Source organism: Rhipicephalus microplus, chromosome 4, assembly GCF_043290135.1.
Source record: "Rhipicephalus microplus isolate Deutch F79 chromosome 4, USDA_Rmic, whole genome shotgun sequence".
Classification (NCBI taxonomy): domain Eukaryota; kingdom Metazoa; phylum Arthropoda; class Arachnida; order Ixodida; family Ixodidae; genus Rhipicephalus; species Rhipicephalus microplus.
Window position 1 is genome coordinate 47,876,396 of NC_134703.1, and position 72,089 is coordinate 47,948,484.

The following is a 72,089-nucleotide window of genomic DNA, read 5'->3' on the forward strand; positions in this document are numbered from 1 at the left end:
GAGCAATGCTAATGCAACATCAACGCGGACATGACCGTGTTATAGCATATGCGAGCCGCCTGCTATCTACAGCCGAGTGCAACTATTCAATCACGGAACGTGAGTGTCTCGCTCTCGTGTGGGCAGTCGCCAAGTTTCGCCCATACTTATACGGGCGTCCATTCCGGGTAGTTACCGACCATCACGCGCTCTGCTGGCTGGCCTCACTCAAGGATCCCACCGGACGCCTCGCTCGTTGGTCCCTACGGTTACAAGAATACACGTTCACCGTAACGTACAAAACAGGGCGGTCACACCAAGATGCTGATTGCTTATCACGCTACCCTGTGGAAGAGGCTGCCCATACTGACACCTTTCCAGACCTTCTGTCTGTGATGCAGCTACTCAACCTTGGCCACGAACAACGCCTGGATGCTTCCCTGCGAACCATCATTGGCAAGCTTGAGTCAAGGCCTCGCGACGCATCTCTACAAATGTTCCTGGTAAAAGACGGCATCCTGTATCGCCGTAACCTCGATCCATATGGCCATGACTTGCTCCCCGTCATACCAGCACATCTTCGTGCGACTGTTCTCAACCAACTTCATGACGCTCCTTTGGCGGGCCACTTGGGCGTCTCTCGCACATACGACCGTGTACGTCGTCGTTTCTTTTGGCCTGGTCTTGCCCGCTCTGTTCGACGCTACGTCGCCGCTTGTGAACCCTGCCAGCGCCGCAAAAAGCCATTTTCGCTACCAGCTGGATTCCTTCAGCCGATCGACATTCCCTTTGAACCTTTTTTTCGAGTTGGCCTCGACCTGCTTGGCCCATTCCCGATCTCCAGCTCAGGCAACAAATGGATCGCTGTCGCCACTGACTATGCGAAACGGTACGCTATCACACGAGCACTTCCGACGAGTTGCGCAACCGATGTGGCGGACTTTCTGGTATATGATAATATTTTAGTACACGGAGCTCCACGCCAACTTCTCACTGACCGGGGCCGCACCTTCCTATCAGCTGTCGTTGAAGAAATCCTGCACTCTTGCTCCGCCAAGCACAAGTTTGCCACTTCGTACCATCCGCAAACGAACGGTCTTACGGAGCGCCTCAACCGCACCATAACCGACATGCTTTCTAAATACGTAGTGGCCGACCACCAGGACTGGGACGTTCATTTGCCATTTGTGACGTTCGCATATAATTCGCCACGTCACGACACTGCCGGCTATTCACCATTCTATCTTCTATACGGCCGAGAACCCGCCCTACCATTTGACACCTTGCTGCCCTCGGTCACGGAGTATGCCGGCGAAGCCATCGCGCGAGCCGACCACGCACGGCAACTCGCCCGCAGCCGCCTGCAGGCTTCACAGGAGCACCAAAGACAGCTCTACGATTCCCGTCATCGAAACGTGCACTATTCACCGGGTTCCCTTGTCCTCCTCTGGTCCCCCACTCGGCGTGTAGGGCTCTCTGAAAAACTGCTGTCACGCTACACTGGACCATACAGCGTCGTTCGCCAGGTGACTGACGTTACATACGAGATTGTTCCAGCCGATTCAACGTCATCATCGTCACCTTCAAGTGACATCGTGCACATAGCCCGACTCAAGCCCTATCACCCTCCTTCTACCGCATCCGAGTTGCTCAAGCACCGAGACGGTGCTTCTACCGCCGGGGGGTTATGATACGCAACCGCCGGCACAGCCTGTCTGGAAGAAAGAGAAAGACGACGTTGGTGGCTGGTTGTTGATGAACTGTCGCCATCTTGTTCGCCGAGCACAGTGCATCGTATTTAATTTATTAAATACGTTACCCGTAACAATATTTTATGTAAATGCTACGTTAGTTCTATATAAAAAGACAGTTGTTACCGACGAAATAACACGCAGAAACGAGTATGAATAACTGAATCTTCAAAGAACTTTGCCTCCGATTAGAGGCTCACTAAGGAAAACAAGTAACTGTAAGACGCACTTGGAGCACTATGTGACCCGAAAAAGTTTCCACATTAAACGCGTTGGGCGTGCGTGGGAAATGCTTCGTTTTTAATCGCTGAACGGTGATACTTTATCATGTCCCTAGTAAGATGGCCGCCACTACCACCATCTTGCCAAAGGAACGGCTTCATTTCTGCGCAATCATTTCCATTCCAGCAACTTTTTTAATCCTCCTTGGGTTCAACCTGCGCCTATTTTGTTTATACATGTATGCCCGTGTAGACGTCCTATAAGGATTAGTGGCGATCACGTCTATTCGAGAATGGCTGTAACAGACGAACTGGCCAGGTCATATAAATACTCTTTTGTCAACTTTACCCGGTTCGTAGCACTTCATACCACAGCAGAGTGGAAGAATGGCAACAACCTCATTTTTTAGCTATTTTTGAGCCAAAACGTATCCTATCACCATTCCGATGTTACAAAAGCCATCTTTCTTGAGGTGTTTGTCTACTATTTGAACTCTTTCACGCGCACTGTATTATAGTGTATTATTTTCTTCATTAGTTTACATTGCGTATGTCATTCTGGTTTTGCATTGTCTTTTTTTCTTGCTTTGCATGTGGTTTCAGGCTATTTTAAGCATACCTGTTTTCAGCGTATTAGCTTGTGTCTAAGTTTGTTTTCGTACTGCCGATATTGAAGTTTTTTTTATGTTTATTATATATTTGTAAGCGTGTGTTTATTTTCTGAGTTTACTAATTTTTTTGTCTTATTCTGTAGGACATCGTCCCACTGTTCTTACTTCCGGGGCGCCTTCTGAAAACGTTGCACCATCTTATATGCAACGAATTCTGCAGTTTTGTAAAATAGGCTTCAAATTCAACTAATGAGAATCCTTGAACAAAACGAGAAGCGTGAAAGAAAAATAATTCAGCATATCAATGAATTGAGGTTCGACGAGTAGGTGAAGCTCCGGGGGATCATTAACTTCCGTACATGGCCCACTCGATCATGCAACAATGCAACAAGGCGTGCTTACTATATATATACAAAGTTGCTTATTAATCACAATACGCATATGGTGTTGAGTTGTTCATATGAATATCCATATTCATATGAATAAGGATGTTCATTTGAATATCTATATATATAGTGTCACCATTGATGAACGAGCCGCTGTGGCTTATTTATATTTATATTGATATAAAAGGGGTCATATATATATTCATATGCATATGGATATTCACATAAATATGTCTGCTCGTGTGAACATTCATTTACTAATAATATGAATAGCCATATGAATATGCCTATCCATAGCGTGTCAAGCTGATGGACAGGGCACATGGCTCGATTCTAATGCCCCAACTTCACGCACGCATTCGCGCGCGAAATTCTACGCGCTGGCGCGCTCATGCGTTTGGGGCGCCTGTGAAGGGGGAGGGCGAGCAACCACATGAGAGGCGCGCGAACGCTCACCGCCCCGCGCTCGACTTGCGCAGCCCAATGTCGCTAGACCACACTGGCCGAAACTGCCTGACTACAGACACACATGCGCACTACTAACAGGCCGCAAAATAGTTACTAAAACGCATAAAAGCATTTCTTTTTCATTTTGAGGCGCCGAAAAAACTGTTTCTTGTCGACGCGAACTATCGACACGACTTGACACACACACACAGCAGCCGAGCCTAGCCACGAGCCGAGCATCCGAGCCAAGTCGGCGGTTTTGTTTACTCGGTAGCGCAGTGTTTCGACATCGCCTCCTCTGGTTTTGCTTACCGCTCTTTTCAAGCCCGCTTCCGTTTATCCTGCTTCATCGAGGGAAAATGGTCGCAACGCTGACTCGCAGCCATCTGTTCCTGCTAGCTACGCGAGTAGCGAAGGCAATCGTCAGAAGGCGGCAGCGAAGGCAACGAGAGCACCGTTGCTGGGTGCTCTCGTTGAGCTTCACCCCTAAAAGAAAAAAGTGATATAGTTTCATGCGTAGAAACTAAGTTCATTTCTGTTTTCCCTACAAGGCTGAAATAAACTCAATAATACAGGAACGCAACAGAGTTAACATAAAAATAAATACGTAAACAATATTATAAATAAATAAATAATATCGCTAGCACCTCAAGGGGCCGAGACACACCACGTGTTCCCACGCAGACCCCCCCCCCCCCCCCCTCACCTGCACGAAAAAAAATTGTCCATCGCAAGAATTCACGGCCACCTTACACGCATGGTTCCTTTTACGTAGCTACCATTCTTTTCCTCCTTCCAGGTTCTCCTCTTTCAGCGACCAAGTACGCGCCTTTCCCCGACGCCATTGTCCTCTTTTCGAGCATCCCGGGAGAGTGGCGTCAAACACCGGTTGAGATTAATGACTTGACAGAGAACGGGCCCCGTATTCTGCCCACTCTCTCGCACACACACGCACACGAGGCAGCCCGTAATACGGGAAGGGGCACAAAATGCGACAGCAGCGCGCCGTGACGGGAAAAACGCAAAATGGCGCGCATCGCTCACGCAGGGGCCTCCATTCTACAACGGACGTTGTTGGCATCGCTTCTTCATCGTCGACCCCATTTAATCCGCCAAATGCAACCTTCATAAATTTTTCTGGCCTTTTACTTTTTGTTTGTTCTTTTTTTATGTGATTAGAATTGCTATGCCGGGAGCAAATCTGGAACACGTATGCTATATCACCGGGAATGTTTCGTCGAAGTTGTACAACATATGTGACTATATCTTTGCTGCAACTTTTTTTTTCAATGATGAAGAGCCTCCTTTCAGAAATTTTTCATAAGTATCATCAGCGAGTGCGAATAGATTAGAGTCATTTCTTGCAGCAAGTGTTTTGCGACAACGCGCAAAGAAAAATGTCTGCAGATAATGCCAAAGCGTTCGATTAAAATAGCCGGGTCAGCTTCAAAATACGAGAATCGAAATAGTTTACACTTATGGCTCAATATTATATCAAGTGAAAACAAAGAAAGAATATAAATGATAGGGGACTATGTAGTGTCAAACATAATGTTAATAAATATTGACATAAAAGCAGCGCTAGCAAAGATGCGGATACAGCAGTTATTCATCCGAACACTAATACAAAGATACAACTTTACAACCGCTACATTCGTTTCGTATACCGTGCGCTAAGATAAAGCACGGTATGTAGAGTTATTAACAAATAGCCTCGTCACATCCGGTGATGTGGTCCTTTCGTAAAGCTTCAGACAGAACGCAATAACTACCATACAAGCTTACATAGAAGCCGCTACGTCATTGCTTATCTTATAATCAGTAAAGGCCAATATTATCAACAAATTCACAAGGCAGATTTATTGCTTCGAATAGTGTACGCGTAAAGTAGGCTTCGTTCAACCTGGTTAGAGAAAAGCGTCGAAGAATTTTAGAGAAAAGAGTCGAAAACTCAACAAAAAATAACGAAAACGGCTCCTACGACAGACCATTTAATCACCGGTCCCTCGCCTCGAACGCCCTTTTCTTTCAGTATTCGTTTCTTACTATTCACGAACAACGCAGCCCATATATAAGTATTTAGAGCTTGAGAAACAAAAAATGCACCATTGTTCAGCTTCAATCGAAAATTCCGGAAAAAGGGGTTGGTAATAAAATCTAGTTTAAATTATTGAGAAAAAAGCACCACAACGGTATAAAAGAGAAATAAAATTCGGAAAGATAATGACGTATACACAACGTAAATATGACGTCAGAGACTGCCACGGCCCCTATTTCTTTGTTCTATGCTTATCGTTTGAGACGTGCCACTTATCTTTTCAGACGTGTCAAATTAAAGAATCGCTTTCTCTATAGCTATACGCACTTGTGTTTTTATATGTGGAGCACCACTGAATCTATAAATGATAGGGGACTATGTAGTGTCAAACATAATGTTAATAAATATTGGCATAAAAGCAGCGCTAGCAAAGATGCGGATACAGCAGTTATTCATCCGAACACTAATACAAAGATACAACTTTACAACCGCTACATTCGTTTCGTATACCGTGCGCTAAGATAAAACACGGTATGTAGAGTTATTAACAAATAGCCTCGTCACATCTGGTGATGTGGTCCTTTTGTAAAGCTTCAGACAGAACGCAATAACTACCATACAAGCTTACATAGAAGCCGCTACGTCATTGCTTATCTTATAATCAGTAAAGGCCAATATTATCAACAAATTCACAAGGCAGATTTATTGCTTCGAATAGTGTACGCGTAAAGTAGGCTTCGTTCAACCTGGTTAGAGAAAAGCGTGGAAGAATTTTAGAGAAAAGAGTCGAAAACTCAACAAAAAATAACGAAAACGGCTCCTACGACAGACCATTTAATCACCGGTCCCTCGCCTCGAACGCCCTTTTCTTTCAGTATTCGTTTCTTACTATTCACGAACAACGCAGCCCATATATAGGTATTTTGAGCTTGAGAAACAAAAAATGCACCATTGTTCAGCTTCAATCGAAAATTCCGGAAAAAAGGGGTTGGTAATAAAATCTAGTTTAAAAAATTGAGAAAAAAGCACCACAACGGTATAAAAGAGAAATCAAATTCGGAAAGATAATGACGTATACACAACGTAAATATAACGTCAGAGACTGCCACGGCCCCTATTTCTTTGTTCTATGCTTATCGTTTGAGACGTGCCACTTATCTTTTCAGACGTGTCAAATTAAAGAATCGCTTTCTCTATAGCTGTACGCACTTGTGTTTTTATATGTGGAGCACCACTGAATCTTCCTACCAACTATGTGATTTGTCCGTGCTTGTGTGTGTGCGTGCGTGTGTGTTTGCGTGTGCGTGTGCGTGTGTGTGTGTGTGTGTGTGTGTGTGTGTACTGCCTTTTCAACAACAGAGTTGTGTACGTACATTTGCATTCTTTTCTCTCATCCTTGTCTATACTGCGTGCGCTGAATTCTTTCCAAAAATATAATGAGGAAGTTATGCAAGCTGTTGTTAGCAACTATTAGATCACGATGCTAATTGTACTGCTCTTCAGCGAGTATCTATTCTTTTCGTGCAGTGGCATGCTTTCACAAAAAAAGGGAGAAGGAAAGGAAGGAAAGTGGACGAAACGTGCGTGTGTTTTGCTGCCCTGCACTGCAAAAAAGAGATGAATTGATTAAGGAAAAAAAAGAGAAAGTATTGCCGGGGTACACACACTGCTGTCTATTACAGGCGTACAAGCGATCGCTTAAAAATGTCGATTTTGACACAATTTCGATTCCCGCGCTGTTTTGCCGGAGCCGGTATGGGCCATGAACATCAGCTACTTTTACTTCTTTCGCGGTACCATAGCAGCACGTATCTATCAACCGTTGCGCAGGGCTGGAATTCATCAACCCAACAGAATGAAGCAATGAAAAAAGGGGGATTGTTTTCTAAAAGCCTTTGTGAGGGAAGTTCTGGTGGTGGTATTGGTGGTATTGTTGATGGCTGGAAAAAAGATGAAAAGGTATTTAAATTCTGCAGCCCTACACAAAGCACGGCGCAATGTCAGTGCAGGGAGGGGAAGGGATGAGATAGAATGGAAGCGTAGAAGTAAGAGTACCCAGAGTGCCGTGGTTGCTACAGTCATAGCAGCAGCTAGCGGGGAACGAGAGCCCTGGGAGGGAGTGGGGCGTCTAGAAGGGGCGGGGGCATGTCTGCAACCGGCAGCAATTCTTTCACTCTGGCTGAAAATTTCTGCCTGCGAACACAAAAGAAGGAACGGACTCGGTATGGCGAAGCCGTCTGACCGGATTTCGATTGGTCGGCATCGACCGCAAGCATTGACGTGCGATCTAATTCGAAGGTGGCTCGCAGAGTCTTTTCCTGTCAGAACAGTGGCAGCAAGGAGAAAACAAAAGAGAAATTGCTTCCGTAAACCATGTCCAAGAAGGCTTCGCCACTGTTTTGCACAATATCAAAAGAGAGGCGAGATAGGCGGTTGCGTTATCGCCACTCTAGAAAATATTTACGACCATTCTTTTTTGTAAAAGAAAACAACCTTGGGTTGTGTAGAAAGATGCATGCATCCATTAATCGATATTCAACAGAGGCTCTGCGTTCACGAACCATTGAAGAAAAGAAGCATCAATTGGCTATCGGTGATACGAATTGGCATACAATAAAAGGGAACCGTGTTCTCACAGAAGTAGTTGACTCTTTATTGATCCTTTTTAATAATGAGATATTTAACAATGTCATACGGTGTTTCGCAGCTACAGAACATTTTGACGCATATGTACCAACAATAATAACTTTAGTGGCTCATCATCATCCCGACGAGAAACGTCTGTAACCATAATACTTGTGGCAGAATAATTTGTTGGTACACACCGGACACAAATTAAGGTCAATCTTGTGCTATGTTCACATCAACAAGCACCTAATAAACGCTGGTAGTTGACATGTACTCATTCAAAACGTCGAGGTTTTGCGGAACGAACGCCAAAGGATTCGCTTCTAAGTAACAGGGTAACCTACTCATGTGTTAATGAATATAGCACGCAGCGTTTCAGGAATGCGTGAGGTACAATTGCAGTTTGTAGCTTGACCCAAGAATGAAGAAAGCAGTTCTACTTGTCGCTGCCGTGTTACAAAGCATTTATAGTGTTGCAGTCTCGTGTCGACGTCATTGCCTCTCTGTGTCACTGCATCAAGTTTATTAGAAAGTGCCACGTTACAAGAAAAATTACTTTTTTACAGCCTGGTCTATGCTATTACACACTAAGAAATAGGTGGGGTCAAACACAGTTAATGCATGTGGCATGTTCGCTATATTGGCGAGGAATCGTCACACTAACATGTACGAAAGGTAGAGCACGTAGTGCATCATCGCCCAACTACATTATCGTGTCTGTGCACGGCACCTACAGCAGAGTTTTGTATAAGATTGCACCTAGAGTTTCGGTTGCGCTGAAGCGACAGAGGCCCTCCAAGTCAGCGCTCATTACCATCACGATGCAGTAGTTCATCGCTCGCAAGCGGTGACACCGACCCCGCCAAACATAGTGACATCGTGAGAGAAAAGCGTTTGCGAAGCCTCGTGCACGTATATCAGTGACGAAGGGAGTAGACCGCACGGCACCTGTCTTCTCGAACAGAGAGGTCCTGGGTTCTACTACCAGGTTGTCCGAAACAACTAAAGGTTTTTCTTAGTCTACAGCGGAGCTAGTTGAGGCGGCCGTAATGAGGTCAATGTGAACAAAAACTCCGCACCACGATACCGTCAACGCACGTTGCTATTTCATGCGATATATTTCACCGAGCAGCATATGTATACTTGTTCAACGCTAGCACCCTCTGAACTCTGTAGCGGGGCTGTCCCATCTCCTGCGGTGCGTATTCACTTGCGGAGTTTTTGAACGATGCAGCGAAAGCTGCCTATACCTTCAACATCTTGAATGTTAAAACGCTAATTCATTCTCGCAACACCATCAAACCGTTTGCAGCAGGGCTCTATTCAGAAATGTTTCGAAGTGAAAGGGTTGCAAGGCTCAATCCCTCGCATCTGTTTGTGTAGGGCATATGGAATTGACTCCCATCTAGCATGGCCACTATGTACGATCATCAGTTTTTTTTTTCAATTAGCGCTCAACCATTTCTCGAGCGTGAAAAAATTTTTCAATAGATCACTTAATTGTATTTTATAGCGATATATGACTGTGTTCATTTGTGAAATGTTATTGTTTATTGGTGAAGTGTTACTAAGTATTTGTTAAGTTTTATTGTTCCTGCATCATATATCTAGTTTTGCTCTTCAATTGCGGTATTCCTGAAATGTGATGGTATTTCATTCCTTATAAATCCACCCCCCCCCTATGTTATGCCCTCCGGGACCTTAGAGTATCAATACATATATATATATATATATATATATATATATATATATATATATATATATATATATATATATATATATATATATATATATATATATATATATATATATATATATATATGCGAAATTGAAAACTTAGGGTTGGTTAGGAGAGGTTTAAGCCCCCCTCCCTGTCTACGCAAGTGGTTAGAAAGTATTAGTTTTAAAGAAAGCTGGCCTACATTAGTGTTCGGTGTGGTGAACTTCTGCACTAGTATCCCATGCTGCAAAGACATTCTTTGAATAGAAACAACGGAATGAGAAGCAAGCAAGACAAGAGAAATTGGGCTAATTGGTCACCTCTTTGTCCCGAGCCAGCCGTGTGCGGTGAACCATCACGTGCGTTCATCTATTAGAACCATATGTATACCCAAGAGCCACCAAACATGACCTTCACTGAAAGCTCTGTGCTCTGCACATGGTCACGCTCGCAAACACATAGTACGGCTTTTCTTACAAAACGCATAAAAACGACAGCATAAGCTGTTATACTTAACTAAAAGCCTGACCACTACAGTGGAGAATGAATGGTCTCATATTCTGCCGAGAAGATCAGAGAGAATACGTTGTGTGTGTAAACAGATAGGAGGCGCACAGCGACGCTTATAAGGCAAGGTGTACGGAAAAAAAGAATCACATGGAGGTGCTCAGAAACTTCAAAGAAGGCTCGGTATTCTTCTGCGTACAGTGTGCACGTAGAACTCAGCTGAGCTGTTCACCAATAGAAGGCAGTGAAAATGTAGGGGGCGAAAGTGCAGCAAAGGCTGGCTTTTTCAGTTGCCGGCACGGAATGGCCCAGGCGTCCCGGTCAGAACGAGCTCAGCATTCCAATCGTGAGGGTGCTCGCAGATGAGCAAAGCGAAGCGGATTTGTATTCGCAACTGCCATCCCGCAACCGAAAATACATTTGCGCGCTCTAGCGAGTTCCGCGTGCCAGCATTTTTGCATGCTTCTTTACAAGACAAAGAAAACGAAGGTTATTCGAGTTTGAAACTGTTACTAGCCAGCAGAAAGGAAAAAAAAATTCTGTATTTGTGGTGAGAACGTGAAGTACGTTTTTCCAGGAGGGAGGAACAAAAAATACATTCTTTATCAAACTTAAAAGTTGGGTGAGTAGGTCTCTGTTTAAGATAACTGAGGGGGGGGGGGGTGGATACACAGCACATACAAGAAAAAGGAGGAAACAAGACGGGGACATGCACCTTCCGTGTCATCTTTTTTTATAGTGCTTCACTTGAAGAAACACTGATGGCAATACCAAGAAAACAGTTACTCACATAGTGAGTAACTGACTATCGGACCAGCTCGCTGAATTCCATGTCGAACGGTTGTGCCCCCGAGATCTCCGACGACAGCGCAGATCTGGCCGACCGGCTCGCCCTCCGCCATCTCCTGACGCAGTGAAGCTCTCGCTGAGTGGTACCCCACTCTCGGACTCCTTCAACCGTGTCCCCATAATTCTCTGTCTTATCTTTACTTCTCACGCTATCCTTTTTAAACCCTTCTTATCATCTTCCCTCGTGAGCCACTGTTGAGGTGTTGCACTCTGATGCAGACGGTTACGGGGCTCACTTTTGTCTTCTTTTCTCTTCTTTTATTTAAGAATCACTTCTTTTAACAGACTATTCGCATTATAGTGAAGAATAAACCTTTATATTTTGTCCACCAGCAAGAAAGACGTTTTCACAAATTTACATGAAATCAGGACGTACTTCGTGCATCTACAAAAAATTTTCTTCTCAATCTATGTGAGCTCAATATGTGATCTTCATTTTCAGGAAATGATGTCTACAAAAACGAAGTTGGCTTCAGGTGATCCTTTTGGAGGTGCATTACTTTTCACAATAGCGGAACTCTCGCGCTCTAATATTAATTGGGCCTGCATATTTCCTGTCTTTTGTCATATATTGTCAGCTTATTGATTTTTTTATTTATAAGTTCACTTGAGCCTTGAGTCCTAAACCAATAAACCTAAATTAGTGTTAAATGCGAAGCATTTCTTGGCGAACATCGGCGACTTTGAGTCTATCTATCTATCTATCTATCTATCTATCTATCTATCTATCTATCTATCTATCTATCTATCTATCTATCTATCTATCTATCTATCTATCTATCTATCTATCTATCCGCCAATGATTCTTAGCTCTCCTAGCCGTTTCGATAATGGTATCAATACCAAGCTTGGTATGGCATTACATGACTGTATGATTGACATATTTGACTAGCCATGACATGAAAATCATGACATGGATGTCATGAATGTCATGATTAACATGTCGCGGTTTTGTAGTACTTGCAGTGGTTTCGTTCACAAGGTATGTTGCAAAACTGGTATGGTATGACATGTTTGCATGGCGAACACAAGTGACAAACCATAAGATGAAAATCACCACATGCTTGTCATGTAACAACATGACTACGTGCCACGCTCATGATGCGCTGACGGCCGTTTCGCTAGGGTCCCATAATCCGAATTCGGTATTACAGGACGTGAATGGAAGACGAAGGTATGATACTGGTGCAAAAATGATGAGCATGAGATGCGTGTCATGTAACAACATGACTACGTGCTACGTTCATGATGCGCTCGCAGCCGTTTCGCTAGCTTCACATGTACCAAAATTGGTGTTACGGGACGTGAATGGATAACGAAGGTATGATACTGGTTAAAACATGATAAACATAAGATGCGTGCCATGTAACAACATGACTACATGCTACGCTCATGATGCGCTCACGGCCGTTTCGCTAGCTTCTCATGTACGAAACTCGGTATTACGTGACGCGAATGGACGAGATAGGTAAAGACTAATCCAAGTATGATAATCACTATATGCCTGTCATGTAACAACATGACTACATGCCACACTGATGATGCGCTCGCGGCCGTTTCCCTAGCTTCACATATGCCATATTTGGTACTACATGACGCCAATGGATGACGAAGGTATGTGACTGGTGCACACATGATCATGCGATGCGTGTCATGTGAAAACATTACTACATGCCACAGTCAAGGCGCCAATACACTTTGACGTGACGCGGTGCGCGAGCTCCCCGGCGTTCATTTTGTCGCGTCACGCTGGCGTTGCCACACCAGATGCTGGTCCTGCCATATATTGACTCACAGGCGCACGTCGCGCTGCGTTGCTCGGACGCGTGCACGTGTCAGCGCGTCCAGTGTCCCTCCATCATGAAAAGAGTCAGACGCAGTGCTGTCTGGGTAACGAATGGGCGCAAAATAGTCGCGTCTGGCGTCAGACTAATGAGTGCTCACGTTTTGCTAACGTAGCGTCGCTGTGCACAACGTGCGCGCGCGTCAACGCTACATCGGAGTATATTGGGTCCTTCATGATGGGCTCGCGGCCGTCTTGCTCGCTCCACATATACCGAATTTAGTGTCACGTGACGTCAATGGATGACGAAATATATGACTGGTGCAAACATGATAATCCTGACACGCGTGTCATGTAAGAACATGACAACATACCACACTCAGAGCGTGCTCGCGGCTATTTCGCTGGCTCCCCATATACTAAATTTGGTATCACGTGACGTGGATAGATAAAGAAGGTAAACGACACATCCAAATATGATAAGCTTGACAGGGAAGTCATGTACGGCAATTGCCTCCACCTCGTAACGTTGTGCTGATTTTAAAGTGACACATCAACATTTCTCATTCATGCTTCGTATATCATCGATTTCCACTGTACGTGGGATCTGCCAATTTTGTTCCCACAAGACTGAAGACTACCACAATTTCAGAATTTCTTTTTCGTTTTTCCTTCGTCTTTCTTCGGTGATGTGTAGGGGTCGTGAAGCGGGAATGTCATTCCACGTTACTTAGACTTGGAATGCCGTCTTATTTATTCCTGGTGTAATATTCTATTTGAGTCTACTAGCCCAAGAGTTGCATGAGTCTGTAGGTGTATTTATCGACGTTCTTGCTAATCTTACCTAATGCTTCCCACTATCATTACTTCAACATCGTTCTTTACACTGCCGCACACACTGTCGACAACAATTTTCTAAAGTTATCACACAGCGCAAATATAGGAACAGGACACGAAAGGGAGCACCCGATTGGGCCCTACTAGTGTGCTTGCGCTGCGTGTTTCAAGAGGCTTCACCAGAAAGCCCACGTTTGCTCCATTGTATACCCTTCTCCACTAAAGCTCACTGAAGCTTCCATTTAAAGGATCTTGTCGGTTGATTTCATACAACCGTCTGTAATATCTTGTAATATTTTGATATTTACATCATTACTTGCGGAGCGTGGCTTCATTCCCAAAGTGGATATCTCCTTCAGCGTAAGAACGTAATATTACGTTTGGACCTGCGCATGGCCTAAATAGCGTAACATATGGGGTACGCAGCACACGACGAACATGATTATGAGAATGTTCATCATCATCATCATAATCACCATCAGCGCTATCAGAATCCTTTTGTATGGTAGAGCAAAAGCCCCCTTTACATTTCTGTAACTAGCCCCGTAACATGCTTTCTTGCATTAGGTTATGGCCAGAAATCTATTTATCTAATTTGCCCACCTAACCCTGTGCGCCCCCCTGACGCACTCGCCTTCTCTTGGCATCTAATCTGTTATGGACAAGTGGTTTTCTTGCACTTTGAGGAACGTGTACTGCTCATTACCACATTTTATTAATCTGGACTAGGATGCCTTTAACACGTGTTTGCTCCACGATAACGTGTTACATTTATGCAAATACTCCCGCAATAAAGTGGCTACATGTTAAAAAGGTAGCCCTCGCGAGACATACGGCATACGGTATGCCGATACATTTAAGGCTGCGCACGCTTGTAATTCAAAAGCAATGGAATTGTCAATTATGACTAAAAATGAGTACCGTCTTAGTTGAGGTCCTACATATGAAAATTGCTCAGTATAGCAACGTGCGAAAGTGCTTTGCCTGCTTAGCAATCAAGCTTTTTTTTCCCCTAACGCTCTTGTGTCCCGTGCAACCAGACATCCTCCCCGTAATGTACGTACTGCGAGGAGGAGGAGGAGGAAGAAAGTTTAAGCGGCAAGACAGGGAGGTTAGCCAGTTCTTAGACCAGCTGGCTACCACTGTGACGTACTGCGAAATTTCTATTTAACATTCGGGGCTACCTTTCTGTTGGCTGACCGTCAAATAGGGGACCAGTAAAAGAGCGAGGGATTGTGGGATGCACCGTCTGCTGCCGGCTTTCGGTTCGAGAAACGTAGACGACGGCAAACCGCTTCGCCGCAAGCCTCAGATTGTTCGGGACTCGCGCGCGCGGTCGCCCGTTTATCTTCGTCCTGGTAAACCATGGCCGGTTGTTCAGCCACTGGCTGCTCCAACTCAAGCGTGCAAGGCAAACGCAGGTATCGATTCCCATGTAATGAAGACAGAAAAAAGATATGGGCCGCGAATGTGAAGACAGCCACAGCGACAGGTAGCCTTTGAGTACGAAACTTTCAAGCCAGAGTCTGCGAAAACTATTTTATCACAGGTACGTGTGTATTCCACATTAAAAAAGCTTACGCATGAATTCGCTGCGAATATAATGGTGAGAAATAAATTGTGAGAGATAAATATTGAGAAATAAATGTTGAAAAATAAATTTTTGCTAGGCGCTGGCGCGCCTAGCAAAGATATTATGGGAACGAGCGCGCGAAATCTACCTGCCATACGAGATTAGCGCCGGCCACTGCACCCATAAATATAACAAAAAACGGGAAATCTTCACTCATGAGTAAGTTTACACGAAGTGCTGGACGAGTTCATTTGAGTTTATCTTGGTGAAACTGTGCGCCAGGACGGCACCCAAAGGAAGAAGTGCATTAAGCAAGCGCAGGGTTTCGCTTATTCGGTGCCGTCTAGGTCTGACATTATTGTTTATGTGCCGCAATGCCGTGAAGCTTGACCAAGATCAGCGTTCGAATAGGCATCTAGCTTCGACAAAGAAATGCATCTTTTAGCGCACAGAAAGCTAGAAATAAGTATCTCAGCGCGCTCAGTAAGTGTCGCACTTCATGCCGATCGACTGACGATGTCGGCCGAAACAGCGATCCTGAAATGAACTCTTACACACTGCTACAGCCATCTCCATCCCATGAGATCTTTCAAATGGTGACTTTTTGTCTGCAAAAACGTATCATACAATAAAAACTGTTTTGTGTATCGACTGATCTGCTAGCCAAGCTGACAGTATACCCCCGAGCAGCCTAAAAGCATTGCAGATCATTTTAGTGCGATAAAAAGGTTTCCTGACTGTTCATGGCTTTAGAGCTTGTCATCATCACAGTCACAATCGCTCAAAAAAACGTGGCCCCATACCTGCATGTAATCTGCAAAAGTCGTCGAAAGGCGATAGTCTTGTGTGTGGAGAGAGTGAACAAAACATTTATTTCATGTTCTGCACAAGAAAATTGGTGAATGGTATTTTGGAGGCACTGCGTTAGAGGGCCTTGAGCGTGCAGCGGAGGTGAACGAGCGCATCGAGTCACGTCACACGTGAGACATGAGCGTCATCTGGCAGTTTTCTTGGAAACCGGAGCGCGTCCATGGCTCTTAGATGGGTGTGCGCGCCCGTCTCGGATGTAATAAGTGTAGAACGCAAGGCGACGGATAGGTGCCACCACCGTCTCGTTTTAGCGAAGAGTTGGAAACATTCGCCTGTTCGTGCAAGCGTTGCATGGTCAGCGGAGCGTGATAAGTGCTATAGTGCCAAAAATTACGTATGTATGCCTTTTCTAGTAAATGACGCACATGCAGTGTATATACGTGTTGTTATGGTGCCCCAGACATGCGCAATAATTGCTTTTTAATCGACAATTGCACAAGTATGAACGCTGCATCTTCAGCAACATTGGTGGGCGCTGTGGATAGGGTGGGCCATTTCAAGTACCCGATGCTGTTAAGAGTGGACAAACAGACAGACAGACAGACAGACAGACAGACAGACAGGCCAAAATTTTTTGTCTGTTTTGGGTCTGTCTTGGGGAATTTTCTCGGGGACCAAAAGGTTCCCAAGAAAGACTATTTTCCTTAAAAAACAACTTCTAAAGCACTGACATTGCACGGCGAGGTGCTTTTTTCAACGGAGAAGTACAAAAATGCGCGCATGCCGCTGCCGACCTGTGTGGTGCGTCGAACCGGAACCCATCGTATCCCACATTTCCTAGCGATTGCCCATTTTACCGGTCACCTATTGCAAGCATCTATTGACCGCATCTTATGCAGAGACGTTCCATAATGTGACAGGAAGGGACAATAAATGGGCCAGCACCCTGCCAAATGCCGCTTCTGCAGCGCCAGCGTAAAAGGAAAACCTCCTCATCCTCTACTGCTCCATTCTCTCTCAGCATGTGTCAACCCACCGTATGAGTCGTTACGTATGCCCCGCTGTGCGTCACATCAGTTCCATACACACTGGAGAAAGGAATACGTGCAAGGCTACAAATAAAAAAAAGCACCCGTTATGCTCAGGTCACACAGTAGGAGAAAAAGAAACAAAAGCGCATGATAGGGGAGTAGCAATGGTTACGCAAAACTGCGCATATCGGGTGCGTTCGCACACTGATCGCTCGCTTCGATCGCGTAGGATGTATCGAACGAGTCACGCCTTCTCAATTTCTGTGTCTGCCTCTTTTCGCAATTCTTTTGACGATTAGAAGACGCGAAAGAAGCGAAACACTACCACAGAGATAAAAATGAAAAAGGGAAAATGTAAGTGCAGTCAACACAAGTGCGCGAAAAGCTACAACCGTTCACCAGGCGTAAGACTCTTAAGTTGCTTTGACCCTAGCTCGAGAGTGAAGCTACGTTCATTCTGACTGCGGCATTCTTACCGGCTTCCTATGCAGTCTCTGAGCTGGGATCCAAAGACAAATCTATAGGTGCCACAACTATCGTTTTCTTTTCTCAAATTTTCAGCCTATCTTTTTTCGATTCAACTCAATTCTTTATTTGCAAGCATCAGATACAAAAATGCCAAGACTGGCTCACTGTACATGCCCGTCTACCACGAAGCCCACGAGTCTTTTTGTTACTGTAAGCCTACACGATAATTTCACATGACACTTTACTTGCCTTTATTTCATACACCAATCACGCAAGAAAAATCTCACGTGGAGTAAAACAAAGAAGAAAAGAATAGGCAACTACAAGTATTGAAGTTTGGGCAAGTTGGTTCATCGTGCTTGAACGAGCAATGCGCAGTATGGCATTATGATAGAGAATAAATGGCCCAACAGACTGAAACAAGAAGACAAAGCGTAACGTCCTCTTGTGTTGGTTTGCACAGCCATTTATTCTCTACATTACTGCGCTATACCCACTCAAGATAGGTAACGCCTTGAAAAAGCATCGCTACGCTATGGCCTTTAGAAATCATTGCCGCCGACATTTGTCCAGCTAGGAGAAGGCATCCGTTTCTTGCAATAAGCTTATATATATTATACATAAGTATTCACCAACGCTTCCAGATCATCTTGTGTCTTACTATTGTTTATTATTTTTTTCTTATCTCATCGCATTGAAACTCGCTTAAGTCGAAGCGCAGGTGCTGGAGAGGTCTAAAGGCACGATCAAAGGCAGAACTAAAGCTTTATTGTTGTGCACTCTAAAACCACAGCACAACCAATGTACGGAAAAAAAATAGTGAAACAGTTCATCGATTTTGTAAACATCAAACATCGTCAACGTAGTTTCGAATGAGATGTTTTTTGCCCTGCTGAAATGATTGTTTCTTTGATCTTTTTAGGACGTACTGTATGTATTACTGTTCTTATCTTTTGTTCTTCTTTCTTTTGTCCTCACACTGTATGCAGAAGGGAATTGTGGCTATACTCCGGTATCAAATCACTTATTTTTCCTGTTGAAGTGACTCAACCTTGTAGTGTTCTTGTTTCTCACATATACTGCATACTGCTGTGAATAACTTATGTTGTCGATCTGCTGTAGCTGTTGTTGTTGCTATTACCGTTTTCCACGCTTTATATATGACAAAATATTGAACTGTCCAGACTGACTGTAAACCCCTCCCCCACTGTAATGCCTCTGGCGCTGTGGGTACTTAATAAATAAATAAATAAATAGTAAGCTGATTGCTCTGCAGCGTTCACACAAAAACAGAAAACAAAGAAATGTAATAAAAAGAAAAGCCAATATACTTTTTTCTCTCTTTTTACCTGCCCAAGATACGACTGCACCTTCGCTTTCTCTTTCATGGTTTGTTCATGCTGCCAAAATCTTTTATTTTCATTTTTTCTGTAGATTTATACTTCCATTGACTTCTGTGCCGAAGGGTGGCCCAACCTAATTTTAGTGCCCTCCCGTTTTTGAACGGCGAACAGGGCTGCCTTAAATGCGCGAATTGTTATCGCCGCAGCATTCGTACCGCTAGGGTCATCACCCTCAAAGCGAATGGTTGGCGTGCTTCGAGCCATGGCTAGGAAAGAGTGAAACAACATGTCTGGAATTTCTCAAAGGTGAGCACCTGAAGCAGAAAGCTAAAGAAAAATGGTAAAGCTTTGTAAGTCATCTTTGTTCAGCCATTGATATAATTTTGTAGTATTCTTGTCACAAAACTAAAGTTTGAAATATATATCTAGTGGGAACCCGGCATAAAGAAAATTGGTGATATTGTTCATATTAAAAGGTCGTTCCATATAATTATGGAACGACCTTCCCGACTGCATCGCCTCCATTACCGATCCATATTCTTTTCGCGAACATGTGTGTAATCATTTTTCATCGCACTAATCGCTCTAACTTCACTGATGTTTGTAGCTGCAGCTGTGCCACTCACCTAGTTTCACACTTCTCTTTGGTTCTCTTTAGTTTTTGCTGTACCCACCGTTCTCTTGCAATTTATATTGGTAAACGCCTTCGTACGGCTAGCAGTGTGTGTGTTTGGAAAATGCGTGTGTATGCTGTACACCTCGGCCTTCCGATTTCTCTTTGATTTTTTTTGTTATTGCCATTGTATTCCCTGCTGTTGTTATTCTCACAGTTTTTGTTGCTCAGTTGCACCACCGTTGCTGCTCACTTGAATTCTATACCTACGCCTTCCGAATTTCTTTATTGTGTTTCGTTCATGTACGTTGAATTTCTTGTTATTCAAGCTTTCTGCATATCGGTAAACATTCGCGTATTACATTTGTTTGAGTGTCAGTGACTAGACACGCTTTGTCATGATGTTGTGTTATTTTCTGTGTATTCCATGTTATTGATGACCGCCCTATTACTCTTTGAAGTTTGTACCCCCCTTACTCAATGCTCTCATTGAGCTTGTAAGGTATCATAAATAAACAAAAAAAAATAAATAAATAAATAACGAATCCTAATAAAAAATTTCCCAGCAGCACTCTCTTCACATAATATCTCGACAATTGGAACGTCCATCTTTCGTATCCTGTGCTCCTCCTTAACACATTGAACTGCTTTACTGTGACATGACATGACGCCTCGGGCTGGACATAGTATGCATTAAAGTAATGAGAAATCGCAAGACTTTTCGACAGTTCAAAGTGCAGTTCTCATTCCAGAGACCCGTGAGCCGCTGAATATCTAAGCTCTCTCGCATCCATACCGAGCTAGGGCCGGTAACTTTCGTTACAGAGATGCTTCTTTTTGTTGTGTGATTGGGCGTGGGACTGCAAAGTTCGCTCATGAGCTAACACACGTAGGTGAGAATAGACACCACTTAAATCTAGTTGTAGCTGTTTACAAATACGATGCATGCGGTTATAGCCCATGGTGCGAAAAAAACTTTGTTTATAGATGCCCCCACGAAAATGCTTCGCCGCTCCTTCGCCGCTTCTACGAGTTGCAGAGCACGCAAAAGATGTAGACCTGTGAAAAACAAACAATAAAACAGTCTCTCTTTCTCTTCTTTCATCTTTTTTTCTAGGCTTCCTAGCTTTAGCTTTCAATGACGAACGGCACGGCCTGACACACTATTGGCTCGTGGCACGACCAGCTGCCCTTTGTCTATGTCCTTGTGGGCAAGGTAGACATGTATACTTCAGTGTTCTTTGTAGCATTCGTAATGCATTCGGAAAGCAATGGAACGAAAGAGCGGCGGTCTCTCGGCGTCGCTGCGCGTTTCCTCTACTGCATCATCCACGAGCATCCGTTTATCACTTAGAAGAGAGGTCACGATGCCGCCGAACAATTTAGGTGCGATCACACCCCCTACAATACTTGAGCCGACAGAACAATTGCTGCTGATAAGAGCGACAACGCATTTTTATTATCATCACAGTTTGTACCTGCGTCCTGACACGTTCGTCATAAGCTCACCATTGTGGTATTGCATTTACACCTTTTAGGCATGTTTCTATGTTTGCGCAATCGCTGACCTACCTACTTTCATTATTTGTTGTGAATCCAGGCCCCCAACACAGGATATAGTAATGAGAGGCGTCATAGTGGAAGTATCCGCGAATATTTATTGTCGGTGTTCTTTAGGTGCACATACATGTAAGCACACGAGCCTCTAGCATTACGAGTTTCCGCCGAAAGTCGGCCACCAAGGCTTTTTACTTTATCGTTAAGCATGAACTCTACATCATGATACAAAATAGCACAAACTCTCGAGACCAATTGCATGCCACTAAAATATTAAAGAAAAATGTACTGTAAAGCAGAAGATAGAAAAGAAAGAGAGAATTTGGTCTTTTTTTTAACTTTGAAATTTAACAACTATATTTCAGTTAGGAAAAATTTAAAAGGCTTGTTTCAAAATCACAAGACGTATTGACTGCCCTAAGCTAGGACTTATTCCAATAAAAAGCAGTTGTTATACCAGCATATCAGTGCTGTAATTCTACTTTTGCAGCAAAATATTATTTACAGCAGCAGGGAAGCCCCGAATTCATTCAGAAAAACAAAATACCCCTGAAACTTTTATCATTGTTTGAGTTAGTGTAATAATATATCTACACACAAAAAAACTCGTTCTTCTTAGTGGCCACGTCGTCTGCTTTCACGATAGTAACTAAACCTAGAATTCTCGTAAAATGAACATGCAAAGCGTTACACTTATTCTAGGATATAGGAAGCGTGACATTATTCCGGGATTAGCTAGGCTATTGCAAACACTTTCGTTCTCGTGACAAACTACTTGCTCTCCTAGTTTCTGTCCTTTTCATGGCCTTGTCACTTCGGCATCGCGGCAATTCGTGTTCCCGAAGGCACTCTCGAGAGACTTGGAAATGTGATCACTGGCACGAATGTCATTACTGTTCTCGAGGCCCCAGTTCTGACGAGTGCTCCCAAATTGAGGAAGCTATTCCGACAGCCCCAGAGGCTACAGGAAGCGGGCACGAAAGAGAAAAAGAAACAAAAAGAAGGAGGCAAGAGAATAAAGTAACAGAGAACAAGTGCTTCGGTAGAGGCGACCGCAGCTCGTAAGCGAGGAAGCCATTCTTCGATGCTCGCTTTAGCAGATGAATAACTTCCCCGCCATGCAGACACTTTCTCGCTTTTTCCTCCTTCATCCGAAGCACTTACTCTCTCTCTCTCTCTCTCTCGCTCGCTCGCTTTTCTTACAGAAGCTCGTTACATTGTAAGAAGCTAGAGAACCAAACGAGAATCAAATCGAAAGAAGACTCAAGAAAGGAAACATATAGGCAGGGCCTAAAGTGACCCCCAAACAGGGGACACAGTGAAACAAGGACACAGCGAAAAGATAAGAAACAAAAAAAGCAAAGGAAGTAGATCACTATATGTGCCCTGACCCTGACTGGAACCACTGCTGCTGCTGTGTCCGGTGCGGGAACCATTCATCGGGACATCCCGGCGAGAGCGGTCTCCAATGCACGACACGATGATGCGGGGGCACGGATAGGAGCCCGTATTTTTACGTTCCCGGCCACACATACGACGTGGGTGCCGGCGAAGCGTTCCCTTCCTCTCCCCCTCAAACGACACTTTGATCCCGCTCGCTCCTACTTAGCGCTCAGTTTTTATTAATCCCGCTATCCTTCCTGCTGGTGGCTCGTGAAACGACTTTTGTTCTTTCTTTCTTTGTCTTTTGAAGCACCCTTCTCTCTAGAAAGCAATAAGGTAGGAAGCATTCGTGATGGGCTCGTTTAAAATGGCGCCTTTTCATGAGCTGTTACGAAAGCGCCTTTCTTTTCTACTCAAGAGCTTTCCTTCCGATTCCGCTATATCTGCTTGCTTCTTTCACTTGCATATATTTCGCTTACATAGGCCTGTTGTTTCAATTTCTTAATTCACCTTGCTTAATTTTCTATCTGCATATTTCTTGTATTAAACAGCAGCAACCAAGGAGCAGTGCTTCTAAGTTTGGCAGCTAAATGTTTAAAAAAAATGTTTTTCGAAGTGGATATTTAATTGCAACACTAGTGGCATGGAATACTCAGGGTTTCTAACCAGCGGTTAACTTGAACAGAAAGACTTCATCAGGCGGTGATTGTTCAAACAAGCGGTCGAGTTTAAATCAGAGTCATAAATTATACACATGCTCAAGCAGTATGCAACAGATATCTGTAGGGCTACTCCTAGGCCTATCACCAGAATAAGAAAGTTTTTTTTTTCTGTCGGAATTGTTGGCGGACCATCAGGCGAAAAGATGGACCATACCATGTGAGGTATGCCAGCTGCCGTGTGAGGGCCTTCAAAAATAGCATGCCTACACGTTTTGAGTATACATAACGAAAAAAACACAATTGCAGTGAAATTAAAACTTGCAAATATTGAATATTACTTATAAACACAAGGTATTCATAAACATAAAAACCTAATGCATTTAGTGCGAGGTACAGTTAAAATGCATTGCTATACATGAAAAGACAGTGGTACTTACAACGCTAAAAAACTCATAAGAATAAACGTGACTGTGGTGCACAATAGTATAGTGCACTGTTTATTGAAACACTGAGGGCAAAAAACTATTCTTCAAAATGCGAAAATGTAGGAACGGTTTCGTTTATTCCCTATTTCATACTTTCAAAAGTATTGTCAAATTTGTTTGCGCGACAAAGTATTTGGAATAAATCTGTCCCTTTTTAATTTATTCAGCAACGAATTTAGACGTAATCAATTTAAAGAAAAGCAAATACAAGCAGGCCTTCGTGGTCGTTCTCAAAGCTATTTTTATGCCTCTTTGCACACTAGCGAATTCACTCATTCCACGAATTAAATTAACGAATTCGAATCTTGACAACGTCAAAAGAGAGACTAGATCATGAGCAAGAAAAGAGGGAAGCAAGTCACAGTGATAGTGAAACAGGGCAGGCGTGTCTTCCTGTTTGTGGTAGCAACGCGGCCTCGACCAATTCGACTGTTACTTCATTCAGGTGAAAGGAAAGTATTCACAGGAAGCATAGATATGAAAAAATAAAAATTGAGTAGAAGGGGATGTTGACAACACACCATGTGCAAGATTGCGCGTGCGTGAAGAAAAATGAGCGCCTTTTGGTGAAATATAAAGGGGGATTGAACGAGGCAGTTGCAAACGAAGCAGTTAAACAAATGTTGAAGAAAACTTTATGCTGCACAACGGAGTGGTTGAGAAATACATGAATGGCGTGCGGACTGCAAGCTATCGCATACATACACTAAAAAAGCGCAAGCAAAGGAGGGATTGAGCGATGAACAAAATACCTTGAGAAATGCACAAGTCGGTAAATATAGAGCGTTGAGACCAGAAAGGCGTGAATAAACGTATGGACGTCGCCAAGGCGTGGGAGGGAGCAAGTGATTGTAAAGAAGATAATGCAGCATGTGAGAAGTGAACCCCCTCCTCCCCCCCCCCAAAAAAAAAAAAACACCACGAAAGAGGTTAGTCAAAAGCTTAATACAACGATAACAAAAAGAATGTGCAGTAAAATGCTGTTTGTTGCAAGGCATCGACCGAGCGGTAATAAAAGGGACCACGCTTCGGACCCGTAAAAGCCGCCCCTAGTCTGCCAAAAGCTAGTAAGCTTGGGATTTGCAGATATTGCGAATGCAAAATTGAAATATAGCAACGGGTACAAGGCAAGTGGTGGCTATATACGGCTTCCCGCTTGTTGAAACAGCTGGTGTGCCCATCTTCTGGTGGAGGCTCTTTGCAAAGTCTGTCAAAATACGTCGTAAAATTTTCATTTCCCGAATTAGACAAGCATATTGCAACTTTGTTATTGTCGCCAATACTTTGAAAGAAGGGTGGCAGTCTCAAGCACAGTCAAAGCTGTAAAAGTATTGAAAGCACTGTTGACCTATGCTTAATATAAACAGCAAGTGCGTAAAATTTTTTGAATTTAAGCGATGGCGCAGCTGCAAATAGGCACACAAGGAAAATATCGTGCGTGATTTTAGATTGTCGTATGCGCTAGTGCTTCAAAAATGTGAAGATAGTTATAAAGAACTTTGTTCTTTGCTATTACTTATCAAGCACATTTGTTCAGGTGGGTGATTCCAACGAAATGGACAGGAACGCAATTCTTTGTAACAATACATTTTCAACACACCATTGTTTAATTCCTTCGTGAAAATTTAGTGATGCATACGTCACTGTACATTTCTTTCAACTACACCTGTAGGCTTTTTAAATTTAGCCCCTTTTAGATACAACCAGACCTTGTTTTGGCTAACCATTTTTCTAGACCAATTACGAACGTAGCGCTGCTGACCAACGACGCCAAAACTGCACGGTGGTATCATCTGCCCCGTAGTAGCTGCTTCCATGCTGTAATGTTGGTGATATTGTGTGTTTTCAATGGTGTCATTGGTGCCTAAGATGCCAATTTCTGCGGCATCCGACTTTATCACCGCTGTAATATCCATAACACAAGTACCATTAGTGCCGGTTTTATTATGCCTGTAATGCCTATGCCGCTGGTATCGGTACGCTAGTGCCACCTCAGTGCAGTGTTACCCGTTATTACAGGTTACGCTGGTGGTAAGTCTACTAGGATTCTTCCTGTTGGTCCTAGGGGCACTGTTGGCACAAAATGTGTTGCTTCAGTAAGATTCTTAGACTGATACTGGCTGATACCTCGAAACGGTGTTATCACCGTGCAATGGTACTTCTGACAATGTGCGCTAGCATACACATGCACTGTACTGTACTATATAGCATACAGGTCAGTGGTATAGCATGTAGTCACTGCGTAGGGATGTGGACGAAGGAAACAGACTCGATGTTGGGATCAAACTATTTATTTGGTCGAACTTGTGGCCACGTAAGAGTTAGATTTCAGCAACACACTAGCACTGACAGCGGGGAACAGAGCATCGTCCGTCGATCAACTGACAAGCGGCGAGGCGCGTCGGTATTTTTATATGTGTGGTCGAATATTCCAGCCTTTTCACTGGGCTTCGCGCAAGTTATAGAATAATCACGTCTTGCGTCGAATTTTAACATAACTATCTACCTTCTGGAACAAAAAGGAGCACTTTGCGCTGAGCATCCCTGACAGGCTTTGAGTGCGAAAACCGAATGAAACAAAACTGAAAATAAGAACTGCGTGTGGCGAGAGAGTGTAATATTATACGATATAATATAGCACTGTATACTTTAATGCATTGTATACTATACTATGGAATCATGATCAGCCCGAGTGGTGGTGTCAGTGCTAGTGATACTATTTTGCTGAGGCGGCTACCATGGTCACACATTGCTTTTCACCGGATGCGTCACTGATCTAATACTCAGACGCTATCTTTCCAGACACTGCGCATATATGCGAACAGAAAGCGACAGGAAGGCTCGTGAGCAGCCCTCGCAAACGCAGCAAAACAAGAGTTTAATGAAGTCTTTTTGGAAATATTGACTGGTCCTCATGCACAAAAAATGTAGTTTTAGGGATGTCAAACAGTACTTACATAGCGACTCCTCGGCGTAGATTTGTAATGGGAACTTGGGAACGCCTCCTGAGACACATAGTGCTCCACTTTTTACATGACGAGCTTATAACTTATGTGTGTACTGGTAGCGAAAGATCAATAGGCACCGGTGTGTCACCAAGTTAATAATTCGTTTCTACCGTGACCGCGCATCTGGGGTCAACTAAGAGCAAGAGGGAAAAGAAAATGACGTCACAATCGGAAGTGGTAGCGCCGTCGTGCATTTCGCTACATGGTGCGATACGGTCGTATCTTCTGAAAGTGCTCCATTTCTACTTTCTTATGATAACAACAAGATTTTAATGCGTTTTATGGCCTATTATTAGCCGCACGCAAGAGAAAAAAAAGATCACAATGAATAAATGGAGCAACACCTCTTATTTCTTTCAGTGCCAGTGCAAAGGCGCGCTCTTCAACGGGAGCTGTCGGTTTGCCCTATAGTTCAGGGATTTGTCTTGGTGCGACGCCACGTGCTGGGTAGGGCTACTTGCGTCACAGGTGCGTCCAACTGCTTTCTTACAGACACTTGATAGAGGAATTTCTCTCTCGAATCTAACACGTCTGTCAGATTCCTTCTTTCGTGCTCCTTTTTTGTGTTTCGAAGCGACGCCATCACCGCCTCGTAGCACTCTTACAGTCAGCCTATGCAGCAGTGTCACAGTAACCCTTTCTTATTGCTTGCCCGCATATTGCCATAAACGGTGACACACTATCTCCAAACATTGTATTTTTTTACAGAGCCAGTATGATTGACAACATTCTAAAACGCCTCATCACTCATTTTAACGTGATTCCTTACCCGACATCAAGCCTGCATAAGGCAGGAGTCCCAAGCACCGGCGTGGCTCAGCGGTAGAATACTGGGCTGGCTCGCAGTGGACCCTGGTTATAATCTCACTATGTCGTTGGTGTGTTTATTTGAGTCTTTATTCTTATTTCGTGCGGCAGTGGTTACGGACAGCGGCGGCGGACAACTGTACGGCGCCGTGGGTGACCTGTGCTGTGGTCTCATAACATGCTTTCACTGTAAAAGATACGTCCTGAGTTCCTTGCGCGCATAGACAGATGATGTTTTAAAAGTACTTTTACTATTATTTTTCGTCCACGCAATTTTTAGGAATACGCTAACTGTTTTATCATTAACGTATCCGGATTGTTTGCTTTGGTTTGAAGAATGCTCCAGGCAAGCACCTACTTGCACGGTATAATAAGCCACGCATTGTTCCGCGGTTATTTCATCAGCAGTAGTAATTATAATATTATATTGGAGACTCAACATCACACAACTACGATTTGGTTGTGGTTTGATCAGAAACAGCAGATACCGCCCCTATGACTGCCTCAAATACACGAAATATATAAGATGAGTGCTTCAAAACGTCAAATGATGCATAGTTTATTTAGGCTCGTAACTGTAATTTAAGGGTCAAACGGGGAATCGCAAATGACATGAGAGTTTATTTCAATTGAGAACTGTCCAGTGGTACCTTTTCGGCAGGAAATTCATTGTAACATTATTTGGCTCATGATTACTGTGGTTTTTCACTGAATGTCTATAGCTTTCCTTTTTCTTTTCTTTTACGTGGAGCTTGAATTTATGCACCAGTTCAGAAACACCAACTCGCCCAAACAGCAGCTCTTTTGAAATGCTTCACAGCCTTTTTTCGTAGTTCCCGTTAACTAAATGGGCTAGACACACTGGTAATAATGTAATACGTTTGGGCCCATGAGTTTCGTGCATCGTTTTCTAGTGTGTATAACTTTTTTTTGTCTGCAGAGGTCAATTTATCCTGCAGATGGTGTTCAATCTATAAAACCTTTGCTTGTATGCAAGGAAGAGGCTTTCCGCCTTTCACAGTTAATGCGTAGCTAGTCACGAGTAGGTAGCAGTTTACAATGGTGGGTGCACATCGCACTTCTCACCTTAGCTGATTCGCGTCCATGTGTCTTTGTCACAGAACGAGCGCTAAAAATGGGCGCGCCGCCAAATTCTTGCGGTAACGCGCGGCAGAGACGCCGGGAGGTCAAAAGAAAAAAAAAAGAAAACAAACATCCAAGGTTCCCCGGGCGCGCGCTCTCCCCTTGGAAGCGTGGCTTCGCCGACGAACCTCCTCACCCCACATCGGCGGCCGAGATAGCCCGCGAAAGTTCTAGAACGAAAGGGGCGTGGTCATACCGAGTTGAGTCATCGGCCGCGGATGGCATTCCAACCGTCTCGCCCTCTTCCCAGCCTTCGCTGCGTATCGCGCCGACGAAATGACCAGAACCTTCTGGAATGTCGCGCGCAAGGTATTTAACCGAGCAGCCGAGATGAAACAGCAGGAGAAGACGGAAGTTAACGCCAGAGTGCGAAAGGATTCCGCCGTGTAGTCGGCGAAGGTTTTGTCCGTAGGGACGAAGCAGGAGATGAAGAAGATTTCCACCTGAGGGGTTAAGGCCCGAGCTACAGGCAAGAGAGTGTGTTTACCGCTATCGAGCGAAGACGCGTGGCGACAGCTGCGTGTGTGAAGCCGACGTGTTCGGGCGAAGAAGTTTGAAGCTTGGTGAGTGGCCAATTGAAGACGCGAGATTTCCTGGAAGAGAAACTTCGAGGGCGCGGAACGACAACAACGCTGGACTTTGAGTGAGTGATTCTCGGAAGAGTATCATCCAGACTTTGTTCCGAGAACTTTGGACTGGATAGGTTTTCTATCTCTTTAGTCTTTAAGTGTCTTGGTGGTTCAATGCATGCGACTGCATTGTAGTGCGTATCGTTGTCTGTGTCCGTTGTTTTGAGTGTGGCTGATTGTACTGTGTAGTACGTTGTTTGATTGGTGACGTATTGTATGTAACTATCGTGGAGTGTGCATTCTTGTGTATTGTTTTTGATCTGTCATTTTTGAGAATATAATATTTGTTTTGTTTATCAACTCTCGGCTCTGACTTGTTCTTTGGGCCACAGCCGGCGTCCGCTGGCGCGCCAAAAAGGACCGCTTCTAAATTGTCCACGCTTTCGTGGTGCGGTTCGGGGGGCCAATACCTCGGCCCTTGGAATTAGCCCGGCGATCGCTTCCCGAATTAACGGGACCGGTGTGACAAGTAATCTGGCGTCCGCGAAACAGGACCTTTTGGTGCACAGTGCGTCTAAAGTAATGAGAAAGAGCCTCGAGTGTTGATAGTGCTATCGGAACGATTTTGTGTGTTGTCCAGTGTTCTCGTTAACGAGTGCAGTAGAGTGTTCCGATAGAGTGATTTAGGCAGATACTTTTTACACGCGGCAAGGTTTTATTTGCGAGACAAAATGGATCTCGAAAAGTTAGTAGCTCTTGGTGAGAAGATGGGTCTTTCTGGCGCCGAACTACGGAAGTGGGTAAGCCAGAAGGAGAAAGAGGCGGTGGAGAGAGAGAGGTTGGCAGCCGAGAGGGCCAAGGAAAAAAAAACAGCTGAGTTGGAGCGAGAGAGGTTGGCAGCTGAAAGGGCGAGGGAAGAAAGAGAAGCAAAGGAGCGACAGCTGAGAGAAGAAAGAGAAGCAAAGGAGCGACAGCTGAAAGAAGAAAGAGAGCAGCAAGTGAAGTTGGAGCTGGAGAGAGAAAAGTTGGCAGCCGAAAGGGCGAGAGAAGAAAGAGAGCTGCAATTGAAGTTGGAGCTGGAGAAAGAAAGACTGGCAGCTGAGAGGGCGAAAAAAGAAAGAGAGGAAAGGGAACGGCAGCGACAGCACGAGATGGAACTCGAGCGGCTCCGTTTGCAACAGCGAAGTGAAACTCCCGTCCAAGCTAGAGTTGAAAGCAGCGAACGGGAGGACCACGGCTTCCGCTTGAACCCAAGCAAGCTGCTCGTGGCGTTTGATGAAAGGAAGGACGACCTTGACGCGTACCTTCACCAATTTGAGACGATTGCGAGGAGCCAGAATTGGCCGGAGCATCAATGGGCAACTGCTTTGAGTACTTGCTTGAGTGGTGAAGCGCTCAGTGTGTACGGTGGGCTGACGCCGACCGATGCAGCCAACTATACAAAGGTGAAAGCTGCTTTGCTGAAGCCATTTAGGTTTACTGTAGAAAGATTCCGGGACAGATTTCAGACAGGAAAGCCAGCTGATGGTGAGACGGCTACGCTGTATGCCGCCCGACTTTGCCATTATTTAGACAGATGGATTGAACTTTCAGGGACACGATGAGCTTAGAGAGCTCCTAATTAGAGAACAATTTCTTGCTAGTTGCCACCCAAGCCTGTCGCTCTACTTGAAAGAGAGGAAGGCTGAATCACTTGAAGGCATGCTTGAATTGGCTGATCAATTCTTGGAAGCGCAAGGTGGAACTAATTTGGCCAAGGTCAAGAAGGAGTGTCCCGATGATTCGAAGAAATTGGCTCCCGAAGAAAAGAAGCGTGCACCAGAGAGCATTCCGCGATGTTTTCTGTGCAACCGAGTGGGTCTTCGCGCGAAAAACTGTCGAACGATCTTTACGAGCCCTACGGTAGTAAAATGTTTCAAGTGTGGTCAGACTGGGCACAAAGCAGACGCTTGTCGGAACGGAGTGAGTCAAACTCACCAGGTATCCTGTGTGCAAGTGGCACCGAAATCTGATAATAATGCCGTCACCGATGGATTCGTAGAGTTGAAGAATGGGGAGAAAATTTCTATTGTGGGTGCTGTAATGTCAAAACAGCCAACCGGTGTTACGAAGGGAATGCCAACGCTGCCTGGAAAGGTTGCAGGCAAGAAGATTACGGTTCTAAGAGACACCGGTAGCTCCACGGTTATCGTGCGGAGAAATCTGGTACGGGAAAGTGAGTTGACCGGCAAAACGAAACCGGTTTGCTTAATTGACCGTACAGTTCGGATGCTTCCCGAAGCACAGATTGAGGTGGAAACCCCGTACTTCAGCGGGAAGGTTACCGCTCTAAGTATGACGACCCCCCTTTACGACCTTGTCATCAGAAACATCGACGGGGCGCGAGGACCGAATGATCCGGAATGCTTGGGAGAAGACCCTAAGATAGAACCCTCGCCAACCCAGCGACGGCGAGTTACAGTGGAGGAGCAGCCCGTGACGGATCTCACTAGAGCCCAAGGCGAAGCCGCGGCGCAAGAGACAGCGAGTGAGAAAACGATCGTGTTGAATGAGTTCACGGGCCGAGCAACTGGACTTACGTCGGCACGACCTCAACCGACCGACAGTGTAAAGGAGACGGAGTCGGCCAGCCAGGCCAAATGTAGAGACATGAACAAGCTGGTAAATAAACAGACCGGACCCGTCGAACGTCATGACCCGTTAGCAGGGTCAGAAGTGACAACGATGGCTGAGACGACGCCTCAGATATCGTCGTTGGAAAGGGCTCGCCGAAAAAGAACGTGGAAACACAAGAAGAGATCGAGCGAGCACCGCAAGAAAGGGCGCAAGTGCCGCTCAAAGTACACAGGATAAGTGCTGAGGTCGAATCAGAATGTGTTTGGCAGTGCTGAGTGCCATATGTTGTGTTAATGTTGTGCTATCCTGTGTCACAAGTTTCGAAGTGTCTGTGCTGTGATGTGATGTATAGTGTTGCATAATTGTTGTAAAGACAGAACTTTCTACGTTTGTATTGTTTGGAATGTGTGATGAAGCGTTGTACTCATGTACCTGCGGTTGTATTTCTCGTGTGTGAGATTGAATTGTAATGTCCAATTGTATTGAGTGATATATTGTGAATGTGACGTGTCATGAGCGACGGACTATGTTACAGTCTTTGAGTGTGTGGGGACTGTTCCCGCTCGTTTGTGTGGTTCTGAATATTATGAGATAATATTCTTAAAGTGCGGGGCAGTGTCACAGAACGAGCGCTGAAAATGGGTGCGCCGCCAATTTCTTGCGGTAACGCGCGGAAGAGACGCCGGGGGGGGGGTCAAAAGAAAAAAAAGAAAACAAACATCCAAGGCTCCCCGGGCGCGCGCTCTCCCCTTGGAAGCGTGGCTTCGCCGACAAACCTCCTCACCCCACATCGGCGGCCGAGATAGCCCGCGAAAGTTCTAGAACGAAAGGGGCGTGGTCATACCGAGTTGAGTCATCGGCCGCGAAGGGCATTCCAACCGTCTCGCCCTCTTCCCAGCCTTCGCTGCGTATCGCGCCGACGAAATGACGAGAACCTTCTGGAATGTCGCGCGCAAGGTATTTAACCAAGCAGCCGAGATGAGAAAGCAGGAGAAGACGGAAGTTAACGCCAGAGTGCGAAGGGATTCCGCCGTGTAGTCGGCGAAGGTTTTGTCCGTAGGGACGAAGCAGGAGATGAAGAACATTTCCACCTGAGGGGTGAAGGCCCGAGCTACAGGCAAGAGAGTGTGTTTACCGCTATCGAGCGAAGACGCGTGGCGACAGCTGCGTGTGTGAAGCCGACGTGTTCGGGCGAAGAAGTTTGAAGCTTGGAGAGTGGCCAATTGAAGACGCGAGATTTCCTGGAAGAGAAACTTTGAGGGCGCGGAACGACAACAACGCTGGACTTTGAGTGAGTGATTCTCGGAAGAGTATCATCCAGACTTTGTTCCAAGAACTTTGGACAGGATAGGTTTTCTATCTCTTTAGTCTTTAAGTGTCTTGATGGTTCAATGCATGCGACTGCATTGTAGTGCATATCGTTGTCTGTGTCCGTTGTTTCGAGTGTGGCTGATTGTACTGTGTAGTACGTTGTTTGATTGGTGACGTATTGTATGTAACTATTGTGGAGTGTGCATTCTTGTGTATTGTTTTCGATCTGCCATTTTTGAGAATATGATATTTGTTTTGTTTATCAACTCTCGACTCTGACTTGTTCTTTGGGCCACAGCCGGCGTCCGCTGGCGCGCCAAAAAGGACCGCTTCTAAATTGTCCACACTTTGGTGGTGCGGTTCGGGGGGCCAATACCTCGGCCCTTGGAATTAGCTCGGCGATCGCTTCCCGAATTAACGGGACCGGTGTGACAGTCTTCTTCGGATTAGTTTAAAATTACTCCGCAGCTTACCAGATGCATAAAGACTTAGTTTGTTAGCAATTGAGTGAGCGTTAGCCAGAAATTCTATGTATAACGAATGTCATATTACTTATACTTGAACGCACCAAGCATTTTCTTCTTGACATGAAGTAGAACTCTTTACCAGGAGTATTAGAGCGGAGAATAAAAAAAGAAACTAGCAGCTTTCAAGAACACATGAAATCAGACTTATTGTGACTCAACTGAAAATTAAGGAGTCATCATGTTTTGCCTTGTAGACCTTCTATAATACGATTTGTAAGCAATGACAGATTCGATGTATCTTCGTTCCTAGAGTAGAAAGAACGAAAGATAAAAACAAGACGTCGAAAACAGGATTTAGCGTGCTCTTTTGGCTCTATTGCATAGTTCGCTTAATTTGGCAGAACGACGCGCAAATTTTATTTCCTCTGAAAGCACACAGCGAGGGTTAAATTTGCATGTTATTAAAGTGTGTAGAGCAGTATCGACCAAATTATTCGCTGATGTAATTCTGTGAGAAATTGACGACTGAAACAGAGCTGAGTACTTGCTGCCCACACAATTTGTTGAGAACAGAAAAACTCAGTTCTTCGAGTCTCCAACGTAATTCAGTGGACAAGTAATTGAATACGGAGCAGTAACTCGTTCACTCCCGGCAAACGGCAGCCAAGTACTAAGCAGCTATTGGCTAGAATAAGCTTTAGTGGGAGCTGGTCTGCTTGGTTCACGCTATAATACGATAACCAGAGCGATTTAACGTGGAAATAATGACAGGTATGCTGAAAGGGCCTGATGATAAAAAAGAAGGGAGGTTGAACATGGTTAAACTAAATTTTTTGGTTGACACCTCAGATTTGCTTGCTTGGGGAGAAAACTTCTACACACCGAATTTTTAAAAAAAATGAGCAGGTGATTGAAGTGGCTTTACTTTATGAATCAAATTTTATTCAATCTACATACACTCTACAATGCGCTAGGTAAAACCATGCTGTAATCTCTTATACCTTAATGACCTGTTGAGGCACGGAAGACTGAGCTCTCGATAACATCTGTCTCGATTTGAAATCATTGCCGCTGTGTTTGTAATTTGCATCAAGACTAAACGACGACTGTCAAAAGGCTGAGACGTTCGAAAAGAACAGTGTGAAATTACTTTGGGCTCCTTATTACTCTTTCTTTGGATTTTAGTGTGCAGCGACCTGAAAAAAAAACCAATGGCATCGCTAAAATTGATTCCCTGCTTCACCCGTCCTGTGCGTGCCCGTAATTTGGAGCAGCGTGTGCTCCAGGGTTCTTTTCACTTATTCGCCTCAGCACTTGGTGAGCGGGGCGTCAGAGTTACCCATTACAAATGCGAGAAGCTAGGCAGAGAAATAAGAGGTGACAGCAGCAGCCCATTATGGCTAATGAAACTTGCGCGCTGCACCGCTTATAATCAGCGAAGAAGAACAATCTCTTGGGAGGACCACAGATTCATCGAAGCCAACAGCATTGTATTAGGAGAAGACGCCATCTACTAAACGTTAACAGTCTGCATACAGCCAAAAAGATATAGCACATGCCTGCATGTGACAACCATGATATTTTCTTGGAATTCTTGTTCAATCGACGTTGCTTGATTACAAGAACACGTAATCTACCTTTGTCGGAAGTGGCTGCAAAGCTCTCCGAAAGCGTTGTGATTGAGTTTTCAGTTTATAGGCGGAAGTCATTTGGGTTGTGCTCTTTAAGTTAAACGGTAAAATAAAAGTAGCAAAAGTCCACGCATTATAAAAAAAAACATGGCGGATTAACCTAGAAGCGCACAAGGAACATTTTGATGCCTCAGCGCAAGTTTCAAAGCAGTATGGCGTTTCATATGTCAAGTCAGGCACGGTTACGTACTTACAAATTTTGTGAGTAATGGTAAGTAAAGCAATTTTTGCATGTCGTTGATTTTATTGTCAGTATAGCCGCACAACCCTAGGTTATGTGCCGCAGTCTAAGGTACTTATTTTTTAGAAGCAAGAGGTTTTGCGTATTTTTAACACTTGCAAATACTCGGGCATCTTCATTACTTCTCACACGCTTACTCCTCCCGCCAGCAACGCTTTCATTCACATTATTAATGTCTAGCACAAAGCAAACAATCAATGGTGATTTTTCCCACAAAATACTATATAGTATCTATACAAACAATATAAATTAGGTGCAAAATACTTTTTTTATTTTCTGTTTTGATCTATTAATATTCTCGAGTACAAATTCCGAAGTGGTGAATGACAATTCCTTTCGTCCCAAAACTTACTTTGGTAAACGTAGTACTTTAAACTTTTTTGGTAATATAGAAGTTTATTTAGCATGAATGGACTGCACCACTGGCACTTGTTCCAATTAGATGGGATAATTCGTTAAGCAGACAATGCTTCTTCTCCCTTCTCAATTTCAGTTGGGGGGAATATATGAGATAGGTAACCTTTGATACGAATTCTTGGAACATAAATATAAAAAGTTGAAGGCACCAGAATATATCAATTAAACTAAGGAGAAACACAGCCATCGCTGTTGCCACACGCATTTTTGGCTATCTCTATGCTGCCGGTTTATTACAGGTATAACCACTGCCTTGTCCAAACCACCGTTGAGTGTCTAGAAACATTCCAGATTATTTCAGAATATTCTAAATGACTTGAGCACGCAAACGCGATGAGTTGAGTTTATTCAAGTACTAATGCAGCCAACAGTGAGAAGTATCGAATGTTCTATAAAGCCGACGGGTCTTTGCGCAGATCAGATTATCGACGGCGGTACACTTGTGTGAATGTCACCTAGATAATTTCAGGCCTGCTCACTGTTCTTGCAGTGAGCTTTTACATCACTCCACTTTTATTGCCACGTTTCCCTGCACGAACGTGCCTACGTTTGCTCACAGCTGCTCGACAGAAGCGGATTGCCGAAGCGGACGCCCACATCGGAATGATACAGCGAAAGCCCTATATGGCTAGGAGAGAGAAAAACTGTCCGGCAGCGGTGTCACAAACAGTCTCTATTGGCTGTCCCATTAGTTACGTCATTCTCGGCGTCCTACCCAAGCACTCATGCCATCGGCTGCGTCGTCGGTGACGTCGTTCATCTAGTTGCAGCCGTGGTACCGAGCATGCACACATCAGTTCCTCCTGAGACCTTTCGCTTGGGTATGCCTCAGACAACTCTAGGAGAGCGCCGACAGTGGTAACGTAAGCAAACTCGCATTCGACGGGCCGATGGTGCAGTCCTGGCACGAAAACAGGCTCGGCAGGCCGAGTGCCAGATGCAATTGCGCACCGATGATCTAGTAGCCTTCCAAGCCGTGATAGATATCTAATGGGAATGCAAGTGCCAGTGGTGGTCAGATACTGCAAACCACGCCGACGATTTAGGTCACGATGTCAAACGCTTGCAACAACGCTGCGCCGAACAATTAATGCGTGGTTCTTGAAGAAGGAAAAAAGGCGCCTAATTTCTGTCTGCCCATAAGTGACATGAAGCAGTGTCTATGCCAAACAAGTCGAACAAGTGGCGCTGTGACATCAACGTGATGTTTGCGGGAGTGTGTTTGCCTTGGCGAATACGCGTCATTGGTGGGAGTTTCTCGAGCAGCACTTTGGCTTCGGCTGAGACATCTGTGACCACTTGCGGTTCGAGAACAACTGCTGTGAATAAAGAATTCCGAAGCGCATTTAGGCGCTCATTACAATCCTGAATGACCATTATCATGTGAGACACATCGTCAAGCATGTGAAATAAACACTGCGGTAAGCCCAAGCCAAACGTGTGTCTAACCTACTTAAGAAGCATGAACATGTAACCAGTAATTGAGAAAGGCTTTAGTGCCGCGTCGGGTTGAACCAACTGCTAAACACCGGGGCCACACGTTTCAGCTTTGGCTGGTTAACCATTTGCGCGGAGTGCTTGGGCGGTGATATTTTTTTTAATGTGCTTTTTTATACTATCGTGCTAATAACTCGTTAGGTGCGCAGTGAACAATAAACAGTGCACACACCCTCACTCTTTTTACAGTGAAAGCTGTTATGAGATCACAACTCGGGTCAGGCGCAGTTGTCCGCTGCCGCCGCCGGTGTCCGTAACCACATCGCACGAAATTAGAAAAAAAAACAAGCACCAAAAACACACTTGGGATCAAAACCCGGGTCTGCTGGGTGCTAGCCCAGTATTCTACCACCGAGCTACGCTGGTACTTGTGACTTCTTGGCAAACCTAGCACCAAAGACACAGTGGGGCTCTAACCAGAATTCGCTGGGTGTCAGCCCAGTATTCTACCACTGAGCTACGCTGGTGCTTGTGACTTGTTGGCAAACTTGCCTTAGGCAGGCTTGATGTCGAAAAAGCAATCGCATTATTACGACTTATAAAGCGTTTTAAAACAGCGAAAGAACAACCAGTCGTCGCACAATGCGAATAGCGTAACGAGTGGGTCGTCCAATGTTGTAAGCCGTTACAAAAGCTTGTTCTTGTTCCCATATTAACTGTGTCGTATACCCACTTCAGCCATAATTTCTCATCGTCTTCAGCCACTGCATAAAAAATTGGCACGAAATTCCTAGCAAGTGTTTAGCGGATACCACGCTTCTAAGAACAATGACGAAAATCAGCAGAGCAAATACTGGCCTACTACCCAAAAGTTTATTACTAATGCTCTAGTGAATATCAAGCAAGTGGGCTTGCAGTAGTTACCCAATGAGTGTCTTGAAAAGGCTCTGAAAGGCCGCTCTTCTAGCTTTCTTTGTGGCTGTGTGGTGCCTTCCGCGCAGACCTGGCCTTTTTTTTATTTGCTCCTATCAAATTTTTCTGTTCGTTTTGCAACTTTTCATGCTTCTTTTCCTCAGTTTTCTTATACCGGAGAAAAGGAGCGCAGAGGTAAGGATCAACTTCAACGCAATACGTGTGATGTATCAAAAACAATACGTGGTACAAATTACAAAGTGAAAGGAGACGAGAGCAAATGAGCTTTTTGTGGGGCAGAATCACTTGCGTTTCATTCTATGCATGTTGCTGCAGTATGTTTCTGCAAGATCCATGACTAACCTGGGCCCGAGAGATACATAGAAAACAATGCACTACAGTCCTTCTTCCGATCAGCATCAGCAAACGTTCACACTTCCTGTTTCATTTTATATGTTTTATTTATATGAAGTATAAGGAGATGTTGGCGCACAGCTGCGGCGCCGGCTACTTCTTAGCCTTTGAGTGAAAGTTGAACACATATCTTAAATGTAAAATAAAAAGCAGTGCAACGAAAACGGAACACCCAAGAACACATATGCAAAAACACATTTAATACCCACATACAAACAACGCTAACACAATGATAAGAAAATTTTCAAAAGTCAACGAATAAATCCCTTCATAATGTCTCTCGTTAATATTCGGTCCAACCAGCACAAAACAGCCGAGCACACGTCTGGTTCTTATGAAGATGTATTCGCCCATGTGTACATAAGATTCGAAACGTCATTCACTGCAGCACACACACATATGATGGGTGTCATATGATACTGCGCATAACAAGCACGACATGTGTTATACAAATGAAAATTTGTTATTTCTTAATACTTGTCAGTGATTCCGCCGACGCTTTTAAATCATACGTCTTTAGAGCTCCAGTTCACCACAGGCACAGACGTTTCTTGATACGAAACGGTCTTCAGCCTAACGTCAACAGATCCGATTTAAGACGGCGTCTCGGCGTGTAATTATGTGGACAGTCTATAAGAAGGTGATATACGTCTTCATCTATAAATCCACATTCGCATTCGGGATTTTCAGCTCTGCCGATTCTAAGTAAAAAAAAAGTTTTATATATGCGGTGCCTAGCCTCGGCCGGTGAATAAGTGTTTCCATATTTCTATCTAATGGTAGCGCAATTTCGAATTCAATGAATGAATTGATGTGATATAAATCACACATCTTTGTACTTTGGTCAAACCAAGGAGTTTTTCTCATTCCGAAATTTGTAACCGTCATATACTAAGCAATTCATTTTTCGAAATTGGTAAAGAAACAGTAACGTTTTTACGATGTGCTTGTCGTTCCACTTCATCGGCAGATGTGTTTTCAAGTATGTTGAAATGGCCAGGTATCCACTGAAATTTGATCTCATGTTGTGCTTGCTTGCTTTGGTGAGCTTTTTCAGCGTTTCGGATGTTCGGTAAGGGTGGTTGTCGAGTCTCTGCTATGACAAGGTGGCTGGAAGTCGCTCGTGGAACACATAAGCAGGCGCGCAGTCTCCTAGTTGATAGACTTTGAAGTCGCTGTCGCTCCTCAGAAGTGCGGGAAAAGCCGTGTAAGACTGCGGCAGAATATGCAATAATTTTTGTCGTATTAAAGCATTGTGAACAGCAAGCATGGATGATACACATCCGCCCCATGATGTCCTAGCAATTTCGCAGAGTATATTCACTAGCATATTCACCTCATTTTTGAGTTTCTTTATGTGAGGTGCCCATGATAGCTGCCTATCAAGTATTAATCCGAGAAACCGATGCAGTGTCACAGTCATTAGTGGTTCTCCTTCTAAATTGAGATCGAAGTTTTTTAACTTCTTACGGGTGAATAGCAATACAGCTTTCTTTTCCTGCGACACAACCACTCCTCTTTCTTTCAAAAAGCGGTTAATTATAATTTTTTTGATCTTGCAATGCGATCTGAATTAACCTAACGTCAGTTCCACATGTCGAAGTGCACACATCATCTGCTTATAAAAAGTATTTCAACCAAGAAGGCAGTCTTTTTGCTCAATCAGCCATGACACAGTTGAGAGAAAAAGGGCTGAATACGCTTTAAAATACTCAGCTCAAGACTAGCGTTGATGAGCATCAGACGACGCACCTGGATTGAGTGCTGACACGCCCCAACCACTAGGCGTCGGTAACCGAACGTTTTTTTGCTGTTTGCTTGCAAATTCTAGCACACCTGGGAAGCAGAAGTTCTTGAAGGCCCGTACCGAATACACCGAATCTATACTCCTTCCGGATCAGCTCTTCTGTTCTCTCTCTTTTATTTAGACTTCCACTTGTGTCATCGACATCATCGGCACTGAGAAGGGAAGCTGTTTGTTCTATCTAAGCTAATACGTGGGTATGACATGTTGGAAAAAAAAAACCAGGATGACGCGTCCTGGTTCTGAAGAAGCCCACTCACTCATGGGGTCGGTCACAGTTCGACCTTTACACAACCTACAAAGAAATGTAAGGGGAAGTTTTAAGCTCTATATTTGCATTCTGACATATAAGCAGTTTTATTTTTGTTCTCTTTTGTGTTTTTGGTAAGAATGTCTCTCTACATGCTGCTCGAGTAAGTACGACGAAGTGAAGCCCCACGGCATTTTCGCCCCAATCGTAGCGGCATTTTTCTTTCCTGCCTCGATTCTATTATTTTTTTTTTGTGCGTCACCCCCATGCCCGCCTCTTTTTGAAAAACTATAAAGCACAACGTAACGGCGATAAGTGCCTTGGGCGATAATCACAGTCGTATCGCTGCGCTAAAGCATCAAACTGGGCTCGCTTGGAGGTAGCTGCACCTTCAGGCGACGGGCAAGGAAAATTGCCCTCTGAATGAGGTACAGACCCGGATGGAAGAGTAGAGTATAAAGGGTTCAGGCAATAGAAGGGTTGCAATAACATTGCTCGCAGCGGGCAACGTATATTATTAAGGCTGAATGCTTTGAGCAAAAAGTGCTGTGAAGGTTTACCCTGAAGGCATATTTTGAAAATTGATGCTTATTGCACGCCCATTACATTTTCCCAGGTGCAATAAGGCTGAAAGAAACATTTTTCCACGACTGTACTCAACATTGCGCACAGTGTATCAATATGCATTGAAGACGATTGTGTGACTGGGTGAACGAGGCAAGGTAGGCATAGGTGTGTGCAAGATTTTCATTTTGGAGGAGGAGGGTTGCACATTCTAGAGGAGGAGGGTGGCAAGTTCACTAGTGCCCTCCTCCCCCTATTTTATTCCCGCTGCTCAAGCCCCCCCCCCCAAAAAAAAAAAAACGAGCATGCCAATTATACTTCTTCGCGGCTCAATTCTTTAAAATTATCATGTATTGTCTAGCCTAAACATAATAAAGTTCATTGTTTAGCGTTTTGCAACTGAGGACTCAGCCTACCTCAGCTTTGAGGCGGTTTCAGATAAAGTCCATATCAACCGAAAGCCATTATTCTCACCACAATCAATTATCTTGTGGATAAAAGTAGCCACACCAAGCAAGGAATATTATTTAGTTGGTGTTGAAGTTAATAATTTCAAGATCGCTTCGAAGAGCGTATTGATTCAAATTACTGGCTTCTCTTTGCCACAATGTTCTTTCCAGGAATGCTTTTGAGAAGTGTTAGACTTGACAGCCACCCATTGTAGCAAGTAAGATTTTAGGACCTAGGCCGAGACAGTGCTCATCAAAGCGAGCCATCAGAGCGCTGTTGCATTTCTTGCAGACAATTGGTCTTTCATACAGACTTCAAGAAGTGGTGTCTATCGGAATGTCTTCTGTTTTTCCCTCTCCTTTTCTGATGCAACGTTTCTTTTATAAAATTATTCATTCCTCTTACCATTTTTTCAAGTACAAAGTAGCCAGCCAGTCTGAACACTGTTGAACCTCCCTGGCCTTCCGTCATGCGGTTCCTCCTTTACCTCTTGTTTTGTGAAGCCACTTTGAAAATGCAATCAATCGTAATTGGTAAGAAATCGTCTAGGCAAGGTTTTGAGGAAAGGACGTCAATGATCGGTTCATTCTTGGAGAGAAAATATTTTGTACACTACGTGCGCTATCCGATCTATGAGCTTAGACGTTTTAAATGCCTGAATGAGCGATGACACTTATATGAATCCAACATTAAAAAGCAGAAAAATGAAAAAAATGAAAGGCTGGCTCACAGACGTGTGGCTGCGAAAAAGAAAGCTTCGATTTGCTACATTCTCATGCTGCGAAGCGGATTGGTAATTACTGTGTTTATACCATTGAGGCTGTTTAAGCCAAGAGGAAAAGCTTCAGTGCGTGTAAAAGTGCGTATAAAAAATTATCATCATTTCGAATAGATATGTGCAACTAAAATTGGGCTAATCCCGCTATTCACCGCTTCTGCACTCTAAAGGAAAGGGCAACGAACGTGCTACAAACACTGACTGACACTTCTAGACAGACGTGAACGCGCACTCAAATAAACTTCTAAAAAAACATCGCGGTATAACCAGTGGCGCCACGTTTTCATGTTTCTTTAAAGCACCTGTACGGGGTATTTCAGCTGTAGGTACATCAAGAGGATACTCAGGTAACGGGATAAACAACTCATGTTGCCAGAAGACACCGAGGTGGAGGAAGCCTTACGGGAACCAAGACGTGCCCGCCGATTTATAAGAGGTAAGGACGCTCAGTTTCTGTGGAAGTTTCTTTCTCAGGAGTTTGGCCATGCAGGTCGTGTTTGTTACGTTTTTTGGTTTAATTCGAATCTCCCTCTGCGCTGAAAACGAACCTTTAAAACAAGCTAGCATTACGCAGCTAAAGCCTTGCAACAGTCCCTAGCAGCAACCTAGAAGCAGCCAGATCAGACTTCATAATCATCCAACTTCGCTGTTCCAAGCCTTGCGCCACTCCGTGCGGGCTTAGTCGTTTTTGAGAGGAAAGAAAAATAAAGTTTCAGCCGAAAGAGAATATGTTAGGAACACCTCATTGAAAGTTCTGCCTTGCTCCACAACTCGCCTTACAAAAGAAGTTCACATCGTTTCATTTCTGTAGTGAATGCAAACATCACAATTTCATTTGCATTTCAGTACATGCATTCAGTATGCCTTTGAACTGACTTGGATATTGAAAAAATTTGATGTCCACGTAACTCCTCACGTACCGCTGAAACAGAGCAAATATATAAAAAGGCTTTCGCTACGGTTCTTACAACAACTGCTCTATGAGTAAAATATTGGTAAGTGCCTTTCCTATGAATCCTAGGAGTACTTATATTTTTATTCGTACGAATACAGATTTGTGCAATCTCCATACACTATAAGCCTAGCAACAAGTGCTACCAAATGTTCTATCACACAGACACTCAAGCCTGCAGATCACATATAGAAGAAGAGCCATAAGCAATGTACAACGACTAAAGTAACACCAACGCAATATTGAGAGTTGAAATTGCCTCTGTTCACGGTAAATCTTTACCGAAGCACAGTATTTGCCGAAGCAGGGCACCCAATGTCATTTCTACGTCTACGACCGTAACCAGGTGCCCACTTAGCCTACAACTACACTATTCCATCGCGTTCTCTGCATGCAGAAATTCAAGGACCGCATTGCAATATTCACCTTTCTTATATCTTCGACAAAGGAAAAAGCAAATAAGGGAAATGTTGCAGTTGGCTTGGAAACTCACTCGCATAACCCTCTTAGTCACTGCCTTCTCGCTGCATTACTTCTCATTATTAAAAGTTGTAGTCCCCCACCCCTTAACTGGTCGTCTCGTTCTAACTTTAATCTATTGTTGCTTAAATAATGAACAGAGTGAACTCCAGCAATTGTGCTAGTCCTCGATTGGAGCATCCTCTATAAAGAATGTCGTGAAGCTATGCATGGCGCGCGCACTTGAAGAAAGGAAACCCTTTGACTCCAAAAGACATATTCGCTCGTCTATCGACGCTGTTGCAAAAGCCTAAAGCCAAGGATAAGAAGCTAGTTACTAATGGTGTGAATAGAGTCTACCTGTGCTGCAATTTATTACATTTTTCCTCACGGTGGTGGTGGTGCCTGCTGCTACTGCAAGGAGCGCGAACCTGTGTATCTAAGTAAATGGAAGGCAGACGGGGGGTAATTACTTGCAAAGTTTTTTCTTGCAACGGGCCTCTGTAATGCTTCGAAAGCCCCGCTGTCTTGTTCGATGCGCTTTGACTCGTTGTTGGTGAATCGGCCGTCGAGAGCGAAGCGGTTGTGGCAACTAATCTTCAGTATAGTTTGTTGGCTGCCCGCTCAATTGCGGTTACTATCACTTTTGGGGAAAGCGCCTACTCCAGTACGCATGCATGTGTGGTATTCTCTCGAATGTGATCAATTCGATCCATTTTAAATTTTTGATTAACTTGTAACGTTCGGAAATACAGAGATAAATTGTTGTTCAATGCTCATTTGTAATATGCATACACTGTTTTAATTGCTTTCATTGGTTCGTTTGTTTATGTGCAAGCTACGTGTACAGCAAAACTTCTCTTTTTCGGGAGACTTCTTCAAAACTTCAACACTATAGCACAATTCTAGTTTAGAGTCAAATGACCCACGTGCGCGTGGAACAATTAACCAGGTTTTGTAATCTGAGAACTCGCTTTAAGATTATTTAGTCCACATGATTTACAGTAATAATCATTTTTAATGTTTCCTACTTTTCTACCCACATTCGTTGCGGCGCAATTATTGTGTGTACATGCTTGTCACATTTTTTGTTAGCATACAGGTTTTTTTTCTGATATTTAGGTGTTCTAACCTAATGCCTGGATCCTACGTGGTTTTCGTTTAGGACCTGACGCAACAATCCAGGTTAGTTCATATTGCGTATTCACCGAAGGCATGGGAATCTGCAGGCTTGTTGGCTTTAAGTATGAGGCAAAGCCCTTGAAAGGATGCAGACAGAAGCATTCGCCACCACGTAGTGCAATCTATAGCAATATTACAACTGAGAAACTTGAGCTTAACACACTTCGCGAATGACACCAGATTGCAAAGCTTTTTAACTTACCCGTCGTTCAGGTGGTTTCGCCATAACGTACTCTAACAAATGAGCCCAGCTATGAACACTTGTGTTTTTGGCTGTGGTTTTGTAAGTGTAAATGTTTCTTGTTGCAGCTAGTAAGAGTACCCTTTTTCTCAATGACTCCCTCTAGTGTGCATGCTTGCATGAAGGTGGCAGCTGAGAACAATGTATAAGACCAAGTTGCCGTTTCCTAATAACTGCATAGTTAATTCAATAAAACTTCCTTTTTCTATTCGCTGACTTACTTTTGGTGATTTATCGAATGTTTCTACGCTTCTGTCCTACTGAACTTTTTTCTGTCACGGTCGTACATTGAAAACGTACCTGCCTCATATCAAGTGCACAAAATGTGCGATATATATATTGTATTTTTGTCTGTAAACATGTGTATTCGAATGCTTGGCCGCCACTACAATGCTTACATAATTGTTCAATCGATAAGCACCTTGTTTTGTTGCAACATGAAGCCCGGAATGTGAGTTGATTGATTGATTGATTGATAAATTGATTACGCACCTTAAAGGTAATTGCACAAATAGTTTCGTTTTCATTCCGTAAAAAATAAACAATGAGTACATCAATCGTTTGCGGGAAGCGATGCAGCCATGGCAACAAGAAACTGCAGCGCATCTGCACAAAGAGGCAAAGCTTACAGCATAAGCGATACAAAAACTTCGAGAACGAACGTAACATGAAGTGATATAGACATATTTAGGAACAATATAGAAAAGCAACAAACCGATACAATGCAGACGTTGAGTGCACAGCACAGAATTTTAGAGCTTTTAGAAGTGAACTAAACAATCAGTATTGGACGTGCACCCCATAACCAAAGAGACCGTATTGCCACTAGAACGGAAAGCTGCAACAATAGAACAATATATTAATGTTAGAGAAACAGGAGCACACTCAGAGGTAAATCAAGTGTCTCTATTTGCGCCTGGTAGAGATATGTCAGCAAGTGCTTATGCCCAGTTCCATCAGGGGATTAGTGTGTTTTCGCTGCCTTTTCCCTTCTGTCTTGCTCAAAAGATCTTCTCCCATGGTTTTTTTTTCGTCTTTGCATGCTATCCGCAGAAGCATCTAGGTTTGTCGGCAAGCGGATACATTTCATTCTTGATATTGCAAACCTCTTTGTTTCATTTCCATTATTCGGTTCATTCAGGCAGAGATGTGGCATGGTTTGTTTATTTCAGATTTTTATTTCCAATTATTCGTTTTTGTGCAAGATGATTTGCTTCAGCCGAATTTTGTGTTCGTCCTATTTGGATCAGATATCTTAAGTACAATCTCAGACGTCGCTACAGATGGCGACGTTTGGATAATAACGCACATCAGAGAACCAAGAGAATTATGAAGTAAATGTGACAAGGCGATGTCTTGATGTTCTCAGCACGGGCAACCAGAAACCACTGAACATCAGGTTTGTCTATTTGTTTATTCTGTACTCACGTTATGAAGTTCACATCACTTCTCTTCTCACTCTATATGCATTATCTGGCAGCTAGTGCCGCCGCTGCTGAAAAGGACGACGTATGCTTGGTTCCGTTTGTGTTCGCGTTCACGTGCTCCTAATCATCCAAAAGATCTGTTCTCATGTGTCAGCTACGCTTGAGTAAAAGAAGATGCCTGGCGGTACTCATAAAGAACAAACGCAAGGGCACTGAGTTTACTCTTAGAGCATCAGACCCTATGTCTCCAAGCTAGTGCATTCAACGTTATCATCGCAATGCGTTACAGGTGTGTGTGCATGCATTCGAACTGTATTTTTCACACGATATTGTCTTCAAAATGTTTTTCTCAGGAGCACAGTTTCTTTTTTTACTTGTTTTCATACGTTGTGTTTATATGTACTACTAGCAGAGATGGTCTTTCATTTAAAATGAACAATTTGATCATTTTCTAGAGGATTTCGCAAGATGTCATGTATAATCGTTTCGAATACATGACCCGGTAAAATTTTCAAATATATTCTTGTACCTCGTTTGTTCAGCCAACACACTACTAAAGCGTCACCTGAAGTGACCGAGGCAAACGTGCTATTGCAGTTTTCTTTTTTTTTCATTTTTCAGTACTTAATGCGGGAGGTTGTTCTTCGTTAATATATTGGGGAAAAGGGAACTCCACTAAGGCTCTTTTGTTGACCATTTTGGCAAACTTACTGGAAGGCTGAAGTCACTACGAATAATGTACGAAACTTTTCTCAAGTCTTCCGAAAAAACGCTTAAGAGGTTGATATACGTCAAACATGCTTGCCAAGGTAAACGCGAACAAATACCTCTATAACTGTATGTGTATTATTTGCAGCAAAATGAAAGTTTACGAGACAATTTCTTATTAGCTGTTGAAATGCAAAGTTGACATAGGGATGACACGCCGCTGAATTCAAGGTCGTAGGCTCAATTCTAATCAAGCCCACTGTGTTTTGGCCAGAGGTAAATAAGAACGCTTGTGAAAACAAGGTGTAGTCCACATTAAAAAACAAGCTAGTCGAAATAGCCTCAAATACACTGCCCATCGTGAACTTCACGACATATAGTTCCGGCACAAAAAACCTGAAATTTTTTCTCACTTTAATTTGACTGCTTTACGTTGGCGTTTCACCTCAAATTCGCTGAGTTACAGAAATATTGAGCAATATCTTGTGAAAGAATACTATATTTATTCGACTATTATTCTTTACAATGATTTTCATCAGAATAAAAACACAAGATGCCTAAAAAAACAGCAGCTTCTGGCCACTACCTAAGGACATCTTGTAAGTCTCAAAACGCATTTCTATTTAAAAAGTGAGGGATAAAATATTGTAGGCGACTTCGGCTTCTACATTTATGGTACCAGTTTTGACGCACGTTCATTACGTGCTTTATAGATTTCGCAATAAAGGTATTCATCATTCATCTCCTTAATCGGTTAAACTGAATACAGTGTGCCTTATTACTTTCTATGTAATCAAAGAGACGGCCGAATCGAACACGTTTATGTATTCAATCCGCTCAGTCTGCATATCTTTCGACATAATACGTGTAACAGTCACCCACGCAGCCCTATAGATTCCCAATCCCGTTGAAAGCCATTACTTATCGCATATTCCAACCAGCTGTATTCCTATCCGCTACCTCGCCTGCGTGGGAGATGGACGCGTGTGCATGCATGATATCAGAGTTACATTTAGGTCGGACTCAGTAATGTTCGATCGAGTGTCGCTAATTGCTCTGGTCTGACGCGGTTTTCCACACAAGGCATTATACTGGATAGCACAGTCGACAGAGTGGCTCATTGGTGACCAGACGCACATTGGCGCCATCAAAGAGATGTGATTCGCTTGCTTATCACTAACGACGCACACGAATTTAGGACAGCGACAGACCCAGTAATTCCGCAACAGATAATGTTTTAAGCTGATATGGCTATGCCTAAACTGTAGCGACCGGATTAGAAATTAAACTCTGAAAATTTGCTACTAATGGGCGCATGGAGTCACCAGTGCGTCACAAACGTATGGTTTTATTTATTTCTTCCTTTATTAGCGAGTGCTTTGGCATTTATAAACGTGCAGATGATACCTACGTAATTATTAAACCTCTTGCTGCTTCGTGCACTTTGTTAAGTACAGAGTAGCGAAGAGTCCTATCTGTCACCGAATCCTATCCATCAATAAATCGATAAACATGAAGAACATTGTAATCTGTAGGCGCCATAGACATAACATTGCAACTTTCATAAAATTTCATTGAACCAACGTCGCGTACAAGAAAAAAAAGACATATTGAAAGTGATAACGTCATGTACGGCGATTTCACGACAAAATAAAACTGAAACTTCAAGCTTAATTTTCTTCTGAATTAAAAAAAACTTATGACAGTGAAACGCATGGGATTAGAATTTTCACAATGTTATCTACGAAGATAGCCTGAGTGTCATTTTTTGTGTCTCTTTAAGAAGCCTAATACAACTGGGCGCTGCTCAACGTGTATGTTTCCTTAGCTCTGCTCTCGAACATAATCTTATTAGGCGTATGTAGTCTTGCTGGCCCGTTTTAAGGACACCTTTGCGGATATGTTTTTTCTTTAGGATAGAATTGAGAAAATATTAGGCCCACAAGGTGCTGCACGTATGACGGGAAACGTCGTAACGTCTCAGTCGCAGAAGCATTGGAACGTTCCAAAAAAATAATCCATTCAAAATTCCCCGTCCTTCCTACAACGATGGGAGCATAACTCCCCTTTTACACTTCCCCTCTTACTGTAACATTCTTTCTCTTTAAAACTAACTGTCACGCACTAATAAGGGCTTTGTGCACGAATAAAGTTCTTGAGCGAATAACAGATAGGTACCAGGCCATGGCGAGCGTGTACTTTTAAAAGACGCGTTGCGAAAGTTCTAACACCCTTCATTTTGCGTCTTCGCGAAAGCGCGAGAAACTGTGCAGCGGGAGCCGATTGATAAAGTAGTCTTCTCTCCAATCCATCGTTGAAAACCACCATCGTAGGCGGTTGATTTCGCTCGGTTGAAAATTGCGTCATGTGGGGAGGTTGTTGGGCAAGCTTGCAGCAATGACATTTTCACGATAATGTCTGCGCACGGAGTTCCTGAGTAGGCATGCGAATAAAGGTAAATAGCCATAAACTAAGCGTGCGAGTGATACTGACGTGTTAAATACAGGTCACCATGCGCGCTAAGAGTCACACCAGAATGTTACATTTACGTTTTGATGTGTTCGTAATACTAACAGAGAGCCCAATGAAAAATATGCAATATCAGTAAGATTGTGGATCCTGGAAAAGAATCTAGACGTATACAAGCGACGTTAAATTTTTATCAGACGTTTGCTGTGGCACGAAGCAACAAAAAGAAGTCGTCTAAGAGGCTTTGAAATTGCTTCTGACATCACTCTCTGGAGTCCGTATAAATGACGTCAACCCACCACTTCTTCACCATCAATGATCCTTTCACAAACGTCGCGATTCCCTGCAGCGGACCTTCCTGTCAATAAAGGTGTCTATTTGTCTCCGAACGTAGAGATCATGCTATAGCGCATTTACAGGCAGTTGCGGTTTGGCCTCACGCACTTGACCTAGAAAGGAAGAAGAGAGGGATGTGGCGCCAACATGCAAATGGACGCAAAAACAACGTGAAACACTGCTTCGGGATGTGCCGTTGCCGTCACTGGCTTTCACTTTGACAGCAATGGAAGGAGTATGAAGTTTTCACAGTGGTTACGACAAGGGTGCGCCCGTCGTACTGCTTCCCTTGCCAACTTCGTTCTATCTACTCGAAACTACTCACTCTCGTCTCACATGTCCCGCGCTGTGGCCTTGACTTTGATCGATTCGGTCACGACGGATCGTCCTTTAATGTAAACACTGCGCACCAGTGAAATCGACACCGAGTTTAGGAATGCGCGCGTTGCGAGAAAGAGAGAGAGAGAGTAAGAAAGCATTGAACTTTCGCGCTGACAAGTTGGTGATCTCGGTGCATTTCTCATTTTGTACCGAAGATGCGAATGCGAGCAGGAGAAAATTAGCCGCGCAAAGGATGCGTGATTACTATAGGCTTTCCAGGAACACTTCCCTTAATTCTTTAACTTTTCTCCATTCCTTCGAACTGAGGTGAATCCAGTTGGCGCGGATATTTGAGTTTTATGGCAGAGTTTCTCAACACCGTACGCTAAAAAAACAAAAAAAACTTCGATCTCGCCGTCTTGATATTTTATACGATGGGTTTCTTTTCCTTCTTTCTTTTTTCTTTGCGATTATGCTTTCGTTCCCGCAGCTCTGAACGGCTCGTTCTTCGGAACACTGCGCGGGGAATTATACTTTCTTAATTTTACGCTGAGTACTGTGTCATTATGCTAGGATTTTGTGTTTACAGAGGCAGGCGTCTTGTCAGGCTTTTCACCAGTCCTCAAGGCAAATTGAACCTTTTCTTTCTGATTTTCATTTGAAATGAACTACTCGTGGATTAAAAATGAGCTAGAATACAGTAATACCTGTAGTGATCCTTTAGACTTATCATTTCCTAGTGATACTATTCTGCATTTGTAGTTTTCTTTCCTGCCTCCCAGAACTGGGCCTTTAATGGCAATCAACAGGCTACTGATATTTGGATGCTAATCTTGCATTACTGCAAGACAAATATCAAAAACAACTTTTTCAGAAGTCAGGAATGGTTCTCTGCCGCCATCGACATTATTGTGCGATTTCATTGCACATTGTATCCTTCAGTCATCAAATAATATTTACACGTGCCTTTAAAGGAGATTGTAGGCCCTAACATTTATTTCACGTCCTAAATGGGATTAATACCCAAAAAAGCACCTTAATTGTACCTCAAAACTCTCCGTCCTGATAAAATACTACCGGTGATGAAAAACACCGTCAGCTTAGGATCTCATGATAGAAGTACTGGCAGAGACCCAAGTGAAAATGAAAAAAAAAAAAGGAGTAGTGGAAAGCGAGACTTTGCGACAGCAGCGCCTTGCAGGTGCTTCAAACCCACCACAATCACGAATTTTGAGGGATGTTAAGGAAAAGAGGGTAGCGTTTCACTTGACAGCTCTGCCTTTCTGAGAAGCAAGCCCAAAATCAAGTAAACATCATTTCCTCTAGCGGAACTAACACGATTCGCAAGAGTATGCAGCATTAGTTGGTCGAAGGTGAAAAGCGATGTCTTGGAGAGCAACAAAGCTGTGATGTGTAGGCACAGAAGGGTGATTCTACAACCATGGAAGCATAAAACCTTAACCGGATTAGCACTCAAAAAAGGAGGGCCGTTACATAAAGTGGAGCTCGGACGTGAATATCGGTTGGGAAACTTTCATATATGTTTCCTTTTTGCGTTAGACAAAGAGGTCAAGCAAAGACGCCTAAGGAAACAAGGCTGTGAGCTGGATATATGAGGAGAAGGGAGGCGGGGGCGTAGAAAAGGAACAGTTAATACGATTACGCGAAATCACGTTAGACGCGATAACAGGGCGGTTATTCGTGCATCTACGATGTCTTCACAGCAGCAGGTTTTATTGAGATGTTTCTGCTGAAATTATTGCTGTTGCTGGTAAAACTTGTGCCCAGCACTCGCGCTATAGAAGATGGGTCACTTGACGGAAAGAATTCGATCAATGTGAATCCAAAGGCCTTGCTACTGCAAGCGTATCATTTATGAGGCGAAAAAATGAAGAACCATTGTGCCCGAACATCTTTCATAATCTCATTGAGCCTTTGGGATTTAATGTCACAGTGTCATGCTGTAAAAAGCCACGCAATTGTTCGCTGCGCGAAACTTTTACTTCCCCGCTGAAGTAGGCCACTGAAAACGAAGCGTTGCGGTAGTTCACTGGAAGCGGAGAGTTTAGTCCTCGCTGTGGTGATGGCATTTAAAGAAGGACGGGGTGGCAATGCCTCATGACTTATGCGTTCATGAAGGAGCAGCTTGTGGTAATATAAACTTGGTGACATCACGCAGCACGTTTAATAACCATATTGCATATTTTCCCATTGGAGTGAGTTTAACTCGCTGAAGCGTCTTGCAGTGTCTTTCGCAAACGTATACGCACACGTACTGACATTATGAGTCTCACGTAACTTCGTGCCATCATATTTTCAGTCAATTGGAGTTAAGGAAAGAAAGCAGGTTTTATTCGGTAGCCAAGTTTTTTTATCAGTGATCACGCTAAATAACCTGATTTCATTCAGCGTTCTCTGCATTCCCATTCCCTTTCGCGCGCATTTCACACCAAAGGCCCGTTTGAAGTCATGAGCTGCAGCTAAGCAAGCAATATTTGGCTGCTCGGTAAACAAGTATAAACTAAATTGTTAGTGACCGGGATTTGCCATGGAAGCAAGAGTGGTACTTTGTCAGTGAAAAAGAAGTCCCGTGTTGGGGAGGCCAGTGAAAGTGGGCCAAAGACGAATGGCTTCCACTGCGATCGTTTCACAGATGCAGTTTGTACCACACACAGGAGCGACCATTTACTCGCTCGAGCAATTCTGCTCGCTTGCTATCGGGACGCGTCGTATTACCGCTGTATATGCGTGACGTGTAATACAATAAATAACAAAAAACCTGCTTCCTTGACTGGGCACTCTTGATTACGCGTTCCTAAGGAATGATTAGTCAATGCGTTATTTTAGCTATTTTAAGAGGCCTATCATATGTAGAGCTATAGCAGAGATTAGGCTCAATACCCGCCATTGATATCAAGCTGTTATGGAACATAAAACGGTAGCACTTGATTCAATCTGCTTTTTTGGCATAATATTGTTTTTTTCATAAAGTCACACTAATTAACTTCATGAAAATCGAGCTGAGGAGCCCCTCCAGTTCTACACTTTAACACACGCGAAATTGGCTGAAAAAGCTTCAGCCGTGAGCAGGTTTTTTTACACCATTGATATATCTTGCCGTCATTCAACGGGCAGCGGGTGCTGGTTTTATACCTCACGCGAATTGTCATAGAAGAGCCAGGTTACCTGTTCTACTGTTGGTGCCTGCTTTTTATATGCCAATGACTTCGACAATAGGCTTCAGTTAGAAGTAAGCACTTCGCTGCGTATGTTTGTTTCACAGAAAAAGCTGTATACGGCTAGGCTAAATGAAAAGCCGATCTACACGAGAAACACTCCGTCAATAACGGCGTTTTCTACGTCACACCGAAGCGCACACGGGAACGGAAGTGCCGTCCCCAACGTCCTTCATCTTTTTGCAGTCGTGCCACCGAGCCTGCACTCAGCAATTCCAACGTAGTGGCTTTCGAAGAGAGAAAAACAAAAAAATGTCACCTCGACAACGCTGCACAGAAATTGTGAGTGTAGTAAAAAAGAATATAATAAAGAAGGCTAACGGTGATTATCAAAAAGAAGGTAATTTGGACCCACCCCCTCCGCGCACACACGCATCGACTCTCAGCCAAGGAAAGCCGCCGTGCAGGTCAACATGAAAAGGAGGGATGTAAACAAACCTCACGTGACAAGCTCAAGGCCCCGTTACGACTTCGACGTCAAAAGAAACTTCACCTTACAGCTTTCGCATGGGTAATTCACGGGTTGTACGAACGCCCGAACACCGGACAACTTTTCAAGAACAGCGCTGATAGCTGAGGCGTGAGAGAATTCATGTTGTTGGCAACTGAGCACTTTGGTGGCATAGATTTCATGTAGATTTCTTCCAGGACGTTTATCTACGCTTTGTTGACGCCCTGATACAACACTGTCTGCGTGTCGGCTGATATCTCTATTGAATCGAATGCCTTCTCGTAATCTTTGAAGCCTATGTATAGGGGTTGGTTGTATTCTGAGCATTTCTCTATCACCTTATTGATAGTTTGAATGCAATCGATTGCTGAGTAGTCTGTACGCAATCTTGCTTCATTCTTTGGTTGACTGAATTCTAAATTCTAATGCTTTCGTAATTCTGTTCGCAATTACCCTTGCAAACAGCTTGTATACGACGGAGAGAAAGCTAATCGGCCTCATCCTTTTTCTTGTAAATTAAGATGATAGCATACTTCTAAGCTTCTGGAACCTTTCCCGTCTGGAGGCACCTTGTAATCATGGTGGTTAGTTTTCCAAACACAATCTGTCCTCCGTTTTCACAAGCTTTACATTCTTCATGGGCGTCCTATCACTATCAAGACAACAACGGGGTGGCGCAGAGTGGTGGCATTAACCATATGTTCAAATGGAACACCAGTGAATGCCTTGACTGAAACATCTGAAATAGCATAGCCTACATGCGATCTTCTTGGAATAGCAGTAGACAACCTGACAGGCGCTCGTGTTACTGCAACTCATCGAGCTTCTTCCTTCATCTAGCACTTATAACTGTCCAGCGAAAGTTGGCCAGCTGTGGGAATCACAGCAAGCCGATAAGACATACGTTGCAGTATGATTGAGGGCACCTTTAGTAGCGACTGTCCTAATGTCCGTCGTTTCTTTGTGCCCCTAAGTGGGGACAGATCAAGAAACTTATACAGCACCAAGTTTTCTCAAGCCTAAGCGTTTTTCCTCCCCTTGTCACTTTTGCCATCCTCCTCCTCTGCTCCCACACACTACCACCAGAGCAAACGCCTTCACGCACACCCGTTGAGAAAGGTAGGGAGAAGTAAGTTCAAAACATTGAGCGGCGTTCGAGCGTTCCTCCTGCCTTTGCGCCCAGGGGCAGGAGGCTGTCTGTCAAAGTCATCTCGTCGTTGTGCATTGCGTCTTTTTTTGACGTGCACTGTTCAACCGTTTTTTTTTTTACATTTTTTCCTCTTGCTTAGTTTATCATAGTATTCTTTCTCCTTGCTAGGAATTCTGGTGTGAAGCTACCTCTGCCGAGAATGTACAGCGTTGTTGGTGAACACCAAATCGGAGATGGAGAGCGTGACACTGGCTTTCGATCACGTAGACGCGGTGAAAACTTGCCGCTTCCCAAGAGCTCTCCAAAGCTGTTATTTCTGATCGCTGAGCACATATTCGTTCGTTTTCTTGCGAACGAGAGAGCCAAGTGCTTCGGTAAACGTTATGGTTTCGTTGCTTTAAAGTTAGAGGTATAGAAAAACAGCGGTGTCATCTCATCATACAGCTCTTTGCAGAGCATTGACTGATGCCTTTATATATAGAGAAATGAGACGAAACAGGCTTGAAGAATTCGATGGGCGAAATCGCAACTGGAAAATCATTGCCTTATAGAGTGCGTGCTTATATATATTTCGAAAACCTACAAGTAAAATGAATTTATGTAAAAAGGACTGAATGTACAATGCACTTGAGTTCACGATATATTCGCCTAATGTTGAAGCCTCTTTGAATTCGTAATGCAAATAGGAGCGGCTGCTGCTCTAAGCAAAGCCAGTTTCAACCTATATATCTACACACGCAGCACACAATAATTGAAAAGAAGGAAGAATAAGAACAACAAGAGGAAAGGCTGGGAGGTTAACCAGGCACATGCCTGGTTTGCTGCCCTACGCTGGGTGAAGAGAAAGGGGAGTATGAAAATGAGAGGGGGGGGAAGAGGAGAAAAAAATGACCAAAAATATGGTTGGTCAATGGGCTAACGGGTGTGCAGCGGAGGCACTACACAAAAGCTATAGGCACTCACATAGGCTTGTGGTCCTCAAAAAGCGCAACATGGCTTCCTTGCAAAACCTAGGCGGCGTCGGTAGCATTAAAAGGAGGTGAAATGGCTGAGGTCCTTAATTAGGAGCTACTCCGCAGAGGTTGACACACAATTAGTATTCACCACCACGGGGATTACTTAACGCGCATTGAAACCTGAGCACACGTGCCTCTTTACCCTCGTTTTTACCTGAGGCGTTGTACTTGCCGAAATATAGGTAACTTTTCAACAGCAAACTGGCTGCACTGATATTATTTGGAGCTCGGGCATTTTATCATCGATATCGGTGACCATACATCAAGGTCAACATATGTTATGCGAACAAATTATCAAGTAACAAAGGCAGCATATAACGTTATCACGATGCCAAAGATCGCCAAGATTTGTGACGTCATCATGACGTGACGTATTGTGACTTCATCCCATGAGATTGTGACTTGGTGAAAAGTGGGCTGATGACGGAGGCAGTGTAGAAACAAGGGCGAGCCTTGCCTGCTCCAGGATCAGGATGTCTCTGACCCTGCAGCAGTGTAAAACAACCATCGGTGCAGAAGGCTTTCGGAACAGGGCAGGAGAGGCTAAGTGCACCGACCGAGACGAAGAAGATGACACTCGTCTTCTTGTGGTCAACTAAGTTGAAAGCACTTAGTAGCCAAAATTTTTTTTTCAATTTCGTATTTTAGTGTCGTCTCTTTTATAACTTATTGCTGCTTGGGTATTTTACAAATGCTAGAGAAAGAAACGTAATCTTGCCAAATTTTCGGGTAATGCAAAGCAAACGTTCGACACTCCTTTGCTGTAAACAAGCTCCGTGCGCTCCATTCCATTGCTTCTGATTTCAGGCTACTTTACTTTCTTATCCAGTGAGAGTGTTTCTAGGGAAGGAGACGTGAACGCTACGTTTGGTTACACAGCGAATAGATACTGTTCTATCTGAAATGATTGGCACGTTGACTGAGGGGAAAGAATGCTGACTAGTTCAGTCTGCCGAAGCCTAAAACATGTTCACTCTCCCTCCTACTTGAGAAAAACAATCTGCAAAAAAAAAAGACGCCCAGCCACCTTGTTCATCAAACAATAGCGAGCATCAGACGCTGACTGATGGTTTCTATGCCGAATCATGTCGTTTCGACAGACGCCCGGCTTTTCAAGGTTTGAAGAATCCGTAAGAACCATGGGCCGAGCACAAAGCACAATGCCGTGGCATATTTTGGCTGTGTGTACGCTACGTTCTTTAAATATTTGCTTCCAGGCTGAACTTGGATCTTGTTCAGTCATCGTTTCTGCACACGTATGGGCAAATCGTAAAATCCCCATTTTACTGCAATAAGTTGGCGCCAATGATTGCAATAGCTGTCAAATCAGAAAGAAATTTCCGATGCAGAAGAAATTCTTTTATTGAAGATATAAGTTGTCGTGTTACTTTTTTTATGATTAGAAGACTCACGCTTCGTGTAAACGTATATTCCTCTTGGACATCACCAGCCGAAGGTGATGTCACACAGCAGTGGCCACCTTTTACAAATGGAGGAACACATTTTCTGCCAAGAAATTTTATTGCTGTCAAAACGACCCGCACCAATTCATAGCACCCCTGTTGATTGCTTTGCTCCTTCACCACTGCACATGTATTAACAGCATACAAACATATCCTTATATGGGCAACATAGACTGAGACACATAAATATTTCAAGCTTAGCAATATACTTTGTGTTTATAACAATCTGGTATTTACACTGTTCATTCTCGGACGTTCTATGTATTATGGCAAAACAAGCCTCAAATATCCTATCGACCGGACATGAGCCTCTTTCACAGCTCATTACCAGCCGCTTCCTGGCTTGTCAAAACCACCTAATCCCCGCGCATAAGCTCCTCCGATGCCACGAATACATGCGCCCAAGCCGTCAGCATGCGCAAGCAAAATAGATAATTACATCGTATGAGAGGCTTTCAACGTGAGAGCCAAGGAAGCGAACCATACGAATCGCACATATCAAGGCAAGAAATATCTCTTGATCAAGTGGCAGGAGGTGGTCATTCTGTCCTGTATTGATTCCTACTATAAGAGACATACTCTCCACATGAACAGACTAAATGTACCACGCTAGCTGGCGTCTACATGGCGGATATAGCAGCTTTACTTGCAAAAAAATAATAATAACAAGGTGAATTAACTAAGATTCAATACGCCTACATATTATGAAAAAAGAACACCTAAAAAAATAAGTTGAGTTAAAACTGGAACTGTAGATTGTCGGATGCGCAATGACGACGGTTGGGTTAACCGAGTGCGTCCTGGAAACCAAAGCGAAGTGATTTCTGAATCAAGCCTGGCGCCAACAGACCTGCTAAGTGACCCGTTCCGAATGCATGGTCGTAACACAAGTACGCTTTAGTAAGCGAAATACCAATATGGTTTCTAAAACAGCACAGTAAAAAATAATATATAAGAGAGAGTGAGCCAGCTTCATGTTTTCCTAGCCCAGACAAAGAAGCCAAAAAATGGACGCGACTTACCTGATTTTATTCAAAGCACAATGGCGCGAGTACCTAAAACATAAATGGTTTATGCCATGTCCATTATTTATTAACCTGGGTAAAGCATAAAAATGCAACGGCCTGAATCAGCAACAACTTATTAACATATTATTCTCATAAACGTTACCTACGACTATATTTAGTGTAGGTATGCCTAAATGTCTTCATTAAAGACAGGTTTGTGTTACAGGAGAGATCATTCATTCACGCATTCTCTTATGCATTCGTCTAAAAGTACTCGAAGGTCAAGTCCATCTTGTTTCTTTAGCTTATTGTTTAGCCAATTTTCTTCTCATCTCCCATGCCAACCACCGATGTGTTCCTTAACGTTCCAATGAGCGCCATCGAACCTAACTAGTATGTTGTACATCCAAATACGTACACTCTAAGTGGCTTTAGTGATGACGTTGTTATAAAAGTGGGAGGTCCTCAGAGAGTAGTACTAGAATCACTGCGCATACTCATGAGACATTTATTTCGCTGCCAACAAATATTCATTGCAGTACCTAAAAACGTTAACATGCGTTTTAAATGCGAATTATTTCTTAGCGAGCTTCGGCGACTTTGAGCGTATCTATCTATCTATCTATCTATCTATCTATCTATCTATCTATCTATCTATCTATCTATCTATCTATCTATCTATCTATCTATCTATCTATCTATCTATCTATCTATCTATCTATCTATCTATCTATCTATCTATCCGCCTACGACTTTTAGCTCTCCTGGCCGTTTCGGTAAAGATATCAATACCAAACTTGGCATGACATAACATGAATGTATGAAGAACATGTTTGACTAGTCATAACACGAGAATCCTGATATGTGTGTCATGAATGTCGGGTTTTACATTTCATGGTCCTGCAGATCTTGCAGTGGTTTCGTTCACATGGCATGTTGCAAAACTGGTATTGTATGACATGATTGCATGGCGAACACAAGCGACAGACCCTAACACTAAAATCATGACATGCGTGTCATGTAACAACATGACTACATCCACGCTCATGATGCGCTCGCGGCCGTTTCGCTAGCGTCACTTATACCAAATTTGGTATTACAGTACGTGAATGGATGACGAAGGTATGTGAGTGGCACAAACATGATAATCATGAGATGCGTGTCATGTAACAATATGAATAGATGCCACACTCATGATGCGCTGGCGGCCGTTTCGCTAGATTCACTTATACCAAATTTGTGATTACGGGACGTGAATGGATGACGAAGGTATGTGACTGGTGCAAAGATAATAATCATGAGATGGGTGTCATGCGAGAACATGACTACATACTAGTTTCCGGTTCAGCGCAGATACGTTGATAAAAAATATGAGACGCGAATACGAAGAACTCACACGCACGTATTGCCTCTCAGAACACTTCTCTAAAACGCTTGGAGATGTTTCCAAGTGGCCATGTTGACTTTTCATCTATTATTCCTACTCGTCTCTGCAGCAGCTACTGGCCGCTCAACAAGTGATCTCTTTCCTCCATCTTTCCAAGTCAGAAATATCAATATTATGACTCATGTAAACATTACCTCTTGCGTGAAGTCGCGTATTTTGTTGTGTTTTAAAGCATTAAAACATTGATGGAATCACCATTGAGAATAGAATTGTCACGGAGAATATAGACTAAATCCCGCATATGATCCAAATACACAGTAGCGCAGGTCTACTACCTTCTTTTATGCGTATATTTTCTTTACCCACATGACACTAACCACTCCACGCCATAAGCTACAGATCCTGTCGTCTTGCAAGGCACGTTTGTTCCGTCAAATGACTCTCCATATAACAAAATGTGGGTTGACGGTCTTGTGATGAGGTATGGGAAGTCACTCTGGAGCGCACCGCTTGACGGGCTCCGAATGCTACAAGTAAAAGAGAACGTATGTGTGGCTGGCACACCCTAGCTGCTGACATCTTCCGCTGAAAGAACAGGCACGATCACTGCCTATGGGCGTGTCCACGGTTAACCATCGCGCGTGAGGGTACGTGCCTATGAGAGGCTTGAAACGGAGAGCCCATTCGTTAAAGCAACGTACCTTCTTAAGTATAGCTTCTTTTTTTACTCTCTTTCATTCTTAAGTGCGCCCCAAAACTCCATAGACTGGGACCCCGACAACGGCACCCGCAGTTCAAATGAATGTCAGAACAGCGACGTCATTCACGATCACATGTTCCTGTTTGGAGAGAGTTCATGCATTCGACCAACAAGCAAGCGCGAAGTATTTTGTCTTGCGCCACGTCCCCTGTAATTCAAGTTTTAGCAGTTTGAGTGAAATAAAGTTTATATAAAACTGAATTTGTTTCCCCGTCCAGCCGTCTTAAGCAATTGTAGGAGGATTCAGAAAACTGCTGGAATGAAGTACATGCATCGAAGAGAATTCGAGAGCCCGCCATTTTACCTACGGCAAAATATTGTTTTATTATGAATAATTTCTTGCGACATATAGTGATCCACGTGTGTTACAAGCTCCTTTGCGAGGCATCAACATGTAGGCGCATCTTAGTAGATAAAAAAAGTCATAAATAATTTTCTTGATAAGGTATTTTGCCGAGAACAGCAACCTCTTACCTTATAATCAGCTTATGTTTGCGTTGAAGCCTATTGTAAAATCTTTTTTGTGTGTTTCACTTATGTTTCGACTCAAGCAACGGTTCTATACCGTGACTACAACGGTAGACAAGGTCAGATCCTAAGAAGCATCGTCCCTAAAATTTGTAAAGGCTGCATGTGGCATTTGATGCATGCAATGAGCAAAAATCTAGGTATGCCTGCATCACACAATGTGCGCTCAGCTGGGCTACGAAAAAAAAAATGGCAGCATATCCACGGAGTGAATGATGGAGAATGGGGCGAAGCATTCGTCCGTCCATGCGTCCGTCTGTGTGACCGTCCATGCGTCTGTTCGTGCGCCCGTTCCTGCGTTCGTTCATGCATCCGCCCCTGCGTCCGTTCATGCGTCCATCTATGCATCTGTCTGTGTGTCCGTTCGTCCATCTATTCAACACTCCAAGTCCCACCATCTCGCATCTTTTTATCATATATTCCCCATATAGAAGCACCGCCATTCAGTGGACATTCCAAGGACTAAACGAGAGGTGGCACACGCACACTTTCTTACGGCTTGCGCTTCGGGTCTACTTCCCACCTTCAACCACCTTGAGTTCATGGTATATATTAGTTCACTGTATTTATGGCACTGCGGCCCAATGCTCGCTAAACCTTTCTAAAACCAAGGAGGTTACGCCCAGCGAGTATAACGTAGCAACCTTTTCCTGTCAGATAGTGCTCAATGTACATGCCAGTGGCTGCTAATGTGAAATGAGAGACAGGAGGATTCAGCTTTTAATTTCTTACGGCTTGCGCTTCGTATCTGCTTCCCCCCTTCAACCACCTCGAATTCATTCATGGTATATACTAGTTCATTGTATTCATGGCCCTGCGGCTCAACGCTCGCTAAACCTTTCTAAAACTAAGGAGGTTACACCCAGCGAGTATAATGTAGCAACCCTTTCTTGTCCGATAGTGCTCAATGTACATGCCAATGGCTGCTAACGCGGATCGCAGCGTGCGCGTTGACTAAAAGCCGAATGCTCCTTCTCTCATTCTCCATTAGCAGCCATTGGCATGTACATTGAGCACTATTTTTTATTGTTAAACAACGCACAGAAGAAATCTCTCACCGGCACCACCTTGGAGGTCAAATGTTATACCTATTTCGGGTATGTGCCACTGGTGGTTACGTACTACGAGGGACGCACAAGCCACGCCATAAGGAGCTTCGCCCCTAAAATGCGAGCTTGAACCGGATTCGCCGAGTATCAGCGATCAAATCTAAACGACTGGAAGTAGTAGTAAACAACTTTATTAAGGCAGCTGACGGTTTCCTAAGTGGCGAGGGCTGTCAGGCCATGCCTGGTCGCCACCTCGTCAGCGCGTTTGATGGCCCGGAGCTGGGTGTCCAGGCTTGTGGTCGTGAGGATTCTCTCCCAGGCCTCACTTGAAGGTGACTGTCCTAGGAGGTTTGGTGGGGGAGGGTCCTTGCTGCATCCCCAGATGATGTGATCCAAGGTTGCGGTCTGGGTCTTGCAAAGGGTGCACGTAGATGTGAATAAGGCAGGGTATATGTGCCTGTATATGTACGGGGAAGGGAATGAGTTCGTTTGAAGCCGCCGCCAAGTGATTTGTTGAGCTTTGTTTAGTTCCGGGTGCGGGGGTGGTCTGGTTTGCCTTGATAGCTTGTAGTACTGTGTGATGTCGTGAAAGGTGATGAGTGCTTCAGTTGCTTCGATATCGTGGTCCGAAGTCTGGCCCACCGCTCGGCATACGAGTCCTCGAGCTTGTCTGTGGGCGGCTTCGTTGCCCGGGTTTCCTGCGTGCGCTGGGACCCAGATGAGTTGGATTAAACGAGGATCGTCATCGTCGGTGCTGCTGGCAGTAGTGTCGCCTGAGGCGTTGCGTGCCGCTCGGGGCAGAGGACGGAGGATGCGCGCCGTGGTTGGGGAAACAGTGCCCCGGGCAAATCGGATGATAGCAGATTTGGAGTCACTGATAATTGTTTCAAAACCGGCCATTGCGGCGAGTGCTATGGCAGCTTCTTCGGCCTCGGTTGGGTCTTGTGTGCGTATGGAGCCGGCGCACCTCGTGGTAGGCTCTATATCGACTGGGGTACGTTTCGACGAGACGTTGATTGCAAAGGCCTGTTTGGGGGTTGGGTAGCTTGCCGCGTCGACGTGAGCCACTTTTGTGTTCGTACCATAGGTATTGTGAAGGTTTCTGGCGCGGGCTGATCGTCTACCGTCATGAATGCCGGCCAGCATGTTTTTCGGCAGCGGCTGCACAATGAAGCGCTGTCTGAGGAGAGGCGGTAGCGAGATCAAGTCTTGTCCGCTTGGTGACGAGGGAATTCCGATTCGTTGAAGTATCCATCTTCCGGTTTTACTACCACGCAATCGTTCAATTTGTGCAGTTCGGTGAGCCTCGATAAGTTCATCTATTGTATTGTGAATTCCAAGGCTGAGGAGGTGCATGGTCGATGTGGTGCGGGAGAGGCCCAAAGCGATCTTGTGGACTGTGCGAATAAGTCTGTCTACTTTTTCTTTTTCAGCCTGGAGGAGTCGTAGGTACGGTAAGGCATAAGTTATTCTTGTGGTTACGAAGGCGTTTAACAGCTGGAGAAGTTCCTTTTCTTTCATGCCGTGTTTCCGCGCGGAGATTCTTCCTAACAGACGGGCAGTCTGAGTGACGGTGACCGCAAGCCTCTCTAGTGCGACGGTATTGCCCCTGCCGGCTTGTACGTGAAGGCCGAGTACCCGCATGTGCTGCACTATCGGTATTTCGGATCCGGCCATTCTGAGAGTGATGGTTGGTAGTGGCGGGTGTTTAACCTTACGGTAGTCAGGAGGACGAAGAAGGAGGAGTTCAGATTTCTCCACTGAGCATTCGAGACCTGCACACGCGACGTATCCGGCCACTGTGTCCACAGCACGTTGCAGTGCCTCCTCGATCTGTCCGTCGGAGCCAGTAGTGGTCCATACCGTCACGTCGTCCGCGTATAGGGTGTGTCGGATATTGGGTATGCAGTCTAGTAACTGTGGGAGTTGGCTCATTACAAGGTTGAAGAGGAAAGGTGAAAGAACAGCTCCCTGTGGCGTGCCTTTGTTGGATAGGGCAAGTCTCTTCGTGGCGTTGCTGTCAATCAGGGAAAGTTCCACAGTACGGCCTTGGAGGAAAGAGCACACGTAGTTGTAAATACGTTCCCCAGGGTTTGTTGAAGCCAAGTGCTGGGCTATCGCTTCATGTGTTACGTTATCGAACGCCTTGCGTAGGTCTATGCCTAGCATTGCTCGCGTGCCCGCACGTACGGGGTCTTTCAACAAATCGTGGTAGATTTGTACGAGGGCGTCTTGAGTAGATAAGTGGGCGCGAAAACCGAGCATGGTTGGAGGGAAAAGGTCTTGCTCTTCTGCAAGTGTTTCTAGCCGAGCCAAGACCACGTGCTCAAATAGTTTGCCAAGGCATGAAGTTAACGAGATGGGGCGAAGATTTGATAAGTCTGCCTTTTTTCCGGGCTTTGGTATAAACACTATTTTCGCGTGCTTCCATTCTTCTGGTATATTTCCGGCATGCCAGCAGTCATTGAAATATTCAGTAAGGGCAGTTACTGACCTTGCGTCTAGGTTGCGGATTGTTTTGTTCGAGACGCCGTCTGGACCTGGTGCCGAAGTTGTGCGAAGCTTTAGAATGGCTGCATACACTTCGGCTTCTGTGATGTCGGCATCAAGAGTTGGATTTGGTTTACCTTCATAGGGTGGTAGCGGTGTCGCTGGTTGATGGGCTTGGTTGATGTATTTGTCCGCCAGTTCAATTAGTAGATCTTCGTCTGATCCGGGGTGTTGGTGGACAAGTCGCTTAAGTCTGTGCCGTGCGGCTGTTTTCGAGTCGTCGGGATCCAGTAAGTGGCGTAACAGGTGCCACGTCTTCTTGTTGCCTAGCTGTCCGTTGAGTCCGCTGCACAGCTGGCCCCATTGTTGGCGGGCGAGGTAGGTACTGTGTCGCTCAATTTCTTCAGAGAGGGCCTGTATGCGGCGACGCAATTTCTTATTGTAGCGCTGCTTCTGCCATCTGCGCAGCAGGCTGGCGTGTGCGTCCCACATGTGGAGAAGACGAGAGTCTGTGGCAGGCGTTTCCTCTGCTGCTTTACTTTCGCGCGTTGTGCGTCGCACGTGGTCGTTTAGGGAGGCTGTCCATTCCTTGAGGTTTGTTATGCGTTCTGGGGCTTCACTTTCACGGATGTCTCTAAATTTTGGCCACTCCGTGATTTGAGCGAGGGCGTTGTGTACTCTCTTGCCAGCGGACGTCTGTACCTGGATGGCAATGATGTAGTGGTCACTACCAGCGAGTTGACAGGTGTTCTCCCATCTGGCCTGCGCAATATTCTTGCAGTATGTGAGATCGGGTGACGTGTCCCTACACACGCTGTTTCCTATGCGGGTTGGTGACTGCTGCAGGTCATTTAGTAGAGTGAGCCGGAGGTCCTGACCGAGTTGCCATAGCTTCTTGCCTCGTTTGTTCGCCTGCAGGTAGCCCCAGTCAGGGTGCCTGGCGTTGAAATCGCCCAGTATAAGCAGTTGTGCGCCTCGAGAAAGCGATGTGGTTTTCTGGAAGAGCAGGTTGAAGTCGTCGGCGCGTGCCCGGGGTGCGCAATATACGTTGAGGATGAAGACTGATTGGTGCGAGCGTTTTCGCGGAAGAATTTCAACGACCGTGTGTGGAATGTCCGAGAATTCTAAGTCGTGTTGTTTCGCCGTGAGGCTCTTGTGGACGAGCGTGCCTGTACTTGGGGCTTCTTGGTTGTGCGAGTCGGTGAATTGTTGGAAAGCGATGTAACCAGGGAGTGAGACAGAAGCCATTGTTTCTTGTAGTGCGATGACGTCTGGAGGCGTTTGGCAATTGGGCAGTTGTGTTTCTTGTACGAGTAGCTGCAGGTGGGCTTTCTTTTTACGAAAGCCCCTGCAGTTCCACTGCCATATAGTCAAGTGGGTGCTGGCCATGATGCAGCAGCTGGAGCATTACTTGAGGCCGTCGTGGGTTCGCTGTGCTGGGTGGAAGAGTGAGAGGTCACTCGGTTGCGTGTGATAGCTGGTGCTCTGGCCATGCTTTGCTTGATTACTGCAAAACTGGTGTCTGTGGCGGTTCTGAGTGCTTCTAATCCGGCTACGGTGTTGTTTACGGTGGCTTCCATGTTTGAGAACCGTGTCTCTATGTTCGTTAGGCGTGAGTCTACGGTTGCGAAGGCTTCTGTTACGGCGGCACGAACGGCGTTGACGACCGTGGTTTGGACTGTCGTGCGGAGGGCTTCAGCAACGGATGCGTTGACCATTTCAATAATTCGCGCCGTCATGTCCTCTTCGGATTGCAGCGTTTCCGTGGAAGTCGTTGCTTTGCGTTTGGCTGCTGCGGGTGGTTGGGGCTGTTGAGTTGAATTATGCACGGACTGGCTGGCCTTTGCCAGTTTACTTTCTAGGGAGCGGTTCTGCGCAAGGAGCACTTCGATCTGAGCTTGTTGCGTCGCCATTTGGGATTTTAACGCATTGATTGTTTGCGTAAGTTCCTTGACGAGCGGGTCATGCGTTGAGGCGCACGGTTTCGATGGCTGCGGGGGAGATGATGGCAGCGGAGACGCTGCGCTTGGCGCCCATGCTACACTAGGGTTGCTTGGTGGTGCTTTGGATATATCAGCATGTGGGATGCGACTTGATGATCGGGTTCTTGATTTGGACCTAGAGTGGGAGGCTGCTTGACCCTGGCGAGATCGTGACTTCGATCGGCTGTCGCGTTTCGTCGGCGTTTGTGATGTCCCGAAACTGGGGTAGTTACGCTCGTCCAAGGCAGGCGGGCTATCGTCATTTGAGGTTTGCTGCGTCGCTGGTGACTCGGTTTGTAGCGTCTTTCCTGCTTGTGCTGCGTTAAGTGATTCAGACTTTTTGGCGAAGCGGTACTCGCATCTTGAGCTGTTCGTCATGTGTCCTCCTTGACAGACGATACAGCGTGCTTGGCATGTTGGTGGCGTTCCTTGCGGCGGTGGCTCGTGGTCTTCTCCGCAACGCGGGCAGCGTCGGCGCCTAGGTTGAGGGCACACATCGGAGCGGTGCCCGGTCTTCCGGCAGTTGAAGCATGCGTCTACTTTGGGATGGAAAGGGTATACTCGAATGAGACCTCCACGGTGTAGAAGCCATCTAGGTAGGTGGTCCCCGAGCAGCGTTATAAGTAAATTCTTCGTTTTTCCCATGCGTCGGCCACCTACTATTTGGTAGTCAGGGTTGCTGTCTTGAAGGTCCTTCAGCGTCTCATCATCGGTGGGGAACGTGTGGGCGTAGAAAGAAATGCCTCGTATCGCGTCGTCTGGTGGCGGGGCGTACATGTGTAGCTCAATCTGCCGGTCTTCTCCGAGGAGGATTGATGTGATGCGTTGGTACGCGATTGCTCGGTCGGTGGTTGCCACACTAACGGTGAAAGTGTTATTCCTTGGGTGTATGCGTAGTTGATCACGCTTGGCTGGGTCCAGGTCACACAGAGATGCCGCTTTAAGCAGTGCTCTCTGCAAGTCTCCGGGTGATGTGCGCGTGAGGTCAATGGGTGTCTTGGGGCGTCCCACGATGTGGTACGTGTGCGACGGCAGTCTTGGCAAGGGATGGCGTTTCAGTTCCGGCGGCGGCCGGGGGGTTGGTGGAGTTTTGGGGGCTTTGCTTACTTGCGCGTCGTTCATTTGGGCTTGTTGCTTAAGTGCCTGGTGACGTTTCGCCTGGGCTCGGAAACCTTGAGGTGGTGTCCAGGAATCGTCTGACCATTCTTCGAGAGAGATTTCGACGCCGTCGACCTCGATTTCCATGTCGGCTAGTGTCCCAGCGGCCGCGACAGCGGCGTTCGGTGTAGCGTCGCTAGGCTTAGGCGTCCAGTGGCGGATCTTGCCGGCGTGGCGTGAAAAGATGAAAAGCTTACTTGAAAATTGTGACCAATATCTGTCGGAAAGTTGTATCCTCGGGACCGGTATGATTTGCAGAAACCATTCGTACAAGAAATCTTGAGCTATGGCACGTCTTCCTACTGAAACATCGGAAAACTCCGGAGCTCGGTGCAGACGCGTCCGATCGCGTCGATTGCTGCCGGCGCGTCTAAACGACTGGAAGCGTTATTTTAAAGTATTGAGTGGGGCAAAAGTTTTTAAATAGCTTCATCGAACATATAGCGAGAAAAATAGAAGACACTACTTGCGCGTTCTTTTGAAGCTGCGAGTATTGATATCACGTGAATTCTTCAGTACGTATGGCAATAAAAGTATCTCAACCTTCCTGGTCCGCAATTTTTGTTTGTGTGTCACTAACGAACAGACAAAGCAGAAGCCAACACTTCAAGGCATACCAAAGACCCAAACGCTAATAAAGTTGACAAAAAGAAGTTGTAATTATTAAAACGCCATACCGTGTTGAAAGTTAGTGGCCTTGAAATATTGTCACGGTCGTTTGTTATTGTCACGTTCGTGTCAATTGGTTTTCGCCCACAAAACCTACGAAGAATGTGCAGAGAAAACTGCGCCTCGCTTTTCGAGAAGGTTGGCGATCTTTGTCGACCATTTTGTTGAGATTGCGAGCGAGACGCGAACATTCGAGATTATTCCAGAGCTTGCGCGACGCTCAATTATGATACGGGGATATTCATAGGCATCCGTATAGACGCCGACGCTCGCACCACTTGTCAGTTGATGGACGGCCGACTCTCTGTTCACCGCTATCATTGCCATTGGGTTGTTATAATCTGACTTTTCATTTGTGGCCGAAGTTCGGCCAAATAGACAGTTTGGTCTGAACATTAGGTCTGGTCGCTTGGTCCACGTCATGACTCCGTGACAATATAGTCAAATACATTATGTAATTGCTCACAAAACTAGTTAGTTTTATATTTCGTGTAACGTAAATGTAACATTTTCTTCTCTCGCAAAAGACTAGTTCACCAAATCATTGTGCTGTGTGTGGCTTTACGATGAAAGTAGGCGGCTTTTGCATCTATTGTTATACTGAAAAAAATATACTTATGGCACAATCTAGAGTAGGCCTACCTTTGTGATGGTTCAAAGAGATACGATAATTTTCAAATTTCTGCACTTAACTAAAAAATTCAGACAACGACATTGAAAAAACCACCTAGTCCGTTAAATTTTTTTTTGCACATTATGTAAGCTTTATCTTATGTGTACATAATAAAAACGCATTTTCATGTTTCCATGTTCTGTGGTAGATTCACAGCATGGATCTGAAGGATATGCAATAACACCGGTACACGTAGACTCCGACAGACCAAGACATAATCTGGGACTTTGACATTCAGATTACCAGCAGTAATGCATCGCTTTAGGTTCAGCCCAAAACAACACGTTACTTAAAAAGAGAAAGAGAGAGATCAATAAATAAAAGGTATGATTTTTAATCGGGACTGAAATCTGTGGTTTAAAAAGGAATAGGCAATACAGTTGATTGCACCGCAGAATTTGGAAGTTCTATTCCTGCTGGGACCTTTATATTTATTCTACACATTCATCGGGCCAACGCGGCCGATGTCCGTTTTATCGACGACATCGAATTTAAATCACCCATGTCTGTTTCCACCGTTCCTTGGTGTATGAAAGTGTCAATCGCTTGTGGCACATACCCGCATAACCAAGGCCCATGGCTTACAGGTATGTGCCACATGTGTCTGGTGGAATGTATTTAGGGTGCAAGCGCTAGAATTTTCAAGTCATCCATGTCATGAGCAGCTAGTCATATTCATAAATTCCACTCCTAGCCATAAGCGATGAAGAAGGGTGGCTTCTCTTCATTTGTCATAGGAATGGCCAGCAACGCTCTCTGCGATGCCTGTCGTTGCGAAGAGACGCTACCCCACATCCTGTGCGAAATTCTGTTTTAAGTGTGAATACACTTTAGAAGTGACCCCAAACTATCCACCGCCGTCGGCGGCGTCCGCAGTCTTCTCTCTATCTTTAAAAGAAAGAGGACTTGGCGGGCCGCAGCGCGACGCTCTACCGAATAAGCCACGGACGCGACGCTGATATCGGTGTCAGTAACGCGCCTTATATCTTTAACGCCGCTGCGCGCGTCCCCCTCCCCCTTCGCTCGCTGCAGCTGCGCGCGCACCCCTCTCTCTCGCGCGCCCACCTTCTCTCTCAGTCTCCCGTCGAGAGCGGGTCGTGCGATGGATGTCCCGGAGGCAACGCTACCATCAACAACGAATGCAGTATAACCGAATGCCAGCACTGCACCCGTCGTTGGAGGTGACGGTACCGCGGTGGTTTCGCCGACGTTGGAAGACAAGGCGGCGCTGCGAAGGGCTCGTGAGACCGAACGTAAGCGGGTGAAGCGTGCAGCGGATGCCGAACTGCGTGCTCGCGAGGCCGAGTGCAAGCGGGCGAAGCGTGCAGCGTATGCCAAACTGCGCGCTCGCGAGGCCGAGCGGTTCCGATTGTGGTGGTGGGTGACTTTAACGTGGACGTTAGAAAGGACAATGGCTGGTTGGTTGACCACATGCTGAACAATTACTCGATGACGTGTCTGTCTCTCGAGTTTCCGACCACGATCAACGGTGGCTTCATAGACATGGCGTTCAGTAGGAACTGCACGGTCCGCTCCGTCTTGCCGGATCCGCTCACCGTACATTTCTCGGATCACAAAGCGCTGGTACTAACCGTGAGCTACAACGATAACACGAATAGGTGCTAATCTGTGGGCATTTAGTGCATCGTACGAAAATCGTGAAGTGTAAATAAATAATACTTCGTATATAATGTATCTGTGTACAAATGCTTCATGACAAACAACACTTAAATTCATTCTTTACACTTTAATCATCATTATCAGTAATAAAACTCCCAAGCATTTCCCCGAGGGTGAACATGGTTAAGTGCGAATGCACGGGGTGATGCTATGAGGGGGAGTAAAGTTAAAATCCGTTGGCATTCGCCAGTGAGTTAACGTGAACTCCCCCGTGTGATCAAATTGCGATTCCCAGGAACCATTACACCATAAAGGCACCATAGTGTGATTAATAAATATAATAGTGCGAATTAATAAATACCCCTCATAGCATCACCCCGTGCATGCGCACTTAACCATGTTCACCCTCGGGGAAATGCTTGGGAGTTTTTCATGACATCGAGAGACAGTCACTAGCGTCCGTTCTTGCGCGCATCGACAACAGCCACTTATCGGTCGACACTATTCTTTCAAGTACCCGAAAGAAGACATCACAACAGAAAGCAACAAAAGCTCTGTTGAAATTCCTACGCGACACAGACTTGAACAAGCGATTGTAGCAGCAATTCCACACACCGCGAAAGACAAGACTGGACTCTGACTGAGTGTACGCGCGTGTGCTGCCTAACGTGCTGTGTTTATCTCTCTTCCCTATCTCCTCTTTATCTTTCATCTCCCCCATCCCCATCCCATGCGCAGGGTACCAAACTGGCTGCCTATAGGCTGGTTAACCTCGCTGCTGTTCTTTTCCTTGT